The sequence below is a fragment of the Carettochelys insculpta genome, chromosome 1, assembly GCF_033958435.1.
Source record: "Carettochelys insculpta isolate YL-2023 chromosome 1, ASM3395843v1, whole genome shotgun sequence".
Taxonomy (NCBI): domain Eukaryota; kingdom Metazoa; phylum Chordata; order Testudines; family Carettochelyidae; genus Carettochelys; species Carettochelys insculpta.
In genome coordinates, this window is record NC_134137.1 from 7,043,952 (window position 1) to 7,115,788 (window position 71,837).

At 48.2% G+C, this 71,837-nt stretch overlaps 3 protein-coding genes across 3 annotated transcripts; 2 read left to right on the top strand and 1 right to left on the bottom strand.

The window, feature by feature from the left end:
- Positions 1-5,956: 5,956 nt before the first annotated feature.
- LOC142007640 (olfactory receptor 52P1-like) lies at positions 5,957-6,895 on the bottom strand. The gene has a single exon (XM_074984327.1). The coding sequence runs from the start codon at positions 6,893-6,895 to the stop codon at positions 5,957-5,959; it is 939 nt and encodes a 312-aa protein (XP_074840428.1).
- Positions 6,896-36,104: 29,209 nt separating this feature from the next.
- On the top strand, positions 36,105-37,043 carry LOC142002667 (olfactory receptor 52P1-like). Its single transcript, XM_074978953.1, has one exon. It carries the CDS (start codon positions 36,105-36,107, stop codon positions 37,041-37,043), a length of 939 nt encoding a protein of 312 aa, XP_074835054.1.
- Positions 37,044-69,462: 32,419 nt separating this feature from the next.
- Positions 69,463-70,401, top strand: LOC142002672 (olfactory receptor 52N2-like). The gene has a single exon (XM_074978967.1). It carries the CDS (start codon positions 69,463-69,465, stop codon positions 70,399-70,401), a length of 939 nt encoding a protein of 312 aa, XP_074835068.1.
- The last annotated feature ends 1,436 nt before the right edge of the window (positions 70,402-71,837 follow it).

Below are 71,837 nucleotides of genomic sequence, written 5' to 3' on the forward strand. Positions count from 1 at the left end.
GAGAAGACTTAGGGGTCATAAAATAGCAACCTTCAACTTACTGAAGGGGAGCTCAAAAGAGGAGGGTGCAAAACTGTTCTTAGTGGTGTCAGATGACAGAACAAGGAGTAAGGGTCTTAAGCTGAAGAGGGAGAGGTACAGGTTACATATTAGGAAAAACTACTTCACCAGGTGGGTGGTGAAGCATTGGAATTCGTTGCCTAGAGAGGTTGTGGATTCTCCATCCCTTGCGGTTTTTAAGTCCTGGGCGGGCAAGGTCTTGTCTGGGAAGACTTAGTAGGGGTTGATCCTGCGTGAAACAGGGGGCTGGACTAGATTACCTCCTGACTTCCCTTCCAGCCCTGTGATTCTGTGAAATTCAGAATGTCCCAAAACACAAGATCAAGAGGAAATTCAGTAAAATGGAAATGGAGCAAAATCAAAACAAAAAAAGAATGCTTTCATCACTTATTGCCTAATGACACTGAGGAAGTCATTGCTATAAACAGCATTTGAAGGCATGAGATAAATAAAAATCAAGAAGAATTTGCATATTTAGATGGATACTGAAACAACCTAATGCAAATAGTTAGCACTGAGTCTATATGCCTACTTGTTTCCAGGTACAGGCCAGTCTCTAACTGTTAGGTACAAAGGAAATCGACCCATCTACCTACAGCTGTGTTTCTCATATCTTCCTCTCCAGAACATTTGCTGTCACTATTGGAGCGGGTACTGGACTAGCTAGAGCATAGTTCTGATCCATGATGTAATTCCCATATTTGAGAGGACTCAATTATCTTTACACATCCTATACTGGAACATGATGGTACACCTCACAGGCTCTGGGTGAGAGATCTTTCCTTTCCTCCAGACAACCACCTAACCTCAGGAAAATTCTCACTAGCCACCACACTATAGAAATACTAATCCTGGAACTTTTCCTTTCAAGAAACCCCACTGACTGAGTAATTCTCATAGGGCTGATGCTTTGAAAGGGTTATTATAGATGTGTGTTCACGAGGCTCAGAGCTCCCTCAATGAATGTTTGAGTTTAGAAACACAGTGGCCTGAGTCCATAAAATTTCTGCACTGAGGAAAGAATATAACAACATTGGTGTTGTTGTCTAGTTAGCAAATGATCCAGGAGCATCCTTGGTGTAACATCTGTGTCCATGTGGCTCCCTGTTTCAGGCAGATGCCAGTTGTTTCTGCATACGGCAGATGTGTTTATCTAGAACATCCCATGTCCCAGGGTTTCCCCTTTTACATTATATAACATGTATTTTTAGGATGTGAGAACAACCCATGCTTGTGTAGCAGTCCCTCGTGTGTGAAAGTATAATAAGAGAAGCTGCCCAGGTGCCCTGGCATTTGCCACTAGTGAGATTTCCTACCAATGAGCTAGAATTTCTGACTACCCTCAGCAAAGGGAGAAGGTGTGACAAGGAGACCCCTCACTGCACATAGAGGAGGAATCCTGGGGCATGTGGGGAGGCATCAGAGGTTATGGGATACAGGGATGTCTGGGGAGGGCGGAGAAGACATTGGTGACCAGATAGCTCTTATAATGGGGCCGCCTGGGATGGGGAAGGAGATTAGGGACAGGGGTCAGAGGCTGTGGAGATATTGAACCAGATGAGTAGAAAACTGAGATTTGTTCTCCCACAGATGCCACGTGAAACTAAACCCCTTGACTCACCAGCCTGGGTTCCCTCCGTCAATATGCTGCTGGGAAAAGCCACAGACTGACTCCCATTTCTCTACCTCCATACACCCACTCAGGGTTTTCCAGCTTCAATGACATGCACCCTGTCTGACCAGCCACTGCATGGCCTAGCAATAGACAGGCTAAAGACAAGCAAGCTCCTGAGAACCACAGAGTAGAACCATCCTATGCTGGTCCAGACTCTGAGCAGTGTGGAATAGTAACCCAGTTCCCCCCTCACTCGTTATGTGGAGATCATTACATGCTTGTAATCCCATGCTTATGGAGATGATTACATGCTAAGCTGAGATTTCCCCTTCACACTCCCCACTTAATGGCAAACCAGGTGTCAGTTAAAGCATGAAACCAGCGTATTAACTACAATGGATAGTTTTCAAGTCATCAGAAGGGACAACACACCACACCACATTCCCTAACAAATAGCCCAAATGCAGTGTAATGTGACTATTGCACATCTCTGCCATGCCCCAAACACACCCTCTGCACTCCCGGACCTCCCCTGGGACTGAGAGAGGAGGAAAGATTCAGCAACAAGGAACCGCTCTTTAAAGCACATATTTGTTGGAACTGTTTCCCATACATCTGTCGTTCCCATTTTCCCAGGTATCTGTTGGGGTGTTTCAGTAAAACTCAGCCATTCAGGTTGCTGTGATTGCAGAATCACAAGGCTGGAAGGGACCTCAGGAGGTCATCTAGTCCAGCCCCCTGCTTCAAGCAGGATCAACCCCCACTAAGTCATCCCAGCCAGGACCTTGTCAAGCCAGGGATGGTGAATTCATGCCCAGAGGGTTCTTGGCATGACCCCTGCAATCTCTCCTGAGCTCTCAGCACCCATTTTAAGGCAGAAACTGGCAACTCACTGAAATCCCGTGCAGCAGAGAGTGGAATTCTCCTCACTGCCACAGGAAGGCAGAGCCCTGAGGATCAGTGCGTGACTCTCACATGTCTGAGACTGGAAGTACTGGACAGCAACTCTTATGAGTCCCCTGTTCAGTCCCTGTTGACTCTGGTTGGCAGAAATCCAGATGATTTCATCAGCTCCATGAGCAGTGGAATAAGCAGAAAACAAAGTCAGAGATTCCATGACTTTCTGAGAACCCCATGATGTGTTCCACTTCAGCTCCAGGGGGAAGAACCAGAAGCAGTGGGGGACCCCGAGTACTTGGCCATGATAGATGGCTAAGGACCAAGATGCTCTGAGCAATTGCAGGTGTAATGGCAACCCAGAGATCTAAGCTGCTGTGGGAAGTGGGGGCTGGATGGGGGTTTTGCAGGCCTGTGAGCTGCTGTGGCTATTGGGAAGGCCATAGAGCTCTCACCAAAGGTGGCAGCAGGTACAAGAACCTTCCCTCTTCCCAAAGTGAGGCTGAGGGTTCTCATCCTCACAGTAGGACTTTCATCATCCTCCAGTCAGTGCATCCTTTCTGTAAAGGTCATGGGCTTCTGTGAACTTTTAATTGTTAGTGGCAACCTGCCTGTGACTTTTACTAAAAAATAAATCTTAAGGATTCTTATCCTTTGTCATCAATGACCACCTGGTCTGAGCCTCGTTTCTGAATGAAATTATTCGATGGTCCGTGTTGTCAGAGTTGCCACGAGCACGGTGCTGTGCTCTCTCCAATGTTGGTATCACTCGGCTGCGTGCGTGTGTTCCCTCTGTGTGCTGCCCCAGCTCTGCAGATAGCTGACACAGCAGACCCGAGGAGAACCCCCAATGACCACAGAGTCTAGTAAGGTGCGAAGGCACGTCGGCCAGGTTTATTGCCGTATTGGACACAATGGTAGCTCTCTGTAGACTCCTCAGTCTAAGTCAGGGCATACTACAAATATGCACCCACGGTCAATGGACTCGGCTCGGTCAGTGGCGGGACTTTCCACTGCCCACTTGGCCGGACCCAGACCACATCCTAGACGTACATTCTTATACACAGGTACAAACAATTTACACATCACTCCTAACGTATTGAGGTACAACCCTTCTACGTAGTTAGGTGCCACCTCCCCCTTTGTACATGTGGTTTTAACAAAACCACTCTATCCATCATATTACGCTTTTGCCCCTGTCATTGGGATGGATTGGCCTATTCTTTCTTATCTGTGCAATGTTCTGGGGTAGGGTGTTCTGGTACCATGTACCTACTTCAATATGCTAGGTAGATATGTTTATGCACCAGCAACCCTCTTCTTGCCAACTTCTGTGAGCAATGCATCCCTTTAGCTCACAGCTGCACTTTGCTTTCTGTTAGCAAAGTCTTGACAATTACTTTGGTTCAGGCCTAAGGCCTCATACTGGGCCTATACTTACTACAGTCCAGGATACACAGTCCCAGGGTGAAAACATTCTGGATGCTGTCCAGGTCTGTGGCCATTGCATACACACTAACCTGGCTGGAAGCATCCACCACAGCATCACCTTGATTCCTCTCCTCTTCTTACCAACTCTTCCAGTTCTAAACACACTCTCATTGAGGTGTCAGCCTCCATATTCTTGATCAGCCTTGGCTCCCTACCATTCGTTCACGACTTCCCCTTGTGGCTTCAGTCCCTCCCCTGTATGAAGAAGAAAGGCCAAATAATTGGAAATAATATCCCTAAAAAGTTTCTTATGGTTTAGCATAAAAATATTCCACAGAAGTCTTTAATTAGTCCAAATGTGGCTTGAGGGGTTGGATTGCACCCTCAGCAACTTCACGGATGACACTGAGCTACGAGGAGAGGAAGATACACAGGACGGTAGAGATAGGATCAAGAGTCACCTTGACAAATTGAAGGATTGGGCCAAGATAAGTCTGATGAGGTTTAACAGGAAGTGCAGAACCTTAACTTAAGACATAACAATCCCAAACAGTGCTACCGGCTGGGGACCAATCATCTAAGCAGTAGTTCTGCAGAGAAAAAATTCAGTATTACAGTGGATGAGAAGCTGGACATGAGCCAATAGTATGCCCTTGTACCCAAGAGGGTTAATGGCATATTGGGCTGAATTAGGAGCACTGCCAGTAGATCTAGGGAAGTGACTATTCCCCTTTATTTGGCACAGGTGAGGTCACATCTGGAATACTGTGTCCAGCTTTGGGTCCCCCATTACACCAAAGAATGTGAACGCACTAGAGAGAGCTCACCAGAGGGTAACAAAAATGATTAGGGGGCTGGATCACAGGAATGACAAGGAAAAGTTGAGGGATTTAGGCTTATTTAATCTACAGAAGAGAAGAGTGAGGGGGAGTTGACAAGAGCCTTCAACTACATGAAGGGGGATTACAAAGAGGATGGAGGCAGGCTGTTTTCAGCAGTGACAGGTGACAGAACAAGGATCAGTGGTCTCATGTTGTAATGGGAGAGGTCTAGGTTGGATATAAGGAAAAACTATTTCACCAGGAGGGTGGGGAAGCACTGGAATAGGTGACGGGAAGTGTGGTGGAATTGTCATCCCTAGAAGTTTTTAAGTCCCCTCTTGAAAATGACCCGGATGGGATGATTTGGTTGGGACTGGTCCTGCTTAGGACAGGGGGCTGCCCTTGATGATCTCCTGAGGTCTCTTCATTCCACCGAGTGGACCCACCCCTTAGTTAGCTCATCCCTGAACTAGATGCTCTGTGCTTCATCTCTCTCCAGCTGCTCATTTTGCTCAGTTCCCAAGTAATTTGTGACATGGACACCGTCCACTGTCCTGGCTCTTTCCGTGCAGCTCTCCGCTGTGGCTTTGCCCAGGCTCCCCGTAGGTTCAAGTGGTCTGCGCTCTCTAGCTCCTGGTACCAGTCTGCTCCAGATGCTGCTCTGCCTTAGCACTGCTGCTTTGCCTTGTGTCCAGCTCTGACTCTTATGGACCACTTCACTGCCCCAGGGTGGTTGCCCTCTATCTACTATATTAATGGCCTAATCATCCCACTGGAAACTAGCCCCAAAGTAGCTCAATCTGTTTATTGGCTCACATATGCTTTATGAACACACAGGTCTACCCATCAAATAATAAATATCAGCTTTTATTATGTATCTTATTGCAGATTTGAATTTGCAGCAGCTTCAGCAGGGATTCGTCCACATTAGCAACGAAGCTCTGAGAGGAGAAATCGAGTTCATGTTCAAAACCCCGATATCAGTAGGCATGTCCTGATTGAAGGGTGGTGGATATTTCAGACACAAAATGGAGAATTTCAGTATTAAATGCATCCCTAAAGTGTCCCAGAATTGATGGTGTCCTATAAACAATAATAACGGTATTTTATACAATGTGTTCAATGCCAGTAGTCACATTCTGCAGATATTTTGGTGGATTTTCTTACAAAGTTCTTTGGTTTTGACCCCATAAATGATTGGGTTGAACATGGGGGGAAGGAGAACATAGAGGTTGGCCAACATGATGTGAACATGGGGAGCGATGCCTTGACCATACCTGTGTGTAAGGTTGGAAAATAGGCTAGAAGAATAAGACATCAACATCACCCAGATATGGGCGGTGCAGGTGCTGAGGGCTTTTTGGTGAGAGTCCTTGGAGGAGATTCTGAGGATGGCCCTGATAATCAAACCATAGGACAGGACAATAAGCATCAGGTCTAACCCAATTACTACAAAAGCTATCACCAAGCTGTATGCCCTGTAGACTGTGGTGTCTCCACAGGATAGCTTTGCTACAGCCATGTGTTCGCAGAATGTGTGGGAGATAAGGTGGTTGTCACAGAATGGCAGCCTGCTCAGAAGCAGGGGAGCACGCAGAACAAAGACAACGCCTCTTATCAACCCTATGAACCCTAGTTTAGATATTCGTGTGTTTGTGAAAATGCTGATGTATCTCAGCGGGTTGCATATGGCAATGTAGCGATCAAGGGCCATGGTCAAGGGAACAGCTGAGTAAATAATAGCAACCACGTGAAGGAAGAATGTTTGAGTGAGGCAGCCACCCAGAGTGATGCCTTTCAAATTGAACCAAAATATACACAGCGCCTTTGGAATGACGGAGGAAGATATGCCAATGTCTGTGAGGGCCAGCATGCAAAGCAGCAGATACATTGGCTTGTGCAGGTTCGGCTCTTTTGCCACAACCAAAAGAACGGTGAAATTTCCCAACAAGGCAATGATGTAGAAGGCAGCAAAAGGGATGGAAATCCACACATGGGCAGCTTCCAGGCCAGGGATACCGTTCAGGATGAATGTTGAAGGGCCTGCGCTGGTGAGGTTGAAAGCTGCCATGAGGTGGCCGATGTGTTGATTGGGCTCAGAAGTGCTTAAAGTTCCTGAGAAAAGAGAAGCATAGTAATGGCAGATTACACACTTAAGCTGCGTCTACACGTTCCAGCTACTTCGAAGTAGCAGCGCCAACTTCGAAATAGCGCCCGCCACAGCTACATGTGGTGGGCACTATTTCAAAGTTTACATCGACGTAAGGCGGCAAGACGTCGAAGTCGCTATCCCCATCAGGAGATGGGAATAGCGCCCTACTTCGACGTTGAACGTCGAAGTAGGGAACGTGTAGCCGTTGCGCGTCCTGCAACATCGAAATAGCAGGGTCTGCCATGGCAGCCATCAGCTGAGGGGTTGAGAGACGCTCTCTCCAGCCCCTGAGCTCAATGGTCACCGCTTGCAGGGGCCCCTTAAAGATCCCTGCCCCCTGCCTTCCTGTTCAGGAAGCTGAGACAGCGTGCAGGCGGCAGCCCAGCCACGCGGCCAGCCTGAACGCCCCTCTGCAGCCACACACACCTCCCACCGCTGCAATGGCCGCCCCCCAGCCCCACAAGCACCCCCAGGGCACCCCCCCAAAGGGGAGCCAGGGCTCCCAGCCCAGCAGCCAGGCGGGGAAGCGGCAGCGGGGCCCCTCCTGGACGGAGGCTGAGCTTTGGGACCTGCTGGGGCTCTGGAGTGAGGAGGAGGTGCTCCAGGTAATGGGGAGCAAGAGGTGGAACGCGGATGTGTTCGCTCAGCTGGCCGAGGGCCTGGCCACCCGGGGTCACCCTGCCTGCACTCCGGATCATGTCCGCGGTAAAGTGAAGGAGCTGCGGCAGGGTTACGCCTGGGCCCGGGATGCGGCCGGCCGATCTGGGGCCGCCCCCGTCACTTGCCCCTTTTACAGGGAGCTCAGGGAAAACCTGGGCCCCTGGCACACCTCCTCCCCTCTGGCCACTCTTAATACCTTGGCCGACGAGCCCCAGCAGGCCCCGGAGGTGGAGTCCGCCCCAGAGGTAAGCCCCGCACCCCAGGGGCCCCCCCAGGAGCCCACCTCTGGGGCACTGGAGGAGGAAGAGGAGGCGGAGTCCTCCTCCAGCGATGGGGGTCTCCAGATCGCGCTGCCATCTCGGAGCTCCAGCAGGGCGTCTGCCCACCGGTTGTCCCCCGACCGTGGGAGCGGACCATCAGGTATGTACCCCCCTGGTGCACACCCCTGGGGTTGAGGGGCGGGGGTGACAGACATGACCAAGGCCTTCTACATGCCCAGATGACTATGGCCCCAAGGACAGCAGTGGCATGTCCCTCACAGGAGTGCATCAGCCCCTGTGCCCCCAGCATGACAGTGCCATGCCCCATCCCTGGGGATGGGGGAGCGGAACCTACGGTCCCCCGGGGGGAGGGGGTGGGACACCCTTCAGCAGCAGCAGCATCTCCCGGGGATGGGAATGGTGAACCAGCAGCAGAGGGGTGGGGGGACAAGTGCCACGGCTCGGGGCCCACACTAAAGGCTGTCTCCACTCTTCTTCCCCCGCTGTGTTCTGCAGCTGCACCATTGGAAGGACCAGAGAGCGCCGGCGAGGTATCAGTGGTCCCAGAGAGCCCACCGGGGCCATCAGTCCAGGCCAGCCCCTCGGTGGAGCACCGACCGGCCCCAGGGCAGGGACGACGGCGGAGCCAGCACCACCCACGGACGACGACAGACCCCCAGCTGCTGGCAATCCTCCGTCGGCATCTAGGGGTCTCCGAACAATGCCTGCAGGTGGAGAAGCGGCACCTCGACTTACAGGAGCGGGTGCTGACCTGGTGCCAGGAGGCATGGGGGCCTTTATGTGCACGTTTGAACGTGTCATGGACTACCTGGCCCCCCATGCCGTGCTGGCCGCCGCTCTGCCCGCCCTGCCTGCTCCACCTGCCGCTCCACCCGCTGCTCCACCCGCCATCGCACCGCCAACCTCCACCGAGGGCCCCTCCGCCAAGGGGGACCTGGGGCCAGCTGACACCCGCCGGCCTTATCTCCCGGTCCGCCCGGCCCCCAGCCAGCCCTGGCCAGGGCTGAGGCCGAGGCGCGGGTCGCGGCCACCCACCACCAGCACTGGACATTAGGGAGTGTGGGGCCCAGGACGTGGCCCCCTCCTTTGTATATATCACCCTCACTTATCATCTTTAGTAAATAGTTTGTATTAGACCCCTGTTATGTTGTTATGACGATACGGGCCCACCCAAGTAAATAGTTCTCCCCTTCCTTGTCTTCCCCTTTTTTTTCTGTCATCTTATCTCATTTATAATACATATATATATAATATTTATTTTACCTGTAAATAGTTAGTTATGATAATAATAATAAGAGTTCAACATATATTCTGGTTTGACAAACAACATGTCTGTTTTTATTTACAAGAAAAGTCAGGGGGGGTGCTGTTGGGTGCTCTGTGGTGTGGACGTAGGGTCAGGGAGTGTTGTGGAGGATGGGGGGAGTTCCGTGGGGGGCCTGCCAGTGTTCACCCTGCGGCCTCATCTAACTGGGCCCACAGGGCCTCCCGGACCCAGGTCCCTTTGGGGTTCACCTGGTGACTGGGGGCAGCAGGTGGCTGCAAATCGGCCCTTCCAGCCTCCACAGCCCAGCCCTAAAAGAATGCCTCCCCCTTGCTCTCAAAGAGGTTGTGGAGGGCGCTGCACACGCCCACAATCTGGGGGATGTTGGTGGGGCCCGCATCAAGGCGGGTGAGGAGACACCTCCAGTGCCCTTTGAGGCAGCCAAATGTGCGCTCCACCACCTGGCGCGCTTGGTTCCGGCGCATGTTGAAATGCTCCTGGCTGGCTGACAGGTGGCCCGTGTAAGGGTGCATGAGCCAGGGCCGGAGGGGGTATGCCGTGTCTGCGATGACACAGAGGGGCATGGTGATGTCCCCCCCAGGGATCTCCCGCTGGGGGATATAGGTCCCCGCCTCCAGGGAGAGGCACAGGCCCAAATTCCGGAATACCCGGGTGTTGTGGGTGCTGCCAGGCCAGCCCACATATATGTCCAGGAAGCGGCCCCGGCTGTCCACCAAGGCCTGGAGGACCACTGAGTGGTAGCCCTTCCTGTTCAAGTTGCGTCCTCCACTGTGCTCCGGGATACGGATGGGGATGTGGGTCCCATCTAGAGCCCCGAAGCAATTGGGGAAGCCCAGGGTGGCAAAGCCCGCGATGGCGGCATCTGGGTCCCCAAGCCGCACGAGCCTGTGGAGGAGCAGGGCATTGATGGCGCGGACAACCTGCAGGGGAAGCACATGGGAAAGCACCAATGAGGGGTGTGCAGGGTGTGTGTGGGCCTCCCCTGCCAGGGCTCCCCTTCCCTGCTAGGGCTTCCTCCCCCTCCCCCCGTGGGTCTTCTTACCTCCATGAGGATAGCCCGGACGGTGGCCTTGCTGACGCCAAACTGCTGGATCACAGATTGGTAGCTGTCTGGAGTGGCCATCTTCCAGACAGTGATGCTGACCCGTTTCTCCACACTGAGGGAACGCCGCATGTCAGTGTCCTGGTGCCTGAGTGCGGGGGTAAGCCACTGGCATAGCTCCAGAAATGTCTGCCGGCTCATCCAAAAGTTCTGGAGCCAGTGGTCGTCGTCCCACTCTCCGAGCACCAGACGTTCCCACCAGTCAGTGCTCGTGGGGTAGCTCCACAGCCGGCGGCGTGTGCGGCGGCGGGGGGGGGCAGGGGGCTGTAGGGTTTGGGGTTGCTTCCTCCTCCCCTGCGGGCAGCTCCTTCTCTGTGGCAAGGATGTGATCAGCTGCCTCCTGTATGGCATCGAGCAGGGCGAGCACTGCTCCTACAGGGGCGGCTGGGTGGACCTCTGGCTGCTGCTGCTGCTGCTGCTGCTCGGGGTCCATGACTGCGTCGCCCGAGGCGTGCATGCCTATGGCTCTGCAGACTGTGTGTTGTGCAGGCTGCGTGTGTCTGGGAGGGGCCCTTTAAGGGAGCGGCTAGCTGTTGCCCCGGAAGTGCTAGTCCGCCCTGTGAGCCTGTCTGCAGCTGTTCCTGGCACCCTTATTTCGAAGTGTGCGACTTTGGCGTGTAGACGTTCCCCTGCAGCGCTGACTTTGATGTGGTGCTGCCCAACGTCGAAGTTGAACGTCGACGGCACCAGCCCTGGAGGATATGTAGATGTTATTCATCGAAATAGCTTATTTCCATGTTGCTACATCGAAATAAGCTATTTCAGTGTAGCATTCACGTGTACACGTATCCTTAGTGGGGGGGGGTTGCACATTTTATAAGCAATACTATGGTAATTATTAATACAGTAAGTATTCAGTAGTTATTAAAATATAGAAAGGTGGTGAGCAATGAAGCGGAAGTACATGCAAATGACACAAGATTATTTTGGTCCTAGCCAGGTCCAGAAAACTCTATCCAGGGAGGAACCCAAACCACATGTATGGGCTTCCTGATAGCAGACAAAATTGATGTCAGAAATGCAATGTCTGCCCACTGGAGGGGAAAAGAAAACTTTCAAATTCTCAGAAACGTTAACATGGTTCTAATTTAATGGTATAAATGCTGAGCAGAGACCTGGGCACCATGGAGCCCTTCTGATTGTTCAGATACAGAAACTAAGGTTAACACTGGGATCTGAGGGAAGTGGGATGAGAAATAATATGGAACGTATCATGTCATGATGTTAGTCATCCAGTGTTTCACCCTACTTTCTGCACCACTCGGCAGCTTTCTCACCCAGAATATTACAGAACTAGAGTGCTTCATGGCACAGCGGTGAGTGAGAACAATGGCTCTGGTCTCCCATGGACTGGGGCCAGGAGTATAAGCTGGTGAATTATATGGGGGCATAAAACAAATCTGTAGATACGGAGCAGTAGAGATTGGATCAGGAATGTGTTCCACTGTCTCAAAACATGAATATTTAATTTAACTGAAATGTGGGAAATACTCATCATCTTAAAAATGCTTTCTTCACTCAGTGCCTAATTAGATTGAGGAAATCATTATCCTGTTTATTTATATGTGAGACTATGGAGCTATAATAATTACAGCCAGATAAATAATTTGGAATCCCTATATACCGACGTGTTTCTGAGCACAAGCCAATATCTCGCTACTGAGAATTAGGGTAATATCTGCAAGATGGTCAAGTTGCATCCCCATCTCTCTCCTGCTGGGTTTCTCAAACATTTAATTGCAGCACCTGGGGTTGTCATGGTCAGAAAGAAGCCACTGGACTGGATGAACCATCGGTCTTGTCCAGAATTCAATTCTTATACTGGAAAGGAACCAAGTTTTCCCCATAGAAACAGATATCGTCAGGTTGGTCTGTGATTTTGTGCTCCAGAGAATAGGCATGAAAAGCACAATGTCTAAGTATTCAGCATTTCAGGCCTGCACCTCTGTTACTTTACTCTTTTTTTTTTTTATTCCTGGTGAGATACTTTCTTGCAATGCCCAACTTTGTCTGGGACATAAATTACAGGATTAACTGACAAGTGAAAGGAGAGGCATGTGTCATCAACACAGGTGGTTACCCTCCTAATATAATTAGGAAGACCAAAAAGGAATTTGAAGAAAAGCTAGCCAAAAATTCCTAGAGTAATAGCAAGTTTGTATTTACTATTTACGTCAGAAACAGGACATCTGATAAATAACCAGTGGGAAAACTGAATGATTGAGTATTGGAGGTGTAGCCATGTTAGTCCGGATCTTTAACAGCAACGAAGGGTCCTGTGGTACCTTGTAGACTAACAGAAAAGTTTTGAGCATGAGCTTTCGTGAGCACAGACTCACTTCATCAGATGCTGGTCATGGAATTCTGCAGGGCCAGGTATAAATAAGCCAGAGCAAAGCTGGGGGTAACAAGATTAGCTCAATCAGGAAGGTTGAGGCTTACTACCAGCAGTTGATCTGGAGGTGTCAACACCAAGGGAAGGAAAGGTGCTTTTATAATTAGCGAGCCATTCACAGTCTTTGTTTAAGCCTGATCTGAGGGTGTCGAATTTGCAGATGAATTGTAGGTCAGCAATTTCTCTTTGGAGTCTAGTCCTGATTTTTTGTTGTTGTAGGATAGCTACTTTTAAGTCTGCTACTGTGTGGACTGGGAAATTGAAGTGCTCTCCTAGGGGCTTTTGTATATTGCCATTTCTGATGTCTGATTTGTGTGCATTTATTGTTTTACGTAGAGACTGTCCAATGTGTCCAATGTATATAGCAGCGGGGCATTGCTGGCCTATGATGGCAGAAATTATGTTGCTAGATGTGCATCTGAATGAACCCACGATGGTATTGCTGATCTGGTTAGGTCCTGTAATGGTGTTGCTGGTGTAGATATGTGGGCAGAGCTGGCAACGAGGTTTGTTGCATGGATGGGTCCCTGAGTTAGAGTGACTGTGGTGCGGTGTATTGTTGCTGGTTAGGATTTGCTTCAGGTTGGCAGGTTGTCTGTGTACAAGGACTGGTCTGCCTCCCAAGGCCTGTGAAAGTGGGGGATCATTGTCCAGGATGGGTTGCAAATCCCTGATGATGTGCTGTAGAGGTTTTAGCTGAGGACTGTAGGTGATGGCTAGTGGTGTTCTGTTGGTTTCTCTCTTGGGCTTGTCCTGTAGTAAGAGGCTTCGTGGCACACGTCTGGCTCTGCTGATCTGTTTTTTTCACTTCCTCAGGTGGGTATTGCAGCTTCAAGAATGCTCGGTAGAGATCCTGTAGATGTTTGTCTCTGTCGGAGGGGTTGGAGCAAATGTGGTTATATCTTAGTGCTTGGCTGCAGACAATGGATCGTGTGGTGTTTCTGGGATGGAAGCTGGAGGCATGAAGGTAGTTGTCACGGTCAGTGGGTTTATGGTACAGGGTGGTATTGATGTGGCTATCAGCTATTAGCACCGTGGTGTCCAGGAAGTGGATCTCCTGTGTAGACTGCTCCAGGCTGAGGTTGATGTTGGGTGAAAGTTGTTGAACTCCCGGTGGAATTCCGATTCAAGAGTCTCCTTCCCATGGGTCCAGATGATGAAGATGTCATCAATGTAGCATAAGTAGAGATGGGGTGTTAGTGGACGAGAGCTAAGGAAGCGCTGTTCCAGGTGAGCCATGAGAATATTGGCATATTGAGGGGCCATGTGGGTACCCAAAGCTGTGCTGCTGATTTGAAGGTATATATCATCTCCAAATCTGAAATAGTTGTGTGTGAGGATAAAGTTACAGAGCTCAGCCATCAGATGTGCTGTAGCATCATCAGGGATACTGTTCTGGACAGCATTTATTTCATCTTTGTGTGGGATGTTGGTACAGAGAGCCTCGACATCCATGGTGGCTAGGATAGTGATTTCTGATAGGTCATCAATGTGTTGCAGTTTTCTCAGGAAGTCAGTGGTGTCTCAGAGATAGCTGGGAGTGTTGGTGGCGTAGGGTCTGAGGTGAGACTCCACATAACCAGACAGTCCTTCAGTGAGAGTGCCAATGCCCGAGATGATGGGGCGCCCAGGATTTCCAGGTTTGTGGATCTTGGGCAGTAGGTAGAATAGCCCCAGATGGGGCTCTAGAGGTGTGTTGGTATAAATCTGTTCTTGTGTTTGTGTAGGGCGTGTCCTGAGCAGATGGTGTAGTTTCTTAGTGTATTCCTCAGTGGGATACGAGGAAAGTAGCCTGTAAAATCTGGTATTGGATAGTTGTCTGGAACAGTATCCCTGATGATGATGCTACAGCACATGTGATGGCTGAGCTCTGTAACTTTATCCTCACACAGAACTATTTCACGATATATACCTTCAAATCAGCAGCACAGCTATGGGTACCTGCATGGCCCCTCAATATGCCAATATTTTCATGGCTCACCTGGAACAGCGCTTCCTTAGCTCTTGTCCACTAACACCCCGTCTCTACTTATGCTACATTGATGACATCTTTATCATCTCGATCAATGGGAAGGAGACTCTGGAGGAATTCCACCTGGAGTTCAACAACTTTCACCCAACATCAACCTCAGCCTGGAGCAGTCTACACTGGAGATCCACTTCCTGGACACCACGGTGCTAATACCTGATAGCCAAATCAATACCACCCTGTACCGTAAACCCACTGACCACTACGCCTCCCTTCATGCCTCCAGCTTCCATCTGAGACACACCACACAGTCCATTGTCTGCAGCCAAGCACTAAGATATAAACACATTTGCTCCAACCCCTCCGACAAACACCTACAGGATCTCTACCTAGCATACTTGAAGCTGCAATACCCACCTGAGGAAGTGAAAAAAACAGATCAGCAGAGCCAGACGTGTGCCACGAAGCCTCTTACTACAGGACAAGCCCAAGAGAGAAACCAACAGAACACCACTAGCCATCACCTACAGTCCTCAGCTAAAACCTCTACAGCACATCATCAGGGATTTGCAACCCATCCTGGACAATGATCCCCCACTTTCACAGGCCTTGGGAGGCAGACCAGTCCTTGTACACAGACAACCTGCCAACCTGAAGCAAATCCTAACCAGCAACAATACACCGCACCACAGTCACTCTAACTCAGGGACCCATCCATGCAACAAACCTCGTTGCCAGCTCTGCCCACATATCTACACCAGCAACACCATTACAGGACCTAACCAGATCAGCAATACCATCGTGGGTTCATTCAGATGCACATCTAGCAACATAATTTCTGCCATCATAGGCCAGCAATGCCCCGCTGCTATATACATTGGACACATTGGACAGTCTCTACGTAAAACAATAAATGCACACAAATCAGACATCAGAAATGGCAATATACAAAAGCCCCTAGGAGAGCACTTCAATTTCCCAGTCCACACAGTAGCAGACTTAAAAGTAGCTATCCTACAACAAAAAAAAATCAGGACCAGACTCCAAAGAGAAATTGCTGACCTACAATTCATCTGCAAATTCGACACCCTCAGATCAGGCTTAAACAAATACTGTGAATGGCTCGCTAATTACAAAAGCAGCTTCCCTTCCCTTGGTGTTGACACCTCCAGATCAACTGCTGGTAGTAAGCCTCAACCTTCCTGATTGAGCTAACCTTGTTACCCCCAGCTTTGCTCTGGCTTATTTATACCTGACCCTGCAGAATTCCATGACCAGCATCTGATGAAGTGAGTCTGTGCTCACGAAAGCTCATGCTCAAAACATTTCTGTTAGTGTATAATGTGACACAGGATCCTTTGTTGCTGAATGATTGAGCTGTTCCAAAACTGTAAGATCATTATGGAGGAACTAAATGAATTCTTTGCATTGATCTTCATGGCTGAGAATGTTAGGGAGAGAGTCCCAAACTTGAGCCGTGCATTTTAGGGGACAAATCTGAGGAATTGTCCCCAACAGAGGTGTCATTAAAGGAGGTTTTGGAACAAACCAGTACACTAAACAGTAATGAGTCTCCAGGATCAGATGGCATTCACCCCAGAGTTCAGAGACAACTCCAATGTGAAATTGTGGAACTACTAACTGTGGTTTGCAACCTATTGTTTAAATAATCATCTGTACCACATGACTGGAAGACAGCTAATGTGACACCAACCTGTAAAGTGGACTCCAGAAGTGATCCTGGCAAGTACGGCTTTTCTTCAAATTCCGTTTTTTAAGTCTAACATCAGTACCACACAAATTTGTTGAAATTATAGTAAACACCAGAACTGTCAGACACAGGGATGATCATACTTTTTTGAAGAAAGGTAATGGATATGTCTACACGAGAAGCATCTGTCAACAGGTGTTACTGTCAGAAGAGTTGTTCTGGCAAAACTTCTGTCAACAAATCACATCTACACATAAAAGCGGCTCGAACTTTTGATCTGCTCTGTTGCCAAAGGGTCTCTGAAGCATCTACATGGCTTTTTTGTACACTGCTTAGATTAACAAAATGAATTTTGTGTGTAGATGCTCCATGAGTTTTGTTGACAAAACCCCTGTTTTGTTGACAAAACTCTCTAGTGTAGATGTAGCCAACATGTTTTCTGTAGAGGGAAATCACACTTCATTAATCTGCTAGAATTCACTGAGGGGGTCAACAGGAAAGCGGATGGGGTAGATCCAGGGATGAAGTGTACTTAAATTTCCAGAAGTATTTGACAAAGTACCTCACCAAAGGCTCTTAAATGAAGTAAGCTGTTTGTGGGATAAGATGGAAGGCCCACTCATGGATTGATAACTTGTTAAAAAGATAGAAACAAAGAATATGCATAAATGGCTGGTTTTCAGAATGGAGAAGGGTAACTATTGGCATCCACAGGGGTCACACTAGGGCCAGTCCAATTTAACATACTCATAAATGATGTGGAGAAAGGACTAAATACTGAGGTAGCAAAATTTACATATGATGCTAAACTGCTGAAGATAGTTAAGTCCAAAGCAGATTATGTATAGCTTTAAAAAGAAAAAAAACCTCACAAAATGAGGTAACTGGGCAACAAAATGACAGATTAATTTTAATGTTGATAACTGCAACTTAATGCATATTGGAAAACATAATCAACATAATCCTAATATCTGCAGCAGTCAAAAAATCAAATATTAGGAATAATTTTAAAAAAATAGAGAATAAGGCAGAATATCAAAATATCTTCATGGAGATAAGGTGACCAAATCTGCATGCAGTATACAAGATGTGGGCATACCATGGATTTATAGAGAGAAAATAAGATATTATCTTTCTTATTCTCAATCCCTTTTTAAGTCTTTCTTTTATTCTTTTTTCCCTTTTGACTCTTGCTTCACATTGAGTGGATGTTTTCAGACAACTATGCACAATGACTCCAAGATCTCTCTTGGGCTGTGTCTACACTAGCCAAAAACTTTGAAATGGCCTTGGAAATTCCTATCTGCTTATAGGAATAAGGAGACTTCGAAGTAGCTGGGGTCCTTTCGAAAAGGAGCGCCATCTGGACGAGCGCAAACTTCGTCAATTTTGAACCACCATGGCTGCCTGCATGCTAATGAGGTGCTGAATATGTATTTCAGTGCTTCATTAGCAAACTTCGAAATGGCCATTTGCATGTAGTGTAGACATAGCCTTGAAGTATATGTAGGTATCTAAATCTAGGAAAAGAGAATATACACAATGCTTACACAATGACGGACAATTAAGCATAAGGTAACAGTGTGCCTATGTCTACGCTTCCTCCCTACTTCAAAGGGGCATAGAAATCAGGCTGATCAGAGATTACTAATGAAGTGCTGGGATGAACATGCAGCACTTCATTAGGCTAATTCTCCAACACTGTCCTTGGGCCAACAATCACAAGGGAAAAATATATTTCAGAAGTGGTTCTTGCCTGGCCCTGTACATGTTTCTCCCTGTGCCCCACAACTCCGAGTACTGCCCCCTTCCACATACAAACTTCATCCCAAATTTTTCATCACAAAGGTCCTCATTTTACTCTTTGGAAAGCCAGTGTATTTTTGCGTGTTGCGGTGAAGGCAGAATGTGAGAGCAGACCACACCCACTGTGTGACTCATTCTTGTGACAAACAGTCTGGTAAAAGACGTAACACAGTCAAGGCATCTGCAGTGTGGGTATTTAACAGGGAAGTGAAGTTCTGAGTAGAAATCAGGAGCAAACCAGATTAAAAACTGCACAACCTGCCTATGTCTAAATGGCGTATCCCAAAATATCTGTCCATGTCTATGCAACGTGCCCATTGTCTCGAAACAGTTTTCAAGACAATGGACATTTTATTCCAGCATCTCTGTACACCTCATGGCATGAGGAGTACATGGACACCTCGAAAGAGGGCTTTATTTTTTCAAGGATAACCATTTAGACAGCACCACATGCCGAAATAGGCTAATTCGGTATCCACTCAAAATTTTGAGTTTACGGCTTTGTGTAGCCAAAAGGTCCATCACCACCACCCAAAAGCAAAACAGGAAAAAGGAAGCTGTTGAGACAGGATGATGAGACAAATAACTAATATTTAAAACAAGGATTTAAATTAACTGCTTCTAATAATTTACCATGTGAGCGAACACCTGTGCAGATGATTCCAGACATGAACCTGGGAACCCATTTTCAATCCCTAACTTAATGCAGAAACAGGCAACTCACCAAAGTCCCTCTCAGCCTAGAGAAGAAAGCCCCTTGCTGTGACAGCAGAGTCCTGAGAATTCACTCTGTATCTGAGATGTGTGACACGCTGAGTCTTGGACAAAGATATTTATGATTCACTATACAGTCCCTGTGGGCTTGCTGTTTGGCCAAGACCTCGAGACAATTCCCTCAGCTCTGTGTGCATCAGGAAGAGCAAAAAATAGTCCCTGAGAACCTCTCCTGGGAATGAAGAAATGATTTATTGGTACCAGGGGATTAGATCATCGGGGGAAACTGAGTCTTGCAGATTGCTCATCCTAGAAATGGACACCAGCTTTCTTTTCTGTGTGTAATGTACCGCCATTGGCAGAGTGAGAATGCTGCCACCAGTTACATTAGCAAATTCCATTTTCATTTAAATGTAGCAGCATACTCCTGCATACCATCACTGCAGTCATAATATCTAGTCACTTACCCTCTGAAATTCATTGCCACCCTGTGGAGGCCTAATGATATGATTCAGATTTGGTGGAAGTGGAAGGGCATGAAAACCTCGCTTGTCCCAGGACCATGGCATGAAAGTTACTTGCCAATATAATATTTTTGAGTCTAAATAGGTTATGTACCTAGAAGCTAAAACTGTTCTAATAGTTCATCTCTTTGCATCAGGGAGCAGCAATTTTCAGTGCTGGGTTTGTTCGTTCAGAAATTGATGGGGAAATGGGATGTGTTTTACTGTCTCAGCACTAATAAGAGGGAACTTCTCCACTCACTTCTCACATTTTAGAAAGAATCAGCTATAGAGCCTCACTAATCTCTTATCACTTGGCCATTTCAGTATGGTGCTGTTTGAGACATCTGCGCCCTGTTGGGGTGAGAACACAGTGGGAAAGAAATCGGATAACTGCTACCCCCGATTAGGGTGACCACATTGCTCTATGGCAAATATGGCACACCAGCCTCTGGGGATGGGTACAGGGCTGCTGTCCGAGGTCAGAGCTCCTTGGTGGTGGGGGCTGCTGCTCCAGGGTGAGACAGCAGAGATGGGAGCTCTGCAGTCTCCAATGGGGAGACATCAGGGGTGAAGGGGAGTGGAGGATGGGGGCTCCAGAATCCCCTGGTGTGGGGTGTTCCAAAGCCTCCAGGTGGCGGGGGGAGGAATGAAGCAGGTGCTGCCTCCCTGAGGTGTGAGAGGCCAGGGAATGAGGCAGCCACCATGAAGGGGCTCCCTGGCCTTGGCAGCTGCCTCCCCTAAGTGTAGGACACCCGGGAACGAGGCAGTTACCCAGTTGTGGAGTTCACCGGCAGTGGGGGCTGCCACCATGGGCTGCCAGAGAATGGGCCAGCTGCCCCGAAGAGAAGCTCCCCCACTCTTTAAATAGCCCTCTGAAACCCCAACCCCTCCACTCATGCATCTGATGAAGCAGGTCTTTGCCCACCAAAGCTTATGCTCCAAAATATCGTTTAGTTTATAAGGTGCCACAGGACTTCTTGTTGTTCCCCTGCAGCAGGAGCTTTTGCCACAAGGTGCAAAGCTCGGGGGAATAGGGCAGACACCCACTGGAGGAGCTCCCTGTCAAGAGAGGCTGCCACCTCAAGATACAGGGTGCCAGGGAACAGGAGCCCCACAAAATACAGGACAGTAACAGAGAGAGAGCCATGTTAGTCTATATACTATGAAGGCAAAAAAGCTGTCCAATAGCACTTTAAAGATTAACAAAATTATTTATTAGGTGTTGATCTGAAGAAGTGGCTCTGTTCCCCGAAAGCTCATCACCTAATAAATTATTCTGTTAGTCTTTAAAGTGCTCCTGGACTGCTTTTTTGTTTTCAAAATAAAGGACAATTTGTTTATTTTCTTTAAAAAATTCAGGGCACCTCTGAGACAGGTTAAATAAGGGACAGTTCCAGTAAAAACAGGATGGATAGTCACCCTACCCCTGAATCTTTTGTTCAGGCTGTACTGTCTGCCCCATACTTGTGTCACAGGTGCCTGAGGGAACAATTTAGGCTGTGAAGGGTAGAAGGATGGTTGGTTGTCACCTCTCGGTCGAAGTCTGGGATCTGCAGGCGTGACTATGCCTCTCCATCCACCTGGCTGGGTGGCCCATATGAACACAATGGTGACGTTTCAGGCCCTGTTATCACCCAGCATGGGAGCCTGTAGACTCGTAAACACTTCATCTGATAGCAGTCCAGCTATACTAATCCCAACTCTACAAAGAAAATGATGGGATCTAAATGAGCTGTGACAACTCAAGAAGGAGATCCTGATGGCATGGAAGAGAAATCTGTGAATATAACTACTGAGTGCCCAGCAGCTAAAAAGAACTAAGAAAATGTTGGGAATGGTGATGTGACAGGGTGAGGCCAGCGGAGGGTGAGTGCAAGAGGGAAAAGCAGGGCTGGCAAACAAGCAGAGTGTGAGCAGCTGGGGAGGAAGCTGCCCATGTCGATTGGGGCCAGCTGGCCCCACTGAGGACTGCCTTTAGAAACCCCTTTGCCCAGTGGGAGAGGGAGGGTGATAGAGAAGAGTACAGCAGGCAAGAGGAGAGAAGCGAGGGGAGTTTTTGGAAATAGCAGAGGAGGGGAGGCGGACCTGGCAGCAAAGGGCTAAGGCCCCTGTCCAGGCAGCCCTGAGATTCAGCAGGAGGCCCAAACGGATTGATCGCACAAGGGGAGCCGATCCAGGAGTGGGGATCTTCTGCTGCTACTGCTGCCACCACTACTTGGAGGTATGGGAAGAGGAATCCTCTGGGGAAGAGGCCCAGGGAGAAGAGCTGCTGTGTCCATGGTGTGGGGAAGCCTTCCCCACCAATAACAGTCACACAGGGTCCCTGGGCCAGACCCAGAACGAGTAGGTGGGGCACAGTTTCCCCCCAGATCACCAGCTACCCCCCATCTTAAGAAAGGCAATGGTGTCCTGGCTGTGGGGACAATGGAATGAACAGAGGCCTGGAGCCCGGGAACGAGGTTAGCCATACCTCCATGAGGAGTGGGAAAGGGAGTAAGATGGAAAAAATCATTTTGCATCACCCATAAGGTGGTCATGAATTTCAGAGGCTAATAGATTAACCCATGGGTTTTGTGCCAGGGTGAATATACTGCCTTCACAATTTCAGACTCTGGTATTGCAGAACAATTTCTTCCCCCCCAGGGGAGAGGCTCTGAGGCTGAAGTTTTCTTGAGTCTGTTTTCTGCTCTTCCAGTGTGCACAGAGCTGAAGGAATTCTTTGGGAATTCTGCCAGCCTGAATGCCCTCAGGGACCATTTAGCGGCATCATAAAGGTCACTCGGCAGCAGGGCTAGTGTCAGACGTTTGAGATTCATACACGGATTCACTCTGCCTTCTGATCACAGTAAGCAGATTTCTTCTTTCTGATGAGCAGGATTTCAGTGAGTTCCCTGTTTCTGGTTTAAAATTAGTGCTAAGGGCTCAGGAAGGATTTCAGGGTTCATGTTAAGAACCATCTGAGCAGGAATTGACCAGCTTGACCACTTTAAATGTTAGTATTGTCAGAAACAAGAAACAATATGCTCGGTTAATTTGGAGCAACAAGTGTATTGGGATAGTTTAAACAAATATTTGATTTTAAGATGAGTTCCTTAATTCTTACTGTGCCTTTCTATCTGACTCGGTAGCTTCAATTTTTTTGTGGTGATATTGTATTTTCCTCTGGTTTGGTCAAGTTTTCCCATTCAGCAACTTCACTGTGCTCTTAGGTAGAATAGCCAAAGTCTGTGCATTGGGGATCTGTGTTAGAAACGTTTCATAACAGCTGCGTCTACACCACATCTCTCTTTCAAAAAAGGAATGCAAAGGAGGGAAATCAAAAATTCAAATGAAGTGCTGATTTACAAATCTTGTTCCTCATTAGCATAATCTTTTCTATCATATTTTCAGAAGAGATTTTTTTTTTTTTCAAAAAAGCAGTATAGATGGGGTTCTTTGGAAAGAAAACTGTTTTTAAAAGAACATTTCTCCCTACTTTGTTTCAGCAAAAAGGGGTCTTTTGAAAATGGGATTTTTTTTTGGCAGGCCCCCGTCTACACTGATTTTGTTTTCAAAAAAATCTCTTCCAAAAACTCGATCAGAAGAGATTATGCAAATGAGGTGTGAGATTTATAAATCAGCATTTCTTTTGTATTTTTATTTTCCCTCATTTACCTTCCTCTTTCGAAAGAGAGATGTAATGTAGATACAACCAACAAGAATGGGCTGGTCACTGGCCAGAACCTCCTCTCATACTTTGCTTTCACTGGGTCACTCCAGAGTGCCACTGGCCTCTGAGACCAATCAGGGCATCTGTATTTTGAAATCCCCACCTTACATAACTAGTCCCACAGTGCCTTGTAAACTGGGGGTTTCCTTCAGATCCATTGAGCACAGTAAGAAAAGGGTGCTTTCTTTGCATGACCTGAAGCTTTGATTTGTACAGTATATAATCAAAAGTTCCAGAGCACTGGTGAAACCTCGATATGCAAAGACATAAACAAAAGTCCTTATTTACGCTAACCATGAGTCTCTTGTGACTTCAACTGAAGTCATCCTGTCTTCTCAAAAGACAATTGAATTCACTTGGACTGAAGAAGAAGTGACAAGACATTCACTGAAATCTCAAACTTTCAGATTTAAAAGATAAAAGTGATCAGGATAACAAGTTTTCCAGGTAACAAACATTCCCGTAGCACCTGAGAGTCTAACATATTTATTAGTTCATGAACTTTCATGGGTAAAACCTACTTCCTCAGCTGAAGTGGGTTTTACCCACAACACCTCATGACCTATTACATTTGTTAGTTTCTCAGGTGCTGCAGGACTGCTTGTTATTTGTGGAGCTCCGGAGTAACGCAGCTACCCCTCTGAGACATTTCTTTGTTTCCAGGGAATGGAGAGGAGTCTTGTTCTTTTTGTGTCACAGCTTATCTGGATCTGGCCAGGACAAAAAGCACCCAAAAGCTCATTTCTGGTGCAGAGGAAACTTGTGGAAATCACACAAGGAATTCCAGATGCACACGGTGTGTGTGGGGGGGGAATGTAACATGAAATATCCAGATCACACTGTGTGTGTGTGTGTGAGAGAGAGAGAGAGAGAGAGAGAGAACAGGGATGTGGAAGAGGAGGATGTAAGGTGTAATATCCAGATCACAATACATCCAAGTCCTGAAACTGGGTGAAATAGGGAATGGTAATTCTGCTTAAAGCACCAAGCCAAGACGAATAAACAGGCTTCCTGGGGAAGGCAGGTGTCTTTCCCCGTAAAGTAATGCTGACCACACCATAAGAATTTTCTCTTACACCATCTCCCATGCAGACAGTCCCTTGTCCTGTGAACAATCTCCCTAAAGTCTCAGGATAACATCAGCAGTTGCCAACACACAAAAGGAGCCTTAGGAATGTATGTCCTGGTTTCCGACTGGCTGCAATGCAGTCAAGGTTTGGGCTGTTGTGGGGAACAGATGGTTCCTTTTAGTCTACACGCTCTCTCTCCTTCTCTGCACCGGCTGGGCATCCTCAGAAAGGTAGTTCAGGCTGACCTTTTCCCAGTGCAGGCTGACACCGAGTTTAACCCAGTCTAAGGAGAGATTTTGGAGAACTAGCAGGCTGGTGTGTGGCCTGGGTGAGGGGTATCACTATGTGGCAGGATTTGAAGGTGCAGGGATGGGGGACCTACATGGACAGGCGAGCCATGCCCTGGTGTGTTGTGGGACAGTGAGAGCAATGCACATGGCAGGCAGGCAGAGCTGGGTGTTGTGGGGGCAGACAGGAGGCATAGACAGAAAAGCAGGCAACACGGAGGGTTGAGTGGGAAATTAGGGAGCTCCCTTGGCTGGAGGGTAATGAGAGACTGGGTCTCACTGGTGACAAATCTCAGAGATGGAGCTGAACACGTCAGGGCGCCTGTGCCAATGTTCTTGCCATATCCATACATACAGTGTGCTACTTTGAGAATGGCTGCACAGGATGATGCACAAGCAGAGAGGTCTGGCTTTATGTAATGAGAGTAAGAAACTTGATGACAAGTGAGGTTCTAGATATGTTTGTACCCCATGTGCAGGTCCCACTGTCCGTGGACATACAACAGGCCCATGGGAAACACTGGCACTAAACCCAAGATGCTCTCAGACCATTTGCTAGCCAGCTCAGTGAGGCATTCATGGGAAAGGTTGGACAATTTAGGGTCAGGAACAAGCCATTATTTTCTCATGTCAAAAAACAGTTTTTCATCTATAATGTGTCACATGGGATCTCTCCACAGAGTGGAATACACACCTGTTGAAACCATTTCAAGGCCCCCAAGTCACATGCCAATTTATCTATGCAGGACTAACTTTATCACTCATGCATCAAAAAAAAATGCCTTCAATAAATTCAAACCTGAACTTTCCAGAACTTTCCAGATGATTCTTGGGGCATGTTCCTAGATTCCTAGATTCACCTCCTCCCTCCCAGCCACCCTTGACACCACGGCCGACGAGCCCCAGCAGGCCTCGGAGCTGGAGTCCAGCCCGGAGGCCAGCCACACCCTGGGGCCCACCCAAGGGAGCCCCCCTTCAGGACAGCGGAGGAAGGGTCCAGCAGTGAGGGGGGGGGGCTCCTCATTGACCTCCCCTCCTGGAGCACCAGCTGGGCATCCGCCCACCAGGCTTCCCCCAATCGCGGCAATGGACGGTCAGGTACGTACTGCACAGAACACACACCCATGGGCCACAGGGTGGGGGCACCAGCCATGACTGGGAGCCTCACACACCACCAGCAGACCCCAATCCGCGAATGCCCAGCCACAGTACAGTCCCAGGATGGCGGCACGGCCATCAGCGCCTGTCAGCATGCGTACCCATGGACAGAACTCAGTCTTGACCCTAGGGGCAGGGAGACAATGCCATGGTGACAGCCAACAGGGACATCAAACCCACCGACAGGGACGGAGACCCAGCACCCAAGAGGGGGTGGGGAGAACAGGCCACAGGCCAGGGCACTGGACTAACAGCCTTCCCCTTCCTCTCTCCCTCTCTCCAGCTGCAGCATCTGATGCCCCAGGCAGCAGGCACCCTCTGTTGTCCCCGACAGCCCATCGGAGGTCAGCCACTGCCAGTGCCCGGAGACACCCCCAAGGCCAGCGGGACAGTCCTGCCACCGCCAGACTCTGGGGATGGCCCCTGTGGACCCCCAGCTCCTGGCAGCTCTCCGGCAGCAGACGGAGGTGGTGGAGGAAAGACTCCATTTTGAGCGGGAGGAGTCCACATGGCAGTGGGCGGCATGGGAGGACTTTATGGGGGTTTTCAGGGACATAGCCGGGTTGATCCGGGAGGCCGTCGCCTGGCTCCCGCCGCCCGGGCCGCCCTCCACGCCACTCCACCCACCTCACTGCCTGCTGCCCCACCTGCTGCTCCACCCGCCTCACTACCTGCTGCCCCGCCTGCCACCCCACCTGCCTCACCACTGGCAAGCTCAACAGAGCCCACTGGGGCTGAAGACTGGACAGTGGAGGCATCCCGGCCATACCTGCTGGTCCTCCTAGCCCTCAGCCGGCCACACCAAGGACTGCAGACACATGGAGGAGGGTTTGCGAGCCATACCCACTGGGGCTAGCGCCCCTCTACCCCCACCCCAGACTGATGGGGGCCCAGCAGATGGCTTGGCTGTTGGCCCATGTATATAGTTGTCCCCCTTTTTGTATATAGTTGTCTCCCTTTTTGTATATTAGTTGCAGTTTCTTTGGTGAACCAAACAAGTTATCTGGTTTAAAAAAAAAAAAAAAAGGTTTTATTTTCCAAAAAGCTGGAGGCATATGCTTGTTGTGGGGGGTGTGCAGGTGTTGGGGGTGGTGTGCGGGCAGTGCGGGCTGTGTGTGTGTGGGGGCTTCTGGGGAAGGCCATGGAGGTGCTCAGGGGTCTCCCTGATTGAAGTGGGCCCACAGGGCCTCGCAGACCCGTACCCCCTCATGGTGGACCTGGCGGCTGGGTGTGGCAGCTGGCTGGGGGAAGCCCGTGCCGGCATCAACCGCCCACCCCTGGACAAAAGCCTCTCCCTTGCTCTCAATGATGTTGTGGAGCATGCAGCATGCTCCCACAACCTGGGGGATGTTTTGGAGCCCAACGTCCAGTCGGGCAAGGAGGCACCGCCAGAGGCCCTTCAGACGGCCAAATGTTCTCTCCACCACCTGGCGGGCATGGTTCAGGCAGGCATTGAACCACTCCTGGCTGGCGTTGAGGTAGCCGGTGTACGGGCGCATGAGCCAGGGCTGGAGGGGGTAGGCCACGTCCTCCAGGAGGCAGAGGGGCACGGTGGTGTCCCCCAGAGGGATCTCCCTCTGGGGGATGTAGGTCCCTGCCTCCAGCCAGCGGCACAGGCCCAAGTTCCTAAAAACATGGGCATCATGTGTGTATCCAGGCCAGCCCACGTACACGTCCTGGAAGCGGCCCTGACTGTCCACCATGGCCTGCAGGACCACGGAGTGGTAGCCCCTGCGGTTGATGTATCTTCCTCCACTGTGGTCCAGGGCATGGATGGGGATGTGGGTCCCTTCCAGGGCCCAGAAGCAGTTTGGGAAACTCACGGAGGCGAATCCGGCAACAGCTGCGTCCAGGTCCCTGAGCCAGACGACCCTCTGGAGCAATATGGCGTTAAGCGCACGGACCACCTGTTGGGAGGGAACACAGGTGCCCATGAAGCTGTGCAGGGTGCCCCAGGGCCCTTCCCCCAGGCTCCCTCCCAGGCACCTCCCCGGGTACCCCACCTGCCCAGCCCATCCCTCCCCGGTACCCCACCCTTTCCAGCCCCACACCCGGCCCCACCCTCCCTCCCTCCCCAAGCCCACACCCGGCCCCCCCTTCCCCCAGTGGGTGCGTGCCCGGGCCTCCTTACCTCCATGACGACGCCTGACCATGGCCTTTCCCACTCCAAACTGGTTTCCCATGGAGAAATAGCTGTCTGGAGTGGCCAGCTTCCAGATGGCTATTGCGACCCTCCTCTCGACGGTGAGAGTGCGCCGCATCTGGGTGTCGTGGTGCATCAGTGCTGGGGTGAGCCACTGGCAGAGCTCGAGAAAGGTCTGCCAGCTCATGCGGAAGTTCCGCAGCCACATATCGTTGTCCCAGTCCCACATGACGAGCTGCTTCCGCCACTCAGAGCTGGTGGGGTAGCTCCAGAGGTGGGGGAGCAGCCGGTTAGGGAGGAAGAGGGGAGCCCGATGGTCAGGGGCGTCTCTGTCTGCCTCTGGAGTGGGCTTCTCTAGCAGAAGCCACTGGGTGGCCTCCTGGGCAGCACCTAGCAGGGTGCTTGCCCCCGGATGACTACCTGGAGGGCCTCCTCTTCGTTCTGCTGCTGCTGCTGCTGCTGCAGCTGCTGCTGGGTGTCAATATCTGCTGTGACTTGGTCTGTGAAAGAGTGGCTACTGCTCTACAGACCTCGTGCTGTGCAGGCCGGGTGTGTCTGGGAGAGGCCCTTTAAAGGAGCGGCTTACAGCTCCCCGGAAGGGCTAGTGTGCTCTTTGACCCAATCCGCGGTCTTTCCTGGCCCCTTATTTCGAAAGAGGGTGCTTATGTGTGTGCATGCTCTGCATTTCATTCCAGGGAGGCTCCTTTCGACGTTCCCTGTCGCTACTTCGACGTTGAACATCAACGTTGCCAGCCCTGGAGGACATGTAGATGATAATAATCAAAGTAGCCTATTTCGATGTTCTTACTTCGAAATAGGCTACTTCAACATAAGCTGCGTCTACACGTGCACGCTACTTCGAAGTAGCGGCAGTAACTTCGAAATAGCGCCCGTCACGTTTACACGTGTTGGGCGCTATTTCGAAGTTGAAATCGACGTTAGGCGGCGAGACGTCGAAGTCGCTAACCCCATGAGGGGATGGGAATAGCGCCCTACTTCGACGTTCAACATCGAAGTAGGGACGTGTAGACGATCCGCGTCCCGCAACATCGAAATAGCGGGGTCCTCCATGGCGGCCATCAGCTGGGGGGTTGAGAGATACTCTCTCTCCAGCCCTTGCGGGGCTCTGTGGTCACCGTGGGCAGCAGCCCTTAGCCCAGGGCTTCTGGCTGCTGCTGCTGCAGCTGGGGGTCCGTGCTGCATATACAGGGTCTGCAACTAGTTGTTGGCTCTGTGTATCTTGCACTGTTTAATGAAAGTGTGTCTGGGAGGGGCCCTTTAAGGGAGCGACTTGCTGTTGAGTCCGCCCCGTGACCCTGTCTGCAGCTGTGCCTGGCTCCCTTATTTCGATGTGTGCTACTTTGGCGTGTAGACGTTCCCTCGCTGTGCCTATTTCGATGTTGGGCTGAGCAACGTCGAAGTTGAACATCGACGTTGCCAGCCCTGGAGGACGTGTAGACGTTATTCATCGAAATAGCTTATTTCGATGTCGCAACATCGAAATAAGCTATTTCGAAGTTGGGTGCACGTGTAGCCGTAGCCCTGGTGAAGTGAAATATACCTGATTTTTTTCTATTTTCATTTTTTTTAGGGAATCCTGGTGGATAAAAATAAATATTTCTTCTCAAAAGTATGAGCACAGGCAAGCTGCTGAAGGGATTGAGCAGAGTTCTGTGAATACCATAAGCTATAAAATGGTGCATTGGCCAAAGAAGGGGAGAAAGGAAACTAGGGACACCAGAAAAAAACAAAGTTACATTATGGTCTCTCTCAGTTCTAACGGAAAATTACAATACATTTTGCTTTCAGGAGTACAGCAAGCAGGAGATGCAGTTTTCTGCTTTCTTTACACATGGTTTTACAGACGAGGGAGGAGAAGAGGAAGTGACTAGGCTAGTGGAAAGAAATAGAGGTCTCAGGACAGCAGTGTGGAGGGACTCAGTAAGTTGCAGATGGAGGGAGGAGTAGAGGAGATGAGAGATCGTGTGGATGGGGAGTTGAAGAGGTGAGATTGAGCATGCACAGATCAGTTCAGTCCAAGGCATCCTTCAGTCTGCGTAGACTATGGATTGTGCCGTTCGTAACTCCATTTAAGATCATTATTTGCAGCGTTGACTGTGACTGTGGAGGCCCACATGAGAGTGACAGTCCTTGCTACATCTGCTGCATATGTAGTGGGTGTCTGGCAGGTCTTTGCTGTCCTTTCTACTGGCTTGCTTCTCCTCTGTCAGCTGTCTGATCTTCATCTCACCCTTCTGAAGACCCTTTTGTAGTTCCTGCTTCCAGCTGCTGCAGTTGTCTGCCAGCTCTTCCTAACTATCTGGGTTGATGTCTTCCTCCTTGAGATCCCTCTTACAGACGTCTTTGTAGCATAACTGGGGGCGTCCGGAAGGTCTTTTGCCAGAGGCTAGCTTGCCATACAGGATGTCTTTTGGGATCCTTCCATTGTTCATCCTGTGGACGTGGCCAAGCCAGTAGAGCCGCCGCTGCCTGAGGAGGGTATACATGGCTGGAATTACAGCTTGCTCGAGAACAGTGGTGTTGGGCACTCTGTCCTTCCATGATATCCCAAGAATGCACCTGAGGCAGTGAAAGCAGGAGACATTCAGCCTCTTTTCCTGGTAGATGTACAAGGTCCAAGACTCACTGCCGTGGAGTAGGGTGCTGAGGATGCAGGTTCTGTAGACTTGCATTTTGGTGTGAGTGTACAGCTTGTTGTTGTTTCACACTCTCTTGCTAAGTCTGAAAAGAGTTGTGGCTGCTTTTCCAATCCCCCTGTTTAGCTCAGACTCCAGTAACACGGTGTCAGTGATGGTGGAGCTCAGGTAAGTAAACTCGTGGGCGACCTCTAGCATGTAATTGTCAATGCTGATTGATGGAGGTTCAGCAACGACCAAACATCCAAGTACTTTTGTCTTCTCTAGGCTGATGCTAAGCCCGAAGTCCTTTCATGCTTTGGAGAACTAATCCAGCAGCTTTTGAAACTGGCCTTCTGTGTGTGTCACTACAGCAGCGTCATCTGCAAACAGCATGTCTCTAATGAGCACTTCCCGCACCTTAGACTTAGCCTTCAGCCTTGCAAGATTAAACAGTTTCCTGTCAGATCTCGTGTGCAAAAAGATGCCCTCTGTTGAGGATACAAAGGGATGCTTCAGGAGGAGAGCGAAGAAGATCCTGAACAATGTCGGAGCAAGGACGCATCCTTGTTTGACACCACTCCTGATGCTGAAGGCATCTGATGATGTGCCGTCATGTTGGATGGTTCCTCTCGTGTCTTCGTGGAAAGACTGGATCATCTTGAGCAGCTATGGTGGACAGCCTATCTTGTGGAGCAATTTAAACAGTCCATCCCTACTGACCGAGTCGAAAGCCTTGGTCAGGTCGATGAAGGCAACATAAAGTGGCTTCCTCCGCTCCCTGCATTTCTCCTGCAGCTGCCTCAGGGAGAAGATCATGTCAATGGTAGATCTCTCGGTGCGCAATCCGCACTGGCATTCAGGATACACCCTCTCAGCGAGCTTCTGGAGTCTGCCGAGGATGACACGAGCGAACAATTTACCAGTGATACTTAGAGGGGAGATTCCACAGTAACTGTTGCAGTCACTTCTGTCTCCTTTGTTCTTATACAAGGTTACAATGTTGGCGTCCCGCATATCCTGTGGAACCTCTCCCTCTCTCCAGGACAGGCACAGCAGCTCATGTAGGGGTTCCAGGAGGGTGTCCGTGGCACACTTGATTGCCTCTGATGGGATACCATCCTGGCCAGGGGCCTCTCCTGCTGCAATGCTGTCAATAGCTTTCTTCAATTCGACCACAGTTGGTTCCTAGTCCAGCTCGTCCAAGACTGACAGGAGCTCGAAGGCGTTGAGGGCTGTATCAAGCACAGTGTTCTCGCATGAGTACAGCTCAAAGTAGTGCTTGACCCAGCACTCCATCTGTTTGGCTTTGTCAGTGATGACTTCACCAGATTTGGATTTCAGAGGTTCTGTCTTGTTCTGGATGGGTCCCATTGGCTTCTTTATGCCCTCGTACATTCCCCTGAGATTTCCAGAGTCAGCACAGGTCTCGATACTGCTGCATAGCTAAAGCCAGTAGCGGTTGGCACAGCGCCTGGCTCTCTGCTGCACTATTTTTCTGGCTGATCTGAGTGCTTGCTGGGTACTCTGACTCAGTGAGCGTTTATACTCCAGAAGTGCAGAATGCTTCTTTTCGATGACTGAAATCATCTCATCAGAGTTAGCTTCGAACCAGTCATTTGTGTTTCCAGCTTCTTCCAAACACTGACAAGGCTGTATTATAGATTGTGTCCCTCAGATGCTGCCACCTGGATGTCGCATCAGCACCCCCAGGGCTGCTGCACAGATTCTCCTCGAGGGTCTCTATGAACATTTCAACTTTTTCTGAGGAGAAGGACAATAGAAATGCCCTACAGTAAATGTACCAGCATGTTTCTGGCTTAGAGGAAATCGGTCAGTGTTGGAAATCTCACAGAGGAAGGTCCAGGTGTGTGTGTATGTGGGGGGGGGTGTGGGGGGTGTGGGGGTGTGTGCGCGCGCGCACGCGCGCGCTGGGGGACACCAGGTGGAGGCTTGTCAGTAGGATGTGCGTTAACCAAATCACAGTGGCGAAGAATCCTGAAGCTTGATGAAATGGGGAATGGACATTGTGCTCAATGCAGAAGCCAAAGAACTGTGACGAGGCCTCATGGGGTTTGTATGTGTGTGGGTGGGGGTGAGATAGACTGGGGGGCCTGACACCTCAGTTGGACCTGCTGAGAGGTATCACTGTGTGGCAGTGCTGGACGCTGTGGGGTTTGGAGATCTACCTGTACGGCACTGGGTGTTTTGGGGCAGGGAGTGGGAAGTACGCAGACAGTGGTGCATTGCTAGATGTTGCAGGGCAGAGAGAAGGCTGGACAGAGAGCAGCAAGCAGTGCTGAGTATTTTAAGGGAAATCAGGGGGGTTACAGGAACAGGAGACCACCACTGGGAGTTGTAGGGGAAGGCAGAGGATTGTGAACAGACACAGGACAGCACGACTGAAAATGATTTTTCTTTTTTTTAATATTTTTTTTCATCGCCCCCTCTGGGAGGTTTCTTGGCAGTGAGTATGTTTAGGTGGGTCTGTATACACTGGCAAAGCACAGAAATGTGACCTTGGTATTTCCAGTTTCTGTTGTTGGATGTTAATGGTGTAATTGTGATGCACTCTCCTCCATTACATGGTGAATAATGGGCTGATTAGTATAAATACACATAACCTGGAGATGCCTGAGACAAAATACCTCATGTAACCTATCCATTTCGGTGTTAGGATCTGCTGGATCTGTACGTTCTATTTTTGTTCATGTGTCACTCTTGTTTGTGAAGTTAGAAATTTGGAGTGTATGTCTATTTATAGCTTTAAATGTGTGAACAAGGAGTGTTACCAGTGCCCAAACTTCCCCCCCCCCTTAATCCTCTGGCAGCTACCTGAAAGAGTGGGCCACTGTGACCCAGATCTTAGACCCAGCTGCTCTTGGACAATTTGAATGTTTGAATGTTTTTTTTTTATGGGATCAAGTTATTTTTTTTTCATTTAAACACTCATCCATGCAGTGTCCTGAGAAGTCCATCTGCCTTATGAAATGCAGACCTAGTCTAACATTTTCCAGGCTCCAAAGTCACAGGAGAATTTCTCCCCAGAGGAATCAAATCACCACAGCCACAAATAGTCACATGATTTCACGTGGGCTCAACAATGAACTTTCACATGACTCTTGGGGACATTCCAAGATTCTAAGGCCAAAAGATATTACTGTGATCACTTGGTTTGACTTGTAAACACAAGGCAGAGAATTTCCCCAACTTTCTTCCTAAAGCAGCATTTGTCGGGAAACATCCAACCATGACTTTAAAATTCTCTGTAATGGAGAATCCTCCAAGATTCTTTATGATTTTTTTTTCTAGTGGTTAATTACGCTCACACTTTAAAAAAATTTGTGTGTTATTTCCACTCAGAATCTCTTCAACTTCAAATTCCAGCCACTGGATTCTATTAGACCTCTGTTTGCAAGGCTGAAGAGCGTATTATTAAATATAGGTACCCCATGTAGTTATTACAGGATGGATGTAAATTCACCCATAAATTATCCTTATTACATTACATAAATTCAGCACTTTTAATCTATTATGTTGTAATGTAGAACAGGAATGAAATAGCCAGGAAGTTGGGGGAATTTCTGTCCTTAAAGGTTTTTATAGACAGGCTTTGAAAAAGTCCTGTTGGGGAAGATTTAATTTGGGTTTGTCCTGCTTTAAAGAGTGCGTTGAATTCGACAACCTCCTGAGGTTTTTTATAACCCTAATCTTCCATGATTCTATAGTTAAAATAGGGTAGGCTTTATAAACTTTGATCAGTTCTTGTGACTCTTCTCTGAACACTCTACAAAATGTAAATAGGCATCTTTAGTTGTGGGTGACAGAATTGGACAATTGATTCCAGCATCAGTTGCACAAGTGCCAAATGCTGAGATAAAATAACTGTTCTACCTGTCCCTTTCAATAGGATCACTTAGAACAACGTTTCCTCAGCTCCTGTCCCCTATTATCATGTCTTTAAAAACACTACCTTGAGGATATTTTTATCATTTGGCCTCGTGGTAAAGAAATTCTTGAATAATTCCACACATATTTCAATAACCTGTACCCCACCATCAATGTCAGCCTTGACCATTCCACATGAGGGATCCTTTTTCCAGACATGACAGTACAAATCACTGATGGCCAAAGCAATACCCAGCTCTACCAGAGATCTACTGACTACTACTCTGACCTACGTGCCTCCAGCTTCCTTCCAGGATACATCACACAATCCATGGTTTATAGTCAAGCCCTTAGATGCATCTGCTTCAAACCTACTGATAGAGACCAAAAACTTCAAGATGTTTATCAGGCATTCATAAAACTTAATTACCCACCAAGGGAAATAAATACTAATAAACAAAAACAGATTGACAGGGCCAGATGAATACCCAGAAATCAACTACTTCTAGATAGGCCCAAGAAGGCTAATAACAGAGCACCACTTGTCATCACCAATAGCCCGCAACTCAACCACCTCCAATGCATAATTGACAATCTACAACCCATCCTGGAATGTGATGCTGCACTCTCAGAGGCCCTGTGTAACAGACCCATCCTTTACTATAGACAACTACCTAACCTCAGAAAAATTCTCATCAGCAACCAAATGCCACACCACAGAAATAGTAATCCTGGAGCTTTTTGGACAAACTGGACTGCTTTTTGTTTTCATTTTTGTTTTCGTGAAGGTACAGACTGACACGGCTACCTTTCTGTGACCGTTTCCATGGGGGAAACCTGGCTCCTTTCAAACACTGGAATTTCATTATGCATCAGAGCTATGGTCTGTCTGGTCCAGTGCCCTCCCTCTGATAATGACAGCCCAAGGTGCTACAGAAGAAAGTGTAAAAAAAAAAAAGAAGGAGGTGCATGTGGGGTGTGTTCTGACCATACTGCTGATGTTATCTTCAAGTTTGACAGCTAGAAATTGGCTTCAGCCCGAAGCCACATGGGCATACACATTTTCAAAATGCATATATGACTGAAAATACTATAACTGGTAGCCTCAATATCCATATAAGTGTTCCAATTCTTTCTGCTTCTCTGTTAGCCCATGGCTTCAGTTATGTCTTGTGGAAATGAATTCCTCAGACCCTGGGTGAAGAAAACATACTTTTCAAAATCTGTTTTGAATTTGCACATTGCAGTTTAATACAATGACAACTTGACCTTGTGTTACAACACATTCTAACTAAGGTTCTAAAGTCTTTTCTCATGCTCCCTCTTACTCATGTCCTTAGTAAGATAATCATTGTCTTGATCATTCTTATTGCTGTTGATCTTCTGCCATTGTATACTTCTATGATTACCTGTCCCACTCCTCCTGGATAATAGTAGATTGCAAAGTTTGTTGGTTCTTGCCCTGCAAGTAGGGTTTCACAGAGCTGTGTGTCATGATGCCTGGTTCACTGTACTGAGTTTAGAAAGTTCCATTATAACCTTGTTAGGAGTTCAGGGAGTTAGAGCTTTTCCCTATAATGGGAACATGTGTTAAAGTTATGTGCACTGAGCTTAATGTGCCATTATGCTAACCATTCACCTCATTGGCTACCTCCCTATAAGTACTCCTCTGGAACTAGTCATGACCTAAACAACCCACTAACATCTGCAAATGTTGTACCTCACTGATTATTTGCTATAATATATGCTTCTCTTTGTTATAGACAACCTGAAGACTTCTGCACCCAATTCATCCATTCAACAACCTTATGGAAGTTTTGAACCTCACGTCCTCTGACCCTTCAATATTCATCCTGATGGGTATCCCTGGCCTGGAAGCTGCCCATGTCTGGATTTCCATCCCTTTTGCTGCATTCTACATTATTGGACTCTTGGGAAATTTCATGGTTCTATTTCTTGTAGGCACAGAGCAGACCCTACACAAGCCGATGTACATTCTTATCTGCATGCTGGCACTCACGGACATCGGCATGTCTACTTCTGTAATGCCAAAGACACTGTGTATATTTTGGTTCAATTTGACAGTCATTAGTGTGGGTGGATGCCTGACTCAGACTTTCTTCCTTCACATGCTTTCTGTAATGAACTCAGCTGTCCTTGTGACAATGGCTTTTGATCGCTATGTTGCCATATGCAACCCACTGAGGTACACCACTATCCTCACCAATACACGCATAGCTAAGCTGGGACTAGTGGGTTTAACAAGAGCTGTTCTTTCCATGCTACCCCTGTCCCTGCTCCTGAGCAGGCAGCCTTTCTGCGCCAGCCGTACTATTCTTCATACATACTGTGAGCACATGGCTGTGGCAAAGATTTCCTGTGGGGATACCACAGTCAACAGGATGTATGGCTTGCTGATGGCCTTTGTAGGCACAGGGTTAGATCTGACACTCATTGTCCTGTCCTATAGCCTGATCATCAGGGCCATATTCAGTATGTCCTCCAAGAAAGCCCACCAGAAAGCTCTCAATACCTGCACAACCCACATCTGTGTGATGCTCACATCCTATACTTCCTTCCTCTTCTCCAGTCTGACACATCGGTTTGGACAGGGCATCGCTCCCTATGTTCATATCATATTGGCCAACCTCTATTTCATCATCCCCCCCATGCTCAACCCTATTATTTATGGGGTGAAAACCAAAGAGCTCCATGACAAACTGGGCAAGTATACCTGCAGAAGGTGATAACTGGGGCTACTGATACTAAACCTTAATGAAAAGAGGGGAGAAATGATATTGCCTTGCTTATCAAGGTTGCTCGATTCCATTTTGTCTGAGTTCAATATTGTGGAAGTTTAGAGACTGAGAAGTTCTCTACACATGGCCTTTTGATGAGTTCCAGACAACCGGAATGTATCACAGCTTTCTGAAACAAGGTGGTATTACATTAGAAGATGTGTAAACTTCATTCTTGATCAGTCTGAAGAACAGTAGCTACACTTTCAAAGAGCCAAAGTCAAGTAAAGAAGCAACAGTGATGAATATTTTCTAATACATAGGTGACCTAGTGAAGAAAGTTGACCTCATTTTTACATCTGCAATCCTTGAGGAAGCCTTTCATGTACACCAAGAGGTTGGAGGTTTTTTATTTTCTTTTGTTCTTGTTTTCTTTGTTTTTCAGAAAGAGCTATTATAGGAAAGTTGTTGCAGGAATTTCAGGCATTCTTTAGTTCTTTCGATAGGTTCAACATCCATCATCCAACACACGGGGGACTTGAACCATGCTGAAATAGAGCATTTGTCAGACAATAGGAGGTCAATATCGTCTAGCACATTACCAACACTTCCACTACGTACTGAACTCTTAGAAGATATTTAGGGGCAAAATACAGCTAAATAACAGAACAGAATACTGAAAACCAGGACTGGTGGCTGTAAACAAGCAGTATGTGAATATGGGAAACTTTGCACATCCATAATTAGCAGTCGTCCAGATAACTAAAATCATGATGGATTACCAAAGTTGCCAGACAAGACATTTCTGGAATAGAGAGGTCCATGTAGTGAGAGTTGTGAAACAGTGTGTTTTGAGAACTGGACTGTTATGCTGGATGTGAGGTGTGTAAATCACAGAATGTGATCAATCCAATTGCAAAAATATATTGCTTTTAGCCACTCTGAATTAGAAAAACAGAACACCACATAGTTAAGGGTAAATTGGAAAGCAAAGTTTGAGAAGTAAGGTCAAAATCTGGCTGAAAATTTCAGTCAATCAGAAGCACAGGGGAGGAATGGACAGATAAATGTGAGAATGGAAAAGGAAGGATGGAAACCTTAATCCTAGGTGCCAATAATATTAGACATTTATTGAACGTTATGGAAAAAAGAGATGATCTGAAAGGGATCACTATGATGCATATGTGTTGCACAAGGTATACAAGATGAGCTAATACAGTGCAGTTTGGAGGAGTCCTCTGAAACCGTCTTGAGAAACAGTCTTCCTGACACTCTGTGTTCTCAGAGGGTGATCAACTGCCTCCTTCTGTTGATAATTACTGTCCCCTTCTCTTGTCAATTAACCTGCTCTTAATTACTCAATAACATTCCAGATGGTGGGTAAATATCTGGGATGTTGGCAAACCAGTGCTTATGTCTGTGTGTTCTTAATGGTAATAAACTGAAGGGACAAGAGCTTGTTTCCTTACATTCACATCCATAATCAGAGAACTGCTGATGCAGCTATTGATTTATTCCTCACCCTGGCTGGAGGGAAATAGTTAAATTACCCCTGCAATTCTGAAAAATCTGAGTCACAGACTGTTGTGTGGAACTACAACATGGCTTTTTACTGCTTTGCACAGTCGATATTGGCTTCTCTGTCCTCTGGAACATTCAAAATATACACTAACTATTCCCCTTGTCAAACACATCAATATTAGGTTAAACATAGATGGTCACCAAAGCCCAGGTGATTGATTCACTTGCTGTGCTAAGACCTTCATGACCAAGATTCCCATTCCATCATTGTAAAAAGAGTGATCAAAACCACAATTGTTTTTTTTTAAATCAGTGCCAGCCTCACTTGACATATTTTTGCTTGTGTGTGTGTCACTTCAGTAACAATTTACTTTCTTAAATCCTTGTACTCTTGGTGGAGCATAGGTCATCTACATATGTCCTCTACTCCCTTCTGTCTTGGGATAAAACTTCTAACTGACCTCAGATATCCCAGTTGTTGTCTTTCAACCTCATTAAATCTCCACAGTAACTGAGGTCTTCCTCTTTTGTGTTTTCCTGGCAGGTTCCATGTGAGAGCTTGACAGACTAAGCTGAAGGATGGTTTTCTGAAGGTCTGACCTAGCCATCCCCACTTTCTTCTCTTGATTTGAACTTCAGATGCTTCTTGTCCTTCTCTGTTCCAAAGCTCCTCATTTGTGACCAAGTCTTGCCACTTCAGGTTCACAATACCACTACCAAAACAAAAGGCACAAGCAACATCTGGCAACCCTGTGCATGGGCAACCTGTGTTGTGGGCCACACATATTACTCCAGTGGATTACGTGTGGTCTTTATGTCACAGGACACCCACCATTTATGAAGATGCAATGATAAAATGTGATCCACAAGTCATTGATTTCCTACTCAGTTAATATGCACGTACCCTTTGAATCACTCTGATACTTGCTGACACATAAGAGCATACATACATAACGGCCGTACTGGGTCAGACCAAAGGTCCATCCAGCCCAGTAGCCTGTCTGCCGACAGTGACCAGTACCAGGTGCCCAAGAGGGGGTGGACAGAAGACAATGATCGAGCAATTAGTCTCCTGCCATCCATCTCCAGCCTCTGACAATCAGAGGCCAGGAACACCATTCTTACTCTCAGCTAATAGCCTTTTATGGACCTAACCTCCAGGAATTTATCTAGCTCTTTCTTAAATCCTGTTATAGTCCTAGCCTTCACAGTCTCCTCTGGCAAGGAGTTCCGCAGGTTAACTATGCACTGAGTGAAGAAGAACTTTCTTTTAATAGTTTTAAACCTGCTACCAGTTAATATCATTTGGTGTCCTCTAGTACTTGTATTACTGGCACAAGTAAAGAACTTCTCCTTATTCACCCTCTCCACCCCGTCATAATTTTACATACCTCTATCATGTCCCCCCTCAGCCCCCTCTTTTCTAAACTGAAAAGTCCAAATCTTTTTAGCCTCTCCTCATACAGGACCTGTTCCAAATCCCTACTCATTCTAGTTGCCCTTTTCTGAACCTTTTCCAATGCCAGGATATCTTTTTTTAGCTGAGGAGACCACATCTGTACACAGTATTCGAGATGTGGGTGTACCATAGATTTATATAGGGGCATTAATTAAGATACTCCTTGTCTTAATTTCTATCCTTTTTTTTCTTATATAATACGAAACATCCTATTTGCCTTTTTGACTGCCTCTGCACACTGTGTGGATGTTTTCAAGGAACTATCCACGGTAACTCAAAGATCTCTTTCCTGATTAGTTACAGCTAAATGAGCTCCCATCAGACTGTAAGTATAGTTGGGGTAATTTTTTCTGCATTACCTTACACGTATTCACCTTACATTTCATTTGCCATTTTGTTGCCCAATCACTCAGTTTGCTGAGATCTTTTTGCACTTCTTCACAGTCTGCCTTTGTCTTGACTATCTTGAACAGTTTAATGTCATGGGCAAACTTTGCCACCTCACTGCTCATCCCCTTTTCCAGATCATTTATGAATTAATTGAACAAGATTGATCCTAGGACTGACCCTTGGGGGACACCACTAGTTATCCCTCTCCATTCGGAAAATTTACCATTTATGCCGACCCTCTGTTTCCTGTCTTTTAACCAGCTCTCAGTCCACGATAGGACCTTCCTTCTTATCTCATGACAACTTAATTTTTATGAGAGCTTTTGATGAGGTACCTTGTCAAAGGCTTTCTGGAAATCTAAGTGTACTATATCCACTGGATCTCCACTGTCTGCATGTTTGTTAACCCCTTCAAAGAACTCTAACAGATTCGTAAGACAGGATTTCCCTCTGCAGAAACCATGTTGACTTTTGCCCATCAAATTATGTTCTTCTACATGCCTGAAATTTTATTCTTTACTATTGTTTCAACAAGTTTTCCCGGAACTGACTTTAAACTTACTAGTCTGTAATTGCCAGGGTCACTTCTCGAGCCCTTTTTAAATACTGGTGTCGCATTAGCTATCTTCCAGTAATAAGGTACGGAAGCTGATCCAAAGAACAGGTAACAAACTGTTGTTAATAGCTCTGCAATTTCCCATTTGAGTTCTTTCAGAACCCTTGGATGAATATCATCTGGTCCCAGTGATTTGTTAACATTAAGTTTATCTATGGCCGTGTCTACACGTGCCCCAAACTTCGAAATGGCCACGCAAATGGCCATTTCGAAGTTTACTAATGAAGCACTGAAATGCATATTCAGCGCTTCATTAGCATGCGGGTGGCAGCGGCGCTTCGAAATTGATGCTCCTTGCCGCCGTGCGGCGCGTCCAGACGGGGCTCCTTTTCGAAAGGACCCCGCCTACTTCGAAGTCCCCTTATTCCCATCAGCTCATGGGAATAAGGGGACTTCGAAGTAGGCGGGATCCTTTCGAAAAGGAGCCCCGTCTGGACGAGACGCGCAGCAGCAATCTGCGGCAATTTCAAAGTGCCGCTGCCGCCCGCATGCTAATGAAGTGCTGAATATGCATTTCAGCGCTTCATTAGTAAACTTCGAAATGGTCATTTGCGTGGCCATTTCAAAGTTTGGGGCACGTGTAGACACGGCCTATATGTTCCAAAACCTCCTCTAGTGACACTTTAATCCAGGACAGTTCCTCAGTTTTATTTCCCACAAAAAAAGGTGCAGGTTTGGGAATCTCCCTAACATCCTTAGCTGTGAAGACTGAAGCAAAGAAATCATTTAGTCTCTCTGCAACGGCTTTATCATCCTCGATTGCTCCTTTTGTATTTCTATCATCTAGGGGATCCACTGGTTTTTTAACAGGCTTCCTGCTTCTAATGTATTTAAAAAAGCATTTTGTTATTACTTTTTGAGCTTTTGTCTGTCTAGCTGTTCCTCAAAATCTTTTTTGGTATTCCTTATGACAGTTTTACACTTAATTTGGTTGTGTTTATGTTCCTTTCTATTTACCTCACTAAGATTAACCTTTCACCTTTTGAAAGATGCCTTTTTATCCCTCACTGAGAAGCTTCCATGAAGCTTGCAGGGTTTTTGTTCTAGTCACTCTGGCTTTTAATTTCTTTTTAAGTAACCTCCTCATTTTTTTCATAATTCCCCCTTTTGAAATTAAATGTCAGAGTGTTGGACTGTTGAGGTGTTCTTCCCACCACAGGAATATTAAATGTTATTACATTATGATCACTATTCACCAGCAGTCCTGTAATACTGACCTCATGGACCAGATCCTGCACTTCCTCTAGGTACCAAATCAAAAATTGCCCCATTACTATTGAGTGTTTTATTAAGGTAGGCTCTCTAATCTCCCTTTGCGTTTCAACATCACTATCACTCTCCTGATCAGGAGGTCGATAATATATCCCTACTGTTATATTCTTAGTGGAGCTTGGAATTACCATCCATAGTGATTCTAGGGGAGATTTTGATTCATTTAAAGTTTTTATTTCCTTTGATTCTACATTATATCTCACATACAGTGCCACTCCGCCTCCCACATGGCCCAGTCTATCCTTCCAATACATTTTATATCCTGGTATGATTGTGTCCCATACATAGTCCTCATTCCATGAGGTTTCTGTGATGCCTATTATGTCAATTGCCTCCTTTATATTTGGAGGTTTTGGGCTTGTGTGTGTTTGTTTGTTTGTTTGTTTGTTTGGAGTTTGGAGTGCTGAGCTGAATGTTTGTTTGTTTGGAGTTTGGAGTGCTGAGCTGAGTGTTTGTTTGTTTGTTTGAAAGGCCGTGTGCTCAGGCAGGCAGGCAGGCAGGCAGGCAGTTGGAAGCTGATTAGGTTTGAATTGAACACCGTGTGCTGGTTGGCTGAGCTGTAGGCAGAGGAAGGAGCTATCAGGGAGGCCGAGCACTCAAACCCTGCTAGTAAGCGACCAGGGAGCTTTGCGACCGGGTGCTCGCAAACAGGGTGCGTGCTAACAGGAGGGAGTTTTGAGAGGGGAGTTGAAAGGGGGAGCTTGGAGGGAGCCAGTGACTTCTATTGCCCTTAAACTAAATCCTTTATAACAACCTCTATCTGAAACATTTAATTAACCCTCATATATAACTAGAGTAGGAAATGGAGGCAGAAGCCCAGCAGCAGAGTGGGGGCTATCCTGTTTATTGTGTCGAGTGCAGTATGTATGACTACCTACCCTGTGGGCGGGTGGCGTATGTGTGCGCTCGATGCAAGGAGCTCCTGGCCCTCCGAGACCGAGTGCGTGCTTTGGAGGCCAGGGTGGCTGAACTGGAGGAGCTAAGGAAGGCAGAGGTGTTTGTGGATGAGACTTTCCGGGACATAGCAGGGCTGTCCCACCTCCAATCTGACAGTCCTGAGGCTGTTAAAAGGATGAAAGGCTCAGGGAAGGAGAGCAGTCAAGGGGAGCAGAGGGAAACCATTCCATAGTTGGGACCCTCCTTCCAGAGGGTGCTATTGTATCCTCTCGTGCCGAGGATACTTCTCCGGGGGAGGGAGCGCCAGCTGTTCGGAAGAAGCAGGTTTTAGTAGTGGGGGATTCGATCATTAGAAATATAGATAGTTGGGTTTGTGATGACCGGGAGAACCGTATGGTGACTTGCCTGCCTGGTGCGAAGGTTGCGGATCTCTCGAGGCATCTAGACAGACTTATGGGCAGTGCTGGGGAGGAGCCGGTCGTCGTGGTACATGTTGGTACCAATGACATAGGGAAGGGTAGAAGAGATGTTCTGGAGGCCAAATTTAGGTTACTAGGAAAGAGACTGAAATCCAGAACATCTTTGGTGGCATTCTCTGAAATGCTTCCAGTTCCACGCGCAGGGCCAGATAGACAGGCAGAACTTCAGAGTCTCAATGCGTGGATGAGACGATGGTGTAGGGAAGAGGGGTTTAGATTTATTAGGAACTGGGGACACTTTTGGGGTAGGGGGAGCCTATACAGGAATGATGAGCTCCACCTAAATCAAGGTGGATCCAGACTGCTGGCATTAAACATTAAAAAGGTCATAGAGCAGTTTTTAAACTAAGAGGTGGGGGAAAGCCGATTGGTGCAGGGGAGCACCTGGATCAGACGGAGACTTCTCTTACACGAGGCTCCTTAGATAGGGATTCCCTAGAAGTTAGTAAGATAGGGAACGTGGGAAATAATATATGGGCAAGATCAGATGTGAAACAATCGTGCATAAAAAAATCCAACGCATCTGTGAAAGGCAGACATATAAATAGTGGTAGTTTTCTAACATGCTTTTACACTAATGCTAGGAGTCTGTCTAATAAGATGGGTGAACTGGAGTACCTCATATCAAAGGAGGAAGTTGACATAATAGGCATCTCAGAAACATGGTGGAATGAGGAAAATCAGTGGGACACTATCATACCGGGATATAAATTATATCGGAAAGACAGAACAGGTCGTGCGGGTGGCGGAGTGGTACTATATGTAAAGGATAATATAGAATCAAATGAAGTAAAAATCCTAAAGGAATCAAAATGTTCCATAGAATCATTATGGATAACAATTCATTCCTCTAATATGAATATGGCATTAGGAATATATTACCGACCACCTAACCAGGACAGTGATAGTGATGCTGAAATGATAAGGGAGATTAGAGAGGCTATCAAAATAAAAAACACAGTAATAATAGGAGATTTCAATTATCCCCATATTGATTGGGTGCATGTCACTTCAGGACGGGATTCAGAGATGAAATTTCTTGATGCCTTAAATGACTGCTTCTTGGAGCAGCTAGTACAGGAACCCACAAGGGGAGAGTCGATTCTCGATCTAGTCTTGACTGGAACGCAGGATCTGGTCCAAGAGGTAACTGTTACTGGACCACTTGGAAATAGTGACCACAATATAATAACTTTTAGTATTCCTGTGTTGGGAAGAACACCGCAGCGGTCAAACACTCTGGCATTTAATTTCAAAAAGGGGAATTACACTAAAATGAGGAAGCTAGTTAAACAGAAACTAAAAGGTAGAGTAATTAAACTAAAATCCCTAGAAGCTGCATGGAAACTGTTTAAAGACACCATACTAGAGGCCCAACTTAAATGTATACCCCAAATAAAAAAACACAGTAAGAGACCTAACAAAGAACCACCATGGCTAAACAGCCATGTTAAAAAGGCAGTGAGAGAGAAAAGGGCAGCTTTTAAAAAGTGGAAGTCAAATCCTAGTGAGGAAAATAGAAAGGAACATAAACACTCCCAAATTAACTGTCATAATGTAGTAAGAAAAGCCAAAAAAGAGTTTGAGGAACAGCTAGCCAAAAATTCAAAAAACGATAGTAAAATGTTTTTTAAATACATTAGAAGCAGGAAGCCTGCTAAAAAAGCAGTGGGGCCCTTGGATGATAAAGATATAAAAGGAGCGATCAAGGAAGACAGTGCCATTGCGGAGCGATTAAATGATTTCTTTGCTTCAGTCTTCACGGCTGAGGATGTTACAGAGGTTCCTAAATCTGAGCCAGCCTTTTTAGGTGACAAATCTGAGGAACTCACTCAGATTGAAGTGACATTAGAGGAGGTTTTGGAATTAATTGATAAGCTGAATAGTAACAAGTCTCCAGGACCAGACGGCATTCACCCAAGGGTTCTGAAAGAACTCAAATGTGAAATTGCGGAGTTATTAACAGTGGTTTGTAACCTATCCTTTAAATCCACTTCGGTACCAAATGACTGGAAGACGACCAATATAACACCAATATTTAAAAAAGGCTCTAGAGGAGATCCTGGCAATTATAGACCAATAAGTTTAACATCAGTACCAGGCAAATTAGTAGAAACACTAGTAAAGAGTAAAATTGCAAGGCACGTAGAAGAGCACGAATTGTTGGGCAAAAGTCAGCATGGTTTCTGCAGAGGGAAGTCGTGTCTAACTAATCTATTAGAATTCTTTGAAGGGGTTAATAAACATGCGGACAAGGGGCACCCAGTGGACATAATATACCTAGATTTCCAGAAAGCCTTTGACACGGTCCCACACCAAAGGCTTTTATGTAAATTAGGTGGTCATGGGATAGGAGGAAAGGTCCTTTCATGGATCGGGAATTGGTTAAAAGACAGAAAACAAAGGGTGGGAATAAATGGTAAATTTTCACAATGGAGGAGGGTAACTAGTGGTGTTCCCCAGGGGTCAGTCCTGGGACCGATCCTGTTCAACTTGTTCATCAATGATCTAGAAAATGAGGTAAGCAGTGAGGTGGCAAAGTTTGCAGATGACACCAAGTTGTTCAGGACAGTCAAAACCAAAAGGGATTGTGAAGAACTACAAAAAGATCTCAGCAAACTGAGTGATTGGGCAGCAAAATGGCAAATGAAATTTAATGTGGGTAAGTGTAAGGTAATGCATGTTGGAAAAAATAACCCAAATTACACGTACTACATGATGGGGTCAAATTTAGCTATGACAGATCAGGAAAGGGATCTTGGAGTTATAGTGGATAGTTCTCTGAAGACATCCACGCAGTGTGCAGCGGCAGTTAGTAAGGCAAATAGGATGTTAGGAATTATTAAAAAAGGGATCGATAATAAGACAAAAGATATCATACTTCCCCTATATAAAACTATGGTACGCCCACATCTCGAGTACTGCGTGCAGATGTGGTCTCCTCACCTCAAAAAAGATATATTGGCATTAGAAAAGGTTCAGAAAAGGGTGACTAAGATGATTAGGGGCTTGGAAAGGGTCCCATATGGGGAGAGGCTAGAGAGACTGGGACTTTTCAGTTTGGAAAAAAGGCGATTGAGGGGCGATATGATAGAGGTATATAAAATCATGAATGGTGTGGAGAAAGTGAATATAGAAAAATTATTTACCTTTTCCCATAATACAAGAACTAGGGGACACCAAATGAAATTGATGGGTAGTAGGTTCAGAACTAATAAAAGGAAATTTTTCTTCGCGCAGCGCACAGTCAACCTGTGGGGCTCCTTGCCCGAGGAGGCTGTGGAGGCCAGGACTCTATTAGGGTTTAAAAAAGAGCTTGATAAATTTTTACAGGTTAGGTCCATAAATGGCTAGTAGCCAGGGATAAAGTATGGTGCCCTAGCCTTCAGTACAAGGGCAGGAGATGGATGGCAGGAGATAAATCACTTGATCATTGTCTTCTGTTCTCCTTCTCTGGCGCACCTGTCATTGGCCACCGTCGGCAGATGGGATGCTGGGCTCGATGGACCTTTGGTCTGACCCAGTATGGCCATTCTTATGTTCTTATTTTCTTATGTTTAATACCAGGTACTCTAGTTCACCCATCTTATTAGCCAGCCTTCTAGCATTTGTGCAGAAGCATTTTAAAGATTTACCTCTGCTTATTTGTCTTCCCATCCCAGGTGTATTTCAACCAGGGGCCCCAGTGAGCACTGCCCCAACCACCTTCAGTGGGCATCTCACTCCGCCCCCAAGTTTTGCATACGCCCCACCACAATGAGCACAAAGCACACAGTGGTTTGGGAAAAATAAAACTGTGTATTAAAAACTACAAAAACTATGGCGAATACTTATTTTCTGTATAGGGCAGTAGGGACAACTCTGCATGGAGTGGGGGATAACTATATACAGAGGGAGTGGGACCAAGGTGGCCTGGGCGATGGTCCATCAGTCCGGGGCAGGAATGGAGGACCTCCAGCTCCATGTCCCAGCCCTCCCACCATCCGGGATCCCCAGTGAGTCTGGGTGGGGTCAGGGAGTGCAGAGAAGTAAGGCCTGGGATCAGCCTTGGCTCAGTGGTCTGGCCCAGCGGTGTCCTCTCCAGAGGGACTGGCAGGTGGAGCAATGGTGGGAGGGGCAGCAGCAAGAGCAGTGGGGGAGGGGTAGCAGGAGGGGACAGCTGAGGCAGGAGCTCCTGGAAGGAACCCGCCATATCTTCAAAGCTGGCCATAAAGTCCCCCCAGGCTGCCCAGCACTAGGCGGCCTCCACCTCCTCAAAACAGAGACGCTGCTCAGCCAGCTCCATTTGGTGCTGGATGGAGGTGGAGATATGGGGGTCTTTTGCTGACCGCCTCTGGCTCCACTGAAACTGGGCCTGTGCAGGCGCTGCTGGTGGTTCTGGGTAGTTGCCATCCCTCACCACCGGGGGGCTGTCCAGGAGCCTGGATGGGGCAAGACTCTCCTGGTCTTCGGATGGTGCAGCTGCAGAAACAGAAGAGAAAAAATGCTGTGAGTACTGACCTCTGCCCTATGGCGCACATCCTCTGAACCCACCTGTGGGTGCGGTGGCCCTCTGTGCAGCCCCTTTGTGTGGTCTGTCCTGCTACCTCTCCCCCCACAGGGGGGGTGTGGTGCAGTCCATGGGAGTGGGTGCTGATAGGCAATGGCGGCCATGGTCTGGTTGGCACCAGGTGGATGGGGGTGTGCCAGGGGTGTGCAGGGCCCCAGTCTTGTATAGTGCCTCCACCCCATGACCTGGAGCTGTGTGCCCGGTGTGTACGTACCTGAGGGCCCACCAGTGAGGTCAAGGGAAGCCCATCTGGCCAATGCCCAGCTCGAGGTGTGGGAGGAGAAGTCAATCACCAGGTGCGTCTCCTCACAGACCAGTCCTCTGTCTCAGTGCCTGACTCCAGCTCTGGCTCTGGCTCAGGCCATGTTGGGATGGGGCTGGCTGCCGGTCTCAGCTTCTGCTCCTCGACTGGCTGGGGGCTCCTTGGCCCCAGTGACGAGGATGGCCAGAGGAGAGCAGGTTTTCTGGGGCCACAGGAAGGCCCTGAGCTCACAGTAATAGGGGAAAGCAGCGGGAGTGGCCCTCGACCAGCTGGGTGACTCCTGAGCCCGGGTGTAACCCTATCACATCTTCTTAACCTTACTCCTGACAAGGTCAGACGTCCGAGAAAGGTGACCCTGGGCTGTAAGGCCCTCGGCCAGTTGGACAAAGGAGGCCACGTTCCACTGCTTGCTCCCCATCACCCATAGCACTTCCTCCTCACTCCAGAGTCCCAGCAGGTCCCAGAGATTGGCCTCACTCCAGGAGAGACCACACTTCATCCCCTGACCAGACCCTCAAGAGCGTGGGGATTGCTCGGAGAGGGATTCCTGGGACTGCTTGGGTGACTGGCTGGTCTCCATCACTCTCCATGGGTTGTTGGGGATTGCCCTGAGGTGTACATGGGCAGCACTTGTAGCACCTGCTGCCTTCATGCTCTCAGCTTCCCGCCATGTGGGTTCCGGGTCTGTGTGGCTTTAAGACCCACTGCACAGAGACCATAGAGCCCCAGAGGGGTTTGGCAGCATGTCTCCTGTAGCCAGACAACCCCTCCTCCCTCCTCCATCTTGGAGCACAGTCTTTGATGCCTGGGAGTACAGATGTGCTAATGTCAAACACAGTTTTTGATGCCTCAGAGCACAAATGTGCTACCTCATCATGACCCTGGATAACGAAAGAAACAAGAAAACAAGGGCAAGCAGGCCAGCTGGTAACCAGGGCCTCAGGCTGCCCTTGGCTACTACTGGTCATTGATATGCCTACACATCATCCCAGGAGAGGAATCTCGCATCCATACGAAAAGAATGTCCTGTCTTAATGATTTAGTCTCTGTCTTACAAGTGTCAATTAAGTTTGCAACTCCCTTGTAAGAACTGGCGCCAAAAAGGCGAACCAGCACAATTGACATCTTTAGATAAGGAAGAGTGTACGTGACCCAAGGGGTATAAAGAAGGGTCTGGCAGCCCACTCTAACTGAGCTCCAATTACCTAAACCTGCCGGTCAGGAAGGTCTTTGCCTCCCGAGGTCCCAGGGGATGCCCTCCTTGTACTTTTCTTCCTGAGGGATCAAGTGACAGACACGGGTACGCCAGAGCTGGATGACGCAGGTGAGAATTATACCTGTAACGTATTTTGTGCACATTCAATAATAGCTCTGTAAGCTAAGACACTGTTGTTATGTTTTAAGTCACTTGTGATCAAGAAGTAGAGCAATAACCTTGTCACGAATAAGAGTCTTATTTCTGCCTTTTAATAAATAGTAACCTTTTAAGCTTTTAACTGACTCCTTCAGTGACTGTGCTAAACCAAACACAAACAACTCCAGCCAGTTTTGGATGTATTAGCGTGGTCTTTGGTAAAGTATTAGCGTTTATTAGCTAATTAGTATATGTATTAGCGTGGTCTTTGGTACTGAGAGCTGAGCGTTGAGTCATGTCGCCTCCACAGGACAGACTCCCGGGGCATCCATCAGCCACCCTGGCTGCCCGCTGCGAAGGAACTGTCTGTCTTAGCAGTTAAAGACTCGGATGAAGTGAGGCATACGTGACACCTTTTCCAGACCATCGGCTAACAGAACTGGCACAGTGAGCAGGGTTGTGTTATCAGTATAAACTACAGTAACGTGAAGGGAGTCACAGGAAACACTGATTTCAGTAAAACAGAAAAGAACCTTGCCCAAGAAGGTTGGGGTGATCCAAAATGGGACAAAGAAATGTTGGAGAAAGACTAGAAAAATCCTGAGGAATTGTGGCTGCAATTCGGTAAGTGGAGAACTGCTTGTAGATTGAAAAAGGGAAAAGGAAAAGGAGCCTGCATCTAGCTGTTAAAAGGTGCTTTGCAGGCAGGGTATGAAAGTTCCTGTGAACTAGAGGAGAAACTGCAGAGAACACAAACAGATAGAGATGAATTGAGACAGCGGTGCCAAAATTTGGACATGCAAGTACGATTGTTAGGTGGTGAAGTACATCGACTGGAACAGTGGCTCATTCTGCTGTTAGAAAAGGAAGTAATTGACTGAAGGGCAAAGTTCAAAGGAAAGTTATGAAACATTAACCAAGCCAAAGTAGAAACTGCCCTCTGGTTAGACCCTGAAGATTGGGATGGGGATATTTGGGATTCATCTGATGACGAGGACATGGAAAGTGGTGAAGGTCCCACCGCTGCAGTAGCACCTATTATGATATACTGGATGATGCGCTTCCCGACCAGCGAGGCCGAGGGAGGGACCGAGAGCAGGGAGCTACCCATGTTACCACTAGGAACAATGACCCCAAAGAGTTAGGAAAGCTCCAGACTGAATTCTCCAAGAAACCAGGGGAAGGTGCAGTTGAGTGGTTGGTTCAGATTTGGGAGACTGGGGCTGAAAACATACTCCTGTCCTCTACTAAGTGAAGAAGCCTTAATTTAGGTGCAGGGGTTTTCCTCACGCCCCAACCTGGTGAAAACCCACGTACCTTGTGGACCCTCACTTGCTGACGGGCCCGGGGAATTCACCACGGTGATAGAGGTGAACCTGTTAGCACCCAGTGGACCACGGAGGACGGGCTTAAGAGCGCCCTGCAAATGGCAGCTGTGGTAGTTATATTGCACGAAACAGCCCCAGGACATGGGAAGAACAAGGAAGTCCCTGGGAACGGGAAGCTGATCCAGGGGATTTAAGATCAGTAGTAAAAGGAACTCCCGGAGTGTAAAAGGCTGTAGCTTTAGCCATGTGCAGTCAGGCTCAGGATGGAAATATCAGGTTCCAGGACTTGCTCGAAAGGACTTTACAAGACCTTCGAGAAATTGGGGGAGGAGATGTACCACAGGTTACAACCGAGGTGCGGCTCCTGCAGAAAGGATCCAAGGAAGGGTTTCAGCAAGTGAGTGGGGCCAAACAGGAAAATTCTAAGCCTAAACGCGAGGTAACTCAGGAAGAAAAGGACTTCAGGAATAAACTATGGAAGCAGTGTCTAGATTTGGGATACCCTAGGGACCTATTGCATGGGTTGCCTTCAGGAAAACTAAAGCTCCTGGTAACCTCTTCAAGAGGGTCAGATCGAAAGAGGGCTTCTGTAAATCCTAGTGCCCCCCCGAAACCTGACACACCGTACACTGCACTGCGGCAGCAGTTACAGGCGCTGCAAGTTACAGATGAACTCGACCAGGGAGACTAGGCAGCGGGGGTCGAACTCCTTCCTCTGTTAACAAGCTTAAAGCATCAGAGACGGAGAATACCAACAATGACCCCCAAATTCTAGTAACAGTTAATGATAAGTATACTGCATCTTTGCTAGTAGACACTGGAGCTCAGGTATCCATGATTAATTGAGAAGATTTCCTGGGTTCCCCGCCATCAGGCAGAAAGAATGTTTTAGTCACAGGGGTTAACGGCACTGTGGTATCTTACCCAATGGTCAAAGTAAAGGTGGACATTCCCTTAAGTCCAAACCGACAGCCTCACAAGTACGAGGTAATCCTCGGCAATGCTAACATCCTTGGCATGGACATTCTGAGAGGTGGTAGGAGGCATCCTTCGATCCCGAGGGATCATGGGTTTGTGCCCCAGCTGGACTGATTCGAGCAGCATCTTCTGTGGCTGTGCAATCCAATCCGGGAGTGGCAGTCCTTCCCGCACTGTGAGCAGCAATAGGCAGATGTCGCTCTAGTATCACGGGCACGGATCTTCCTGAGGGCTCTCGTGTCTTCCGCTTCCTTCACCAAGGTAGTTTCATACATAACAAGAGCTTCCTTCACTCCCTGTTTCCAGGCATGCCTGTCTGAGGCGAGCGATTGCCAGGTGTTCACACTGATAGAGACAGAGCTGAGGTCACACTTGCATGTGTCCTTGTAGCGCAATTTAGGTCGCCCTTTCAGCCTCTTTCCAGACGCCAGTTCGCCGAAGAGGAGGTCCTTTGGTATTCGGCCATCCGTCGTGCGTGAGACATGGCCCAGCCAGCGCATACGCCTCTGTTTGAGAAGGGTGAACATGGAGGCGGTGCCTGCCCTCTCAAACACTGCACTATTGGGGACCTTGTCCTGCCATGAGATACCGAGTATGCGCCTAAGGCAGCGCATGTGGAACGTGTTGAGCCGCTGCTCTTGTTTTGAGCGCAAAGTCCATGTTTCACTGGCGTACAGCAGTGTGCTCAAAACACAGGCTGTGTAGACCTGTACCTTGGTGTGTACAGTGAGCTTATTGTTAGCCCATACTCTCTTCATCAGCCTGGAGAACGTTGTGGCGGCTTTTCCAATGCGCTTGTTGGTCTCGCTATCAAGTGACAAGTTGTCTGAGATCGTCGAGCCTCAGTACACGAACTCATGGACGACTTCCAGTTCGTAGTCTAGCACGTTGACAGATGGCTCATTACCCATGTTTTGGCCCATCACCTGGGTCTTCTTTAAGCTGATTGTGAGGCCAAATTCCACGCATGCATCCGCAAAGCGAGTTATGAGTGACTGCAGTTCCTGTGGAGTGTGAGCAGCAATAGCTGCATCGTCAGCAAAAAGGAACTCTCTTAGACGCTTCATAAGCACCCTGGTCTTCACTCTAAGCCTCGACAGTTTGAAGAGGTTGCTGTCCGTTCTTGTGCAGACAGAGATGCCCTCTGTAGCAGTTCCGAAAGCATATTTCAGCAAACCTGCAAAGAAGATGCCGAACAGTGTTGGAGCCAGCACACACCCCTGCTTCACTCCGCTGAGAATCTCAAAGGGTTCGGATGTCAATCCGTCGTATACGATGGTCCACTTCATGCCTTCATGGAAGGCGCTAATAATGCTGAGCAGAGTTGGGGGACAGCCGATCTTAGCCAGAATCGTGAACAGACCTTTTCTGCTGACGAGTTCAAATGCCTCGGTCAGGTTGATGAAGGCAATATACAGAGGTTTGTTCTGCTCCCTGCACTTTTCTTGTAGCTGCCTAACAGAGAAAACCATGTCTACAGTGGACCGTTCAGCTCTGAACCCACACTGAGACTCAGGGTAGACTCTCTCTGCAAGAACATTGACCATCTTCAGAACAACATGTGCAAATAGCTTCCCCACGCTACTGAGAAGGGAGATGCAGTGAAAGTTGTTACAATCGCTTTTGTCACCCTTGTTCTTGTAGACAGTAACGACGTTAGCATCCCTCATATCTTGCGGTAAGCTGCCTTCTCTCCAGCATTGGCAAAGTATTCCATTCAGCTCTGAAACTAGGGTACCATTGGCACATTTGAGGATTTCTGAGGGAATACTATCTTTCCATGGGGCTTTTCCAGAAGAGAGTGCTTTTAGTGTGTCGCTGAGTTCCTCCAAGGTGGGCTCAGCATCGAGTTCAGTGATGGTGGGCAGAGGCTCAATGGCATTCAGGGCTCTCTCTGTAACTACGGTCTCTCTGGCGTACAGCTGTGAGTAGTGTTCCACCCAGCGTTCCATCTGCTTGGTTCTGTCCTTCAAGACCTCGCTTGTGGCCGACTTAAGTGGGGCAGTCTTTCTTTGTGACGGACCGATGGCCTGCTTGATCCCATCGTACATTCCTTGCATGTTACTGGTGTCCATGTCCTGCTGAATCTTAAAGCAGAGTTGGAGCCAGTAATCATTGGCACACTGCCGAGCAACCTGCTGCACTTGACTCCGAGCAGACCGGAAAGCCTGCAGGTTCACCTCACTGGGAGAAGACCTATATGCAGCCAGTGCCTGTCTCTTCTTCTCAATCAGGGGCATCAGCACTTCAGTGTGAGCTTCAAACCAATCAGCAGACTTGACTGTCTTCTTCCCAAAGGTAGATATCGCAGTATTATACATAGTGTTCAGTAGTTGTTCCCATCTCTTGCTGATATCGGTGCCATCTGGGTGGAGCAAGGCCTCTTCAAGTGCTTGGACAAACTCACATACTTTTTAAGGGTGATGAGTCTTGCCAGTGTCAATGCGCGGCCTCCCTTCCTTTTTGGAGTGAAAGAATCTTCGTGGCTGGATGTGCACCTTACTACACACAAGCAAGTGGTCAGTGTCACAGTCTGCGCTGTGGTAGCTACGTGTCACCCTGACATTACCTAAACGGCTGCATTTGGTGAGGACAAGGTCAAGCTGGTGCCAATGTTTCGATCTTGGGTTTCACCACGAGACTTCGTGCTGGGGTTTGACGTTGAAGAAGGTATTGGTTACTCAGAGGTCATGTTGGGAGCAGAGTTCAAGGAGGCGCTCTCTGTTTTCATTCATCTTCCCTGTTCCAAACTGTCCCAGACAGGATGGTGGTCGCTGCCAACTCTGGCTTTGAAGTCGCCCAGGATGCATAGTGGCTCATGGGAAGGTACATCACTGATCGCAATGCTAAGTTCATCATAGAACTTGTCTTTAACTTCCTGGGCAGAAGTTAAAGTAGGCGCATATACACTGAAGATGTTGACCATGCCCACTGGTATTTAAAGCTGGATTTTCAGCATTCTCTCAGTTCCCACATTTGGTGGTATGACTGAGCCAACTAGGCTGTTTCTGAATGCGAAGCCAACACTGTGTTTCCCTGGTCTTTTCAGGAGGCTTCCCATGCCAGAAAAAGGAAAAGTCCTTCTCCCTGAGACATCCAGAGGAGGATAGCCTTGTTTCCTGGAGGGCCACGATGTCCATCCACAGTCTTCTCAGCTCATTGTTAATGATTGCTGTCTTCTGGGGGTTACTAATGCTCTGTAGGTCTTCTGTAAGGCCCAGAGTCATGGTCCTTACATTCCATGTGTCCAGCCTGAAGGCTGGATTATTTTGTCACTTGTTTGTTTTGCCTGGTGTAAGGTTAATGATCCACCTGTCGGTGATTCCCTAAGCCCCACACACCCAGTGGAGCAAGTGGACCATGGCGAGGCAGCACCTACTTGGCTGGGGGCTGCCCAGCTTGAGGCGGGAGGTAGCTGCCCAATGAGATCTGAAGACCTCTCCTACCATCGAAAGCAACCCCTGGTGCCTCACTCTATGCCAATTGAGTGCAGTGGCTTAATACCAGTAACTGCTGCTTCCCGTGTTGTGTCACCACTCAGAAAGCGATGCCGGAGTGTCCTTTCCAGGGCGCAGGCCTGGGCAAGTAAGTTTGAAGAGCCAGCTGATGCCCAGCAGCAGGTTCCCCCTCTCCATGCCACTGATGTAATCCAAGGGAAAGGTGAAAGCCAGTACAGCTTGGCACCAATGTCGTCGCAGGAGCTGCCAGAGTGAGATTGAGCACAACCTCAAACTGCCTTAGGGGCTCCATCTCCGGATGTTTCCTCGGGGTTCACTCCCGAAGCCTTTCCCATAACTAGGTATCGCTGCAAGGCAGCAGTGATTTTAAATCAGAGTTCCCTTCTCCAAGGTGGTCGGCCTTCCCAGGCTGACGAGCCCCATCTGCCTGAAGCAACTGGTTTTAAGGCGCCAGTCAGCCGCCTTCGCCCCTTCTCCTGTCAGTGCAAACAGTTTCACTGGGCTTAGAAACTAAGCCACACGTGAAGGCCAGGAGCTGGACTTCAGTTGTCAGAGGCTATTGGAGATGCACTCCATGGGAGCATTTTATAGATAGTGGGAGCTTATCCCCGCTACCACCCCCCGGCTATGACAACCCTTGAAACCTCTGAGAGATAGAAGAGAAATAATAAATGGGGAGGAATGGGCATTTGGGGCAGGACTTAAACCAAAAATAACATTGCTGGATGAGGAAAAGATTTCTTCTTGGGATATCAATCTGTTAACTCATGCTCCTGCTTGCCCCCCTCAGCTGTGACTAATGTAAAGCAATACAATGTTCCAGCTGAAGCTGTAACGCCGGTCACTGAATTGATTAAAAATCTCGAGACGGGGGAATATTAATAACACACTCACTCCCCGTACAACTCACCAGTATGGCCAGTAAAGAAGCCTAATATAAAATGGAGGCTTACAGAGGACTACTGGAAATTAAACAGCAATACCAGTTCCCTAACAGCCTCAGTTCCTAGCATTGTTGATATTGTAAATAACATACAAAGCTGTAACAAGCAATGGCTGGCTGTATTAGATGTAAAAATGTTCTTTTTGGTACCTTTACAACCTGAAGTAGAAGTAGCCGTGCCAACTTTGAAATAGCGCCCGCCGTGTCCACACTTGGCGAGCGCTATTTTGAAGTTGAAATCGACGTAAGGCGGCGAGACGTCAAAGTCGCTATCCCCATCAGGAGATGGGAATAGCGCCCTACTTCGACGTTGAACGTCGAACTAGGGCACGTGTAGATGATCCGCATCCCACAACATTGAAATAGCGGGGTCCTCCATGGCGGCCATCAGCTGAGGGGTTGAGAGACGCTCTCTCCAGCCTCTGAGCTCTATGGTTGCCGTGTGCAGCAGCCTCTTAAAGCTCCCTGCCGCCTTATTTCCTGTGCAGGAAGCTGAGAGCTCGCGCAGGCAGCAGCACTGCCACGTACCCAGCCTCCACGGAACTCAGCAGCCCCAAGCCACCATCCAGCACCCCATGGCAGCCAGCCAGCCACTCAAGCACCCCCAGGGAACCCCACCCCAAGGGGAACCAGGGCTCCCAGGCTGGCAGCCAGCCGGGGAACAGGCAGCGGGTCCCCTCCTGTACGGAGGCCGATATCCAGGACCTGCTGGGGCTCTGGGGTGAGGAGGAGGTGCTCCAGGTAATGGGGAGCAAGAGGCGGGATGCGGAAGTGTTTGCTCAGCTGGCCAAGGGCCTGGATGCCTGGGGTCACCCTGCCCGCACTCCTGACCATGTCAGAAGTAAGGTCAAGGAGCTGTGGCAGGGTTACACCCGGTCCCGGGATGCGGGCAGCTGATCTGGGGCCACCCCAGCCACTTGCCCCTTTTACAGGGAACTCAGGACCATCCTGGGCCCCCGGTACATCTCCTCCCCCCTGGCCACTCTTTACACCTCGGCCGACGAGCCCCAGCAGGCGCCGGAGATGGAGTCTGCCCCGGAGGCAAGCCCTGCACCCCAGGGGCCCTCCCAGGAGCCCACCCCTGGGACGCCGGAGGAGGAAGACGGGGATTCCTCCAGCGACGGAGGGCACCGCATCGCCCTCCCGTGCTGCAGCTCCAGCAGGGCACCTGCCCAATGGGTGTCCCGCGAACGTGGGAGCAGACTGTCAGGTATGTACCACCCCGGTGCACACCCCTGGGGTTAAGGGGCGGGGACAAGAGACATGACCAGGGCCCTCCACACGCCCAGATGACCATGGCCCCAAGGACAGCAGTGGCATGTCCCTCAGAAGAGTGCATCAGCCCCAGCCCCCCAGCAGGACAGCACCATGCTCCATCCCTGGTGATGGGGGGAGCGGAACCTAGGGTCCCCTGGGGGGGTTGGGACACTCAGCAGCAGTATCTCCGGGGGACGGGGATGGGGAACCAGCAGCAGAGGGGTGGGGGCACAAGGGCCACGGGTCAGGGCCCACACTAACGACTGTCTCCACTCTTGTTCCCCCTTTCGTTCCACAGCTGCACCATTGGAGGGCCTGGAGAGCTCCGGCGAGGTGTCTGTGGGCCCGGAGAGCGCACCAGAGTCATCCCAGCAGGCCAGCCCCTCAGCGGAGCACCGACTAGCCCCAGGACGAGGCCAACGGAGGAGTTACCCACAGATGGCCATGGAGCCCCAGCTGCTCGTGACCCCCGGCTTCAGCTGGAGGTGTCAGAGCGGTGTGTGCAGGTGGAGGGGCAGCGGCTAGAGCTCCAGGAGCGAGCACTGGCCTGGTGCCAGGAGGCTTGGGGGCCTTCATGTGCACATTTGACCACATTGCGCAGCACCTGGCCCCCCCGCCGTGCCGCCCGCCGCTCCGCCCTTTGCTCCGCCCACCGCTCCACCCGCCGCTCCACCTGCCATCCCTCCACCGTCTGCCACCCTGGGGCCTGCCGCCGAGGGGGACCATGGGCCTGCGGACACCGGCTGGCCATATTTGCTGGTTCACCCAGCCCCCACCCAACCTTGACCAGGGCTCCGGCTGAGACGTGGGTCACACCCCCCCAACACTGGGTGCTGGACATTAGGGTGCGGGGCCAAGGACGTGGCCCCCCCTCCTTTGTACATATTCCCCCCCATGTTTGTAAATAGTTTTTGTTCTACCCCTGTTTTAGTAGCTGCCCCCCATGTACATAGATTCCCCCTTTTCTTCTGTTAATAATAAAGTTGCACTGTTTTGTTTGAAACAACATTTCCATTTATTTCAAAGAAAAGTGTGGGGGGGGTGCTCTCGGGTTCTCTGTGGTCCGGGCGTGGGGGCAGGGAGTGTTGTGGAGGATTGGGGGTGCAGTGGGTGGCTCACCCGCAGCTGGCCCTGCCAGCGTTCACCCCGCTGCCAGGTCAAAATGGGCCCGCTGGGCCTCGCGGACCCGTATCCCCTCAGGGTCAACCTGGTGACTGGGGGCAGCGGGAGGCTGGACGTCAGCCCTGCCAGCCTCCACAGCCCAGCCCAGGAAGAAGGCCTCTCCCTTGCTCTCCACCAGCTTGTGGAGTGCACTGCATGCGCCCACAACCTGGGGGATGTTGGGGATGCCTGCATCCAGGTGGGTGAGGAGACACCTCCAGTGCCCTTTGAGGCTGCCGAAAGTGCGCTCAACCACCTGGCGCTCATGGTACAAGCACGTATTGAACCGCTCCTGGCTGTCTGTGACATGGCCCGTGTAAGGGTGCATGAGCCAGGGCCGGAGGTGGTATGCCGCATCTGTGACGACGCAGAAGGGCATGGTGGTGTCCCCCACAGGGATCTCCTGCTGGGGGATGTAGGTCCCCGCCTCCAGCCGGTGGCACAGGCCCGAATTTCTGAACACCCGGGTGTTGTGGGTGCTGCCAGGCCAGCCAACATAAATGTCCAGGAAGCGGCCCCAGCTGTCCACCAAGGCCTGGAGGACCACGGATTGGTATCCCTTCCTATTGAGGAAGCATCCTCCACTGTGATCCGGGGCACGGATGGGGATATGGGTCCCATCCAGAGCCCCAAAGCAATTTGGGAAGCCCAGGCTGGCAAACCCCGCGATGGCAACATCCGGGTCCCCAAGCCGCACGAGCCTGTGGAGGAGCAGGGCATTGATTGCGCGGATGACCTGTAGGGGAAGTACATGAGAGAGCACCGGTGAGGGGTGTGCAGAGTGTGTCTGGCCCTCCACCCCTGGGCTCCCCCCCGGGCTCCCCTCCACCCCTGGTCCTCTTACCTCCATGAGGACAGCCCTGACGGTGGTCTTGCCCACCTTGAACTGCTGCCCTATGGATTGGTAGCTGTCTGGAGTGGCCAGCTTCCAGACAGCGATGCTGACCCGTTTCTCGACCATGAGGGCACGTCGCATGGGGTTGTCCTGGTGCTGTAAGGCAGGGGTGAGCCAGTGGCAGAGCTCCAGGAATATCTGCTGGCCCATCCGGAAATTCCAGAGCCAGCAGTCATTGTCCCACTTGCCGCGCACCAGCCGCTCCCACCAGTCCATGCTTGTGGGGTAGCTCCACAGCCGGCAGCGTGTGCAGCGGGGGCGGGGGTGTGCTGGGAGGGCAGCAAGGTCTGGGGCTGCTTCCTCATTCCCTGGGGGCAGCTCATCTTCCTCAAATAAAAGATGATCAGCTGCCTCCTGCATGGCACTAAGCAAGGCAAGCACTGCTCCTCCAGGCACGGGTGTGGGGGCCTCTGGCTGCTGCTGCTGCTGCTGCTGCTGCTGCTGCTGGGGGTCCATGCTGCTTCCACGGGGTGTGAGTGCTTTTGGCTCTGAAGTCCGCGTGCTGTGCAGGCTCAGTGTGTCTGGGAGGGGCCCTTTAAGGGAGCGGCTAGCTGTTGCCCCGGAAGTGCTAGGCTGCCCTGTGACCCTGTCTGCAGCTGTTCCTGGCACCCTTATTTCTAATTGGGCCTCTGTGGTGTGTAGATGCTCCCCTGCAGCGCCTACTTTGATGTAGTGCTGCCCAACGTCGACGTTGAACGTCAATGGCACCAGCCCTGGAGGACGTGTAGACGCTATTCATCAAAATATCTTATTTCGATTTCGCTACATTGAAATAAGCTATTTCGATGTAGCATCCCTGTGTAGACGTAGCCAATTTGTCATAATGCCTTGGCAAAGGTTTGGATCCTTTAACTCTGCCACCTAGCATCCAAGCCCTGCAATACATAGATGATATACTAATAGGCGGAGATTCTCGAGAGGAAGTACGGGAGGCTATGAACCACATAAAGACAACACTGGGAAAACTTGGCTTCGATATTCTCCGTGTCCCAGGTGATTGCCGCCATAGCAGACCCCACTACGTTGAAGGAGCAGGACGTGGAGCATCTACACGCGCATTTTTCTAAGTTAGACATCGAAGCAGTGCCCTCTTCCTATTTTCTGTTTTGAATAACGGTTTCAATGTCTGCGGTGCCTGACGTCGGTTACCTCTACGAAATACTGTGCAGTGTGTTTAGATGCGACACACACAACTTCGAGGGGGTGCCTGTTCATTCGAAGTAGCAGGCTAGTGTAGACGTGGCTATGACCACAAAAATTCTAGCTTATTCTAGTTAAACTAAACAAGCATGCCTTTGAATGAAGGCTCTAGGGACAACAAGACGTCCTGAGGCACCTTATAGACTAACAGATATTTTGGAGCAATATCTGTTAGTCTATAAGGTGCCATGGTATTTCTTGTTGTTCTCGAAGGTACAGACTAACACGGCTACCTCTCTGATACTTGTCTCTAGGGACAAGTTCATCTTGGATATCATAGGCTTGTGCCATATCTTTCCCATACCAAGGAGAGGGTGAGCTCTATTAATGAGCTTTATATTTCACAGATTGCCATGCACAGCAAGACAGTGTGCTTTCGGCTTTATGCTCCAGTGGGGAATGTGAGCCTGGAGGCCTAGGAATTTGGCTGCAGTTTGATGTTTGTAATTGAACGGCTTGGGAAAACCCTGGAGTATCTTGGTTTGGTGTGTGGCAACATCTGCTGCCCAGCTGGGTGATAACAGGACCTGGAAAGGCTGAACTCCAGCAAGGCGGTGTGCAAAAGACCTGCCCAGCTTGGCAGTTATAAGGCACAGCAATGCTCACGTCTCTAGAACTGCATATTGCATAACTAGGGAAGTCCACCTTTGGCTCCCAGGCACCAATGGTGCAAGCAAGGAGGATGGACTCAAGTAGCAAGAAAAGATCCAGATCTTGGCAGTCAGTTGATATTGAGTAGGACATCTTCATATCACCTTCCTGTTTGTGAATGGCCCCAGAGCAACCCAGCAGGCAAACTGCCTGAATGTTCCCTCATCAAATATCATTTTCACCCTGGGAGGAGTAAAGGAATCACACAGTCCCCGGTACTAATTCTGGTGCTGGACGCTACAGCCAATTTCTGCATCGATTTCTGAAAGACCAACACAGTATTGAAATTTGATGCTTCCCGAATGCAATGACTAGAACAACAATTAGAACAGCTCATAGTTGCCAGGTAAATATCCACTACAGAGCTCACAAAGGGATATTGGCAAATAACTTCAATTCCAGAATCTGGAGACTTTTCTCAACCCTTTGGTTTACATTTATTTAAGATTAAGTCACTTGACCTCTCTGGGGTTGCAGTGACTTTTCACAAAGGCTTTCATAGTCGTTTGAAAAAAAAAATTGGTCCCATACCATGTGGCAGCATTTCCATACATAATGCCAATGGCAAAACGTCGCACACAGGAAAGGAAGCTACCATGAACTGCTAAGCTGGAGAGATGTCGCATTCCCTAAACTCCAGCTGAAGTTCCTCAGGGGCTATTTTCTGATCTTTCCTCTCCTCACAGAGCTGAGGTAATTGTCTCAGAGCCCTGACTAATCTGGGACCCCACAGAGAATACAGAGAGGAAACATAAAGGGCTTGGCCATACAGTGACTGTCAGACCTGCAAGGTTCATACACTGATCCTCAGGGCTCTGCCTTTGTACTGCAGTAAGAGATTTCCTTTCTCTGCAAAGCAGCAATCTGGTAAGTTGCCTGTTTTTGTCTCAAAGATAGTGCAAATGCTCAAGGCTCCAGTGTCCATGTCAAGAATCATCTGGGTTGGTATTCACCAGTACAGGGACTTGAACTGTTTGGTACTGTCATAACCACCCAGGCAGTTAGCTGGTAAAATTGGAACTACAGCTGTATGGTTTGAAAAAGTTTAGACAATTATTGGTTTTGAGTTCAATTTCTTGTATCAGCAATACACACATATCATTCCAATTTGGGCTGATACAGGACAATATCAATACAATCATCAGTGGGTGAAGCATAAATGACAATATACTTTTAGATGTGGGAGACCGGCCTGTAAAAACATCATACCATTGGTAAACAGTAAGTTCTTCAGCACCAGTGATTTGAATCATATCCGCATTTACATCTATTATTTGAAGAACCCGCCTGCTCACAGGCCTCTGGGTTTCCTGAAAGAACTGTGTGACTTTCGTTTCTAGGAGCAAATGATCAGCTAATTCCTCCCAGTTTAAACCAAGTGAGATGGAGGAGTTAACTAAGGGGGAAATTACAGTACGTTGGGTTTTGTCTAGTTTAGGAAGGTACTGAGTGTGAGTCTTACTGTATAAGATGCTTGCATTGCATTTCCACTCATCTACGAGTTGCTGGCTGATGCTGTTATCTTCCCAAAATAGTATTTCCCAGATTATCACACATGCACATTGTCCATTATACATCACACAGGTTACATTTTCTAGTTCTTGCCAGATACATGTGCCTTGCAATATATCCCTACTACATGGTTCTGTGGTGGCAGGCGGGGAGAGACATAACCATTTGTGAGGGTCCCACTCTGTACACTCTTGTGTGTCCAAGAATTCTTTCTCTTTCCCAGCCCACTGTCCCAAAATGCCGGGTAACCGGAAAGATCCCATAGCCAGCTTTGGGAGTGGACTGACTTTCCGTTGCTCTGCCTCCACAGATTGTTGGTGGGCCATTTTAACAATAATTTCTCCTAATAATAAGTCAGGTTTCACTTTGCTGGAGACATACTGTACCCATTCATGCTTGTAAGTGTCAAACAAAGATCTTTTCCATTTTTGTAATAGCTGTTCTAGTACCTCAACATTGCCTGATATTACCGAAAACATTTCGAGTTATGACAAACTAAGAATTTTCATTCTAAACTAAAGGAAAAGCTGTGGAAAACAGCTAAAACCTGATTCCCAAATTAACTTGTTTACACAAGTAAGGGTGTTGTAATGTCTAAACTCTTTACAGAGTGAAACAGTTCTTCCAGCCACTCCATCAACACTTATAACACCACCAGGCTGGCATATAAGGAACAGCTGGAGATGGAAAATAAAACTGCATTGGCTATAGGATGCACCAAAATGCAAATTCTGAGCTTGTCATCACTTGAACATGAAATGTTTTTGGTAATGTCTCCAGCAAAGTGAAACCTGAATTGTAATGAGGGGAAAATATTGTGAAAATAGCCCACCAACAATCTGTGGAGGCAGAGCTATGGAAAGTCAGTCCACTACTGAAATTGGCCTTGGGGCCTTTCTGGTTATCCCACGTTTTGGGAGAGTGGGCTGGGGAAGAGAAAGAATTCTTGGACCCACAAGAGTGTACAGAGTGGGATCCTTGCAAATCTATTAAGAATACACCAGTAACATATGCTTTTCACTTACACACACACACACACACACACACACACACCATGCACAGTCCCACCAGACGATGTTATCGTTACCATTCCAGAGCCTGGATCAATCTAGTTGACAGCTAGACTGATCACGGAGGGGGAGTAGGGCCTTGTTGACCATGATCCGATGCTCTCCTGGAGTTGGTGGCAAAGTGAACCCAAAGTGCCCTGGCAAAACACCCTGCTTTTAGAATCCTTTTCTCTGTTGAAGTCTGCTGTGGCAGTCCTTGACTGGTGTGTTATCTCTTCAATGCCAATTGTTCTCAAAACATCTCTGAAAGGCTCATCCTGCCCCGGGCCCCAACATCAACATTTTTGGAGCTCAGATCTTAAAGTTGAGTGTTACGGCATAAAATCTTGGGCCCATTAAGGTCGCTTCCAATGCACGGTAGAGGCTTAAATAAAAGGTTAGATTTACTCAAACCATAAACTTCCAGGCTATGGCTACACTATGGTTGCTATTTGACAAATGTTTCTCCAAATAACAACTATGAGGCTAAACACTGCCCTTGAAATAGCAGTGCTATTTTGAGCACAGTATTCCTGTTCGGATACACTGGCCGGCAGCAGAAACTTCAAAATAGCCACTTATTTTGAACTTCGGTGCTGTGTGGACAACATCAATTTTGAAATAAATTAACTCAAAAGAAATTACACAATTCAAGTGGCAGCCTTAGTGCAGTGGTGACTTTAGTGTAGTTGACATTAGCCTAATAGGGCTTTGCTATGCAAGGCAACGAATCAGAGAGGTTTACTTTATTTTCCATTTGTTTGTTTTTTTATTGTTGACAGGAAAGATATGGCACAAAACAATGCATTTCTTTCAGAAAAAAGGCGTTGAAATTTGTGACTGTTGTGGACAGTCACATGTCAATGCTTCAAACATGTCAGGTAAGCAGGAAGGGATGCAAGCCGTGGTCAAGTAAAGAGGTGAAAAATGTTGTTTCTATCCCATATTTTGCCTGTCCTTTGTACCTCATGGGACAATGTGCACTCGATTACTGTGTTACAGCAACCTCATTCTTTGGATTTGTTCAGAATGTAGATGTATTTTTTTCATCATCTGCTAGATGGATTACTTGAGAGACGCTAACATCAAAATTCCTACTATGCAAAGTCTTTCTGATACTTGCTCTTGTGTGCACAGTGATACAGCTCTAGATTTGAAGATGCTTAAGTTTTAAGAATAAAATGGCGATTTACGTAGAACAACTCATCGTTTTGGTGTGTAACTATACATGGCACTCTCTTACATGCTGCATTGCCTGGGCTGGTGTATGGAACAAGCGCATTACCCAAGGGGTTCTATCCCCTTCTCGCTCACCCCAGTTGACTCCAAAGGAAAGACAGAAGTCAGTATGTTTGAAACCACTAACCACCTTAGGGTCTCCACTCCAGCTTTTCAGTCTGGGTTTACTCCCATAGCTTTTGGATCTCCTGAAACTATCCACAAGGCAGTGAGAAATTTTCTGACAGTGTTGTCTTCCCTGGGGTGACGTAAGGAGTCACACTCCCTTCGATGCCAGTGACCAAATCGTGGTTCATACGCCATTTGGATTATCCAGAATAATCCAGGCACCAGAGTATCCCAGACCCTCATCTCATGCACAATGAGGGCGCAGTAGCCTCATTTGATGGTGGGCTACATATGTCATGCCATAACATTGTCATTGGGCAGTTGTCATTTTTTAGTTGGGACAATGGATGCCAACTAGTGACCCTTCGTACCCTGGTAAAATTGCCTCTGCTGGTCCATGACTGCATATTTGCATGACAAAGCACACTTAATTTGCATCAAACCTCTCAAGAATGCTCTCCTCCTACCATCCCTCACCTGGACACAAAAAGGCAGCATTCAGCTGTGCACCCCCATGCTCCCAAACAACACAGTCAAGGGGAAAAATAGTCAGGGTGCTCCCCGGGACAGAGATTCCTTCCTTCCACATATTTGGGGTTCCTAAAGCAACAACTGGATGCCTATCATGAACTGCAGCCTCCAGAACGTGAGGACACAGAAAGCTGCAGTCCTCGTCTAGCAAGAGGGAAGTTATTATCTCTATTAAGGAAAAAATCATGCAGGAATCAGTCCAGGGCCATCTGCCATGCAGGGTCACCCCAGATGGCTCCAGTGATCCCGGGACAAAGTGGGTCTTTGCCCACGAAAGCTTATGCTCCAAAATATCTGTTAGTCAATATGGTGCCACAGGACTTCTTGTTGTTTCTGAAGATACAGACTAACATGCCTACCTCTGTGATACCAGTGATCCCCATGACTCTGCAGAGCCCCATCAGAGCCTGGGGTCTGGGAAGCACCAGAGAAACATGAGACTGCTCTGACCTCAGCTGGCAAGCACCCAAAGTCCTAAATTGGAGCCCAGGGACTGGCCACTGATCAGGAACCCCAAAGGAGAACAAGTATCGGGGGGGTAGCTGTGTTAGTCTGGATCTGTAACAGCAACGAAGGGTCCTGTGGCACCTTATAGACTAACAGAAAAGTTTTGAGCATGAGCTTTCATGAGCACAGACTCACTTCATCACCAGCATCTGATGAAGTAAGTCTGTGCTCACGAAAGCTCATGCTCAAAACTTTTCTGTTAGTCTATAAGGTGCCACAGGACCCTTCGTTGCTGTTACAGGAGAACAAGTGTCCAGTGCGCCCATGTGGGGCACCTCACCATTTCCCCTGCCCTCCATCTGCCAGCCAGAGGGCAAGACACGGGGTCAGTTTCAGCCTGTTGACCTCTGACTAATGTGGTGAGGCTTCGGGAAGCCCAGTCCCAGTAGCTGGCCCTGCCCTTGGGAAAAACTGAGCCTTTCTCAGTCTCAGCTGCTCTGGTCCCCTCCCCCGGCAGCACGAAGTCTCTGGCTGGCTGCGCCATAGGCCTCAGCACCAGCCCCATCATTTGGCCTCCAGCAGTGTACAGGGCCAGACTGGGCCAGTTCAACAAAGCCCCCCTGCCCCCCATGCAGGAGTTGTCTGGCCCTATACTGGGGCTTGGGGAGGACAAGGCTGGGCTGCCCAGGCCCTGCGGCAAGGCTCCCCTTGCTGAGTGCTCCCTTGCCACGGCCCAGCCCACTTGGAGCCAACCAATTCCCTGCAGCACCCTCAGTCCCAGGCCAACCCCTCCAACCCCCTCAGCTTAACTGATCTCTGAACTCCACCTCCCCAGGTTGACAGCCCTGAAACTTCTCCCCGATCTCTGCAGCCCAACCTGGCTCCACCTCCAGCCCAACCCTACAGCACAGGCCAGCTCAATCCTCCCTGCTGCCACCGCTCCTCCCCTGTCACTGAGCTCTCCTCCCCAGTCTGCAGGCCTCCCTGCCCCACCCTACGCCCCCAGCCCAGTCTGCTCCCAACACCACCCTGACCCACAGCTACCCCTGCACCCAACATCCCATCCTGCTCCCAACACCCACCCCAGCCCGGTCCCCAACCTCCCTGCCCACTGCTATTTTAATATGTTGGCGGCTCTTGTGATTGTGTTCTCCCAGGGTCCCACCTGTTCTTAATCCACCTCTGGGGGTTGGTGCCACTTTGAGCAGGGGGTTGAATTAGATGACCTCCTTCGGGTTTTCATAATCTTTGACTATTTCTTGTGAATCTTCTCTGAATGCTCTACAGTGTATCAACATCCACTTTGACTCATGGGCACCAGACTTGGACACAGGACTCCAGCAGAAGTGGTTACAGGAATATGTAAAAAGGTATTATAACTTCTCTGCCTCTCTTGGAGATCCCTTTGGTTATCTCTGGCTGCTCTGGCCATAGAGCCATGCAAGGAGCTCATGTGTAGTTAATTATCCCTCATACCCCCAAGTCCTGTCCACAGATTTTGAACTCCCCTATGTCTTTTTTCCCCACCTCTTTGTTCCAAGATGTAAATCACTTCCTAGCAATCTTAGAACACATAGGCTGTGTCTACACTAGCTCCCTACTTAGAAAGGAGGATGGTAAGGAGGGTGTCAGGAGTTTATTAAGGAAGTGCTGTGATGCATGTGAAGCACTTCATTAAGCTAATTCTCCCCCACGGCAACTCCGAAGTGGTAAACATGAAAGTGCCAGCTTGCGTGTAGCTGCAGCTAACCTGCCAGTACTTTGAAGTGGCTGGACAACTTTGAAGTCCCTTTATTTCTCAAAATTTTGAGGAGTAAAGGGACTTCTAAGTAGCTTGGCCACTTCAAAGTGCCAGCAGGTTAGCCGCAGCTACATGCAAGCCATTACATCGAAGTTTGCCTCTTCAAAGTTGCCGTGGGGGGAGAATTAGCTTCATGAAGTGCTGCGTATACAGCGCAGAGCTTCATTAGAAATCTCCCAACATGCTACTTACCATGCTCCTTTCAAAGGTGGGAGCTAGTGTAGACACAGCCTCTCATTTAGTTATGTATATGCTTTTCTAATGCTCCCTCTTATTTAACTCCTTAATAAGGCAAGAAGCCCAGCCTTTTTAACTTGTCTCCATTCAGAGTATCCTCAGGCTCTTGATCATTCTCATTTCCGTTGCTGGGACTGTTCTCGTTCTGCAATATCTTATAAGAGAAGAATGCCCAGGATTGCACAGAGAAGTCAATAGTAGAATTTAAAATACTGACATCCAGAAGGAGTGGAATTGGAAGTCATGCAGAAAAAAACAGTGACACGAAATCTGTTGGTGAACATTTCCAAGTTCCTTTCCGAGGTTGCAAGTTGAGCAGGGTTATGCAGAGCTTCATACAAAAATGCCCAGTTCCTTGTGTTCAATTCAGATAGTCAAATTAGAACCTGGTTAGGTATTTGAGGATTTCAAGTGTTTCCCTATAATGGACAGACAGATTGTAATTATGGGTACTGAACCTCATGTGCCATCATATTACCAATTCACCTTGTTGGTTAGTCTCTGTAAGCACTTCTGTGGACCTGGCTATCCCTTATAATCAAGTAGCACCTGCTCATTTTTCCACCTCACTCTTCACCTCCTTTCTGTATTAGTAAGAAATCTAAGACATTTATCAGAGGGCTAGACATGTTATTCTGCATCTTCCAGATCAACAATAAGTTCTGTGGCACCTTATAGACTAACAGATACTTTGGATATCTGTTACTGTATAAGGTGCCACAGGATTTCTTGTTCTATAAAATATTTTCTGTACCATCTGTTATAATATGTGCTTCTCTTCCTTCACAGACACTTTGATCACTTCTACAACCCAATGAAGTCAACCACCACATGATGGAAGTTTCAAACTTCACCTTCTCTGACCCTTCAACATTCATTCTTACTGGTATCCTTGGCTTTGAATCTGCCCATGTCTGGATTTCCATCCCTTTCTCTGTATTCTACATTATTGGCATATTGGGGAATTTTACAGTTCTGTTTATCATAGTGAAAGAAGAGACCCTGCACAAGCCAATGTATTTGCTGGTCTGTATGCTGGCACTCACGGACATCAGCATGTCTACCTCTGTCGTGCCAAAAACACTGTGCATATTTTGGTTCAATTTGAAAAGCATTACCCTCGGTGGGTGCCTGACTCAGTCATTCTTCCTTCATATGCTTTCTGTTATGTACTCAGCCATTCTTGTGATAATGGCCTTTGATCGCTACGTTGCGATATGCAACCCGCTGAGATACGCTACCATCGTCTCTAATGCACGGATAGCTAAGCTAGGGCTAGTGGGTTTAATAAGAGCTGTTCTCCTCATGTTACCCCTGCCCCTGCTCCTGAGCAGACTGCCTTTCTGTGCCAGCCATACTATCCCTCATACCTACTGTGAGCACATTGCTGTGGCAAAGATTTCCTGTGGGGATATCACAGTCAACAGGATGTATGGCTTACTGATGTCCTTTATAGGCACAGGGTTTGATCTGACACTCATTGTCCTGTCCTATAGTTTGATCATCAGGGCCATATTCAGCAACTCCTCGAAGAAAGCCCACCAGAAAGCCCTCAACACTTGTACAGCCCACATCTGTGTGATGCTGATGTCTTATACTCCCTTCCTTTTTTCCACTCTTACACACAGGTTTGGTCAGGGCATCTCTTCCCACATACACATCATGTTGGCCAATCTCTATTTTGTGCTCCCCCCCATGCTCAACCCTATCATTTATGGGGTGAAAAGCAAAGAACTTTGTGAGAAACTGGGCAAGTACACCTGGAGAAGATGATCGGAGAGAGTTACTGATTTTAAACCTGTGTGACAAAAGGGATCAAGGATATCCCCTTGTTTATCAAGAGTTCTTTGTCCTACTTTGGCTGAGCTCAATGCTGTGGAAGTTCAGAGACAGAAGTTCCTCACACCTACCATCTCCTCACTCCAGCTCCAAACCCTATTGTCTCCATGTCTGGCTCACTTTAACCGTTAATTGACCTCTCTCAGCATCACTTGTCAACCCCATTGCCCTCACCCACCTTGCTTTCACTTAGTCTGTTGTTCAATTGTGTATGACCAGAACATATCACAGATGTCTGAAACTGTCAGCTTTCCATTAGAACTCATGTGAACAGGGTTCTAGATCAATTTGAAGAACATTAACTACACTTTCAAATAGAAAAAGATAAATAATGCAGTGAACATTTTGTCTTACCTCCATGGTGTAGCAAAGAAAATTAAATGGAGTTTTGTATGTACAATCATTCAGGAGCCCCAAAGCATAAACCAAAAGTGGTTTTATTCTATTAGAAAGCATAGTACAGGAAAGTTGTTTCAGAAATTGAGGCCATTCTATACACCTTACTTATCAGAGAGGGTAGAGATGTTAGCCTGCATCTGCAAAAACAATGAGATGTCCTGTGGCACCTTATAAACTAACAGATTTATTGGAGCATGAGGTTTCGTGGGCAAAGACCCACTTTGTCAGATGCGTGGGACTTTATCCACAAAAGCTTATGTTCCAATAAATCTGTTTGTCTCTAAGATGCCACAGGACTTCCCATTGTTTCTATAGATCTTATTAGTAAGACCTGTGAAAATGTGTGTTTTTGAGAACTGGGCTGAGATTTGAGAGGTGTATGCCACAGAATGTGACCAAGACAATTGCAACATATGTTGTGCTCTCAGTCACTCAGCATTAGCAAAAAACAGACCACTGTATAATTAATGCTTAATTGAAATACAGGGTGTGCTATTATTGGATTCTGAGATGAACATGCAAAAACTTTGGTGCATAACATTGGTGGCAACCAAGTTTTTGCATGTTCATCTCAGAATCCAATAATAGCACACCCTGTATTTCATGACTCATTTGGAAGATGGGACAAGGGAGATATCCACTGAAAGCTTAGGATTCACTGTTTCTGTTTACACTATTCATATGCATTATCATTTTTGTTTATATTTGAAATTGCAAGTATTAGCTATGGGCTTGTATTTCAATATTCTTGAGTGACAAAGGGCCTTAATCAGTTCCAATCCACATATAAGGAACTTTGTTGTGAACATACAAACCAGCAGATAGGTACCTACAAAGAGCTGGTTCAATGGAATTCCCTCCAGAGTATAAAGAGGGCCTTGAGGTTCCTCCATCTTGTCTTCACTCCAGCTCATCACTTCAGAAGCATCTTTGTTTTGAATTCGGGCCTTGAAGGAATGACGACCCATCCT

What these genes read in the sequence shown, in the direction of transcription:
- LOC142007640 (XM_074984327.1), bottom strand. Translation starts at nt 6,895, where the DNA reads ATGGCAGCTTTCAACCTCACCAGCGCAGGCCCTTCAACATTCATCCTG.
- LOC142002667 (XM_074978953.1), top strand. Translation starts at nt 36,105, where the DNA reads ATGGAAGTTTTGAACCTCACGTCCTCTGACCCTTCAATATTCATCCTG.
- LOC142002672 (XM_074978967.1), top strand. Translation starts at nt 69,463, where the DNA reads ATGGAAGTTTCAAACTTCACCTTCTCTGACCCTTCAACATTCATTCTT.